Source organism: Elaeis guineensis, chromosome 6 (genome assembly GCF_000442705.2).
Source record: "Elaeis guineensis isolate ETL-2024a chromosome 6, EG11, whole genome shotgun sequence".
NCBI classification, from domain to species: Eukaryota; Viridiplantae; Streptophyta; class Magnoliopsida; order Arecales; family Arecaceae; genus Elaeis; species Elaeis guineensis.
In genome coordinates this window covers 10948319-11020407 of record NC_025998.2, presented here as the reverse complement: position 1 = coordinate 11020407, position 72089 = coordinate 10948319, and the positions used below count along the sequence as shown (strand labels likewise).

At 39.3% G+C, this 72089-nt stretch overlaps 4 protein-coding genes and 1 pseudogene across 5 annotated transcripts in view; 4 read left to right on the top strand and 1 right to left on the bottom strand.

The window, feature by feature from the left end:
- Positions 1–1003: 1003 nt before the first annotated feature.
- LOC105047271 (basic leucine zipper 61) lies at positions 1004–4142 on the top strand. The gene is made up of 4 exons (XM_010926129.3): positions 1004–1882; positions 1989–2079; positions 2248–2374; positions 3668–4142. The coding sequence occupies exons 1-4, from the start codon at positions 1374–1376 to the stop codon at positions 3793–3795; spliced, it is 855 nt and encodes a 284-aa protein (XP_010924431.1). The 5' UTR covers positions 1004–1373; the 3' UTR covers positions 3796–4142.
- Positions 4143–36204: 32062 nt separating this feature from the next.
- On the bottom strand, positions 36205–37229 carry LOC140858669 (uncharacterized). Its single transcript, XM_073259978.1, has 4 exons — positions 36987–37229; positions 36844–36900; positions 36641–36761; positions 36205–36439 (listed from the first exon to the last, which is right to left on the bottom strand). The coding sequence occupies exons 1-4, from the start codon at positions 37059–37061 to the stop codon at positions 36285–36287; spliced, it is 408 nt and encodes a 135-aa protein (XP_073116079.1). The 5' UTR covers positions 37062–37229; the 3' UTR covers positions 36205–36284.
- A 5277-nt stretch (positions 37230–42506) lies between these two features.
- Positions 42507–43775, top strand: LOC140858670 (uncharacterized). Its single transcript, XM_073259979.1, has 5 exons — positions 42507–42624; positions 42727–42819; positions 42980–43081; positions 43175–43534; positions 43635–43775. The coding sequence occupies exons 1-5, from the start codon at positions 42517–42519 to the stop codon at positions 43710–43712; spliced, it is 741 nt and encodes a 246-aa protein (XP_073116080.1). The 5' UTR covers positions 42507–42516; the 3' UTR covers positions 43713–43775.
- Positions 43776–53761: 9986 nt separating this feature from the next.
- Positions 53762–59695, top strand: LOC105037066 (BIIDXI-like protein At5g11420; annotated as a pseudogene).
- A 9285-nt stretch (positions 59696–68980) lies between these two features.
- Positions 68981–72089, top strand: part of LOC140858461 (gibberellin 2-beta-dioxygenase 3-like) — a 12647-nt gene continuing 9538 nt past the window's right edge. Inside the window, exon 1 of one of the 2 annotated variants that reach the window (XM_073259162.1) lies at positions 68981–69094. The gene's annotated coding sequence lies outside the window, so the exon portion shown is untranslated. The remainder of the gene's footprint in view (positions 69095–72089) is intronic. The other variant, XM_073259163.1, reaches the window with a different exon arrangement.

Here is a 72089-nt window from a genome sequence, read left to right as displayed (position 1 = left end):
AGAGCATAGGTTGGTGGCAAAGCAAGGAGAGGGCGTGCAAATAGTGCACATGGGAAGGCATGATTCGAATCCACCCCCCCTCTCTCTCTCTCTCTCCCTCCCTCGCCCACCACCCTTCACCTTTTAAACAGCTAGCTCATTTCCCATTCTTAAAATTCCCACCGCTCATCCATCCATCCATCCATTATTTCCATCAACCGTTAGAAGATTTACGGCAAGAGGAATCTCGGTTCCATGTGCATCCTTGCATCTAAATTGTATATTGCCATCACATGCATTTAGCTTTTATTGCCCAAGGATGTGTGGATATATGCAGTTGCAGTTTAGCTAAGCCAAGCTGTATCTTAGGGTTAGCTCTCGTTACGCCACAAAGATATTATAGAATGGACTTGTGCTTTGGATTTTTTTTTTAGTGATCTCTTGTTGTCTCAATCTACATTATACTTCTCCTTAGGTTCATAATAAATTAACCAACATTGTGGTAGCTAATGAGACAATGTCTAATTAAAACGACAACGCAAACTTGATAATGATGTATAAAGAAAAATTAGAAACGTTTTTTCCAGAAGCATTTGGGTCACATATATATGTTCACCTATTATGAGCAATCCTTTTGACCAGTGATGAATCATTTGTGTAAATAAGTTTCCATCCCTTCCATGCATTAAAATGTTATTTGAAATCTTCTGAACTTACGATATTGAGAAGGGTCAGTGGAAAATTAGTTGTCACATGTATTGTTCCATGAACTGACTTAATTTGCTTGCAACCTCAAGCTCATTCTACTAGCTAGTTGAACCATGTTTGGAGCTTGGATCCAAAACCCAGTTCATGTCAAGCCAACCTTGTTAGCCAGCCAGCCGATCTACCTCCAAACATAAACAACCCTACTACATGGAGAGTCATAGAGGATGCACATATCCTCCTTTCAGTGCCATGAAAGACAGTAGCAACCAGACCCATCTACATAAAGCCCACAGCCTCTCTCTCTCTCTCTCTCTCTCTCTCTCTCTCTCCAGCTGTTGCTAGCTGTCTCCTCTTCCCTTGTCATGTGACCCCCTCTTCTCCTCCTCCACATCTTCAACCCCACCTACAACATAAGAAAATTTAACTGCCACCCCCCACTACATCAACAACAGCAACAACAAACAAAGAAACACAGAGGGGGAGAGAGAGAGAGAGGAAACAACACCAGGAACACAAATCAATGAGTGTTATTTGAATTTGAATTGAAAGAGAAGATCTCTACAGTCCCATTTCTTATCCATTGGCCTCCAATCAAACAACAAGGCTCTTATATCAAGGCAGCATTGCTTGGCCGGTCTCGGACCAAGCTCTTTTTTAGAGAGAGAGAGAGAGAGAGAGAGAGAGCTATGGCTCAGCTCCCTCCCAAGATCCCCACCACCATGCCCCCAACCTGGCCCAACTTCGGCCACCAACGTCCACCCTCCTCCATCCCAACCCCCTCGCCGCCACCTCCTGGCTTCCAGCCCTCATGGGTCGACGAATTCCTCGACTTCTCCTCCACCAAGCGCAGCTCCCACCGCCGCTCCGCCAGCGACTCCATCACCTTCGTCGAGGCCGCGGCCGCCGCCGCCGCCGCCGCCGAATTCGATCGCCTCGACGACGACCAGCTCATGTCCATGTTTCCCGACGACGTCCCGCCCCCTTCATCCTCCTCCGCCGGTGCTGCGCTCGCCGTCTCGTCTTCCAACCCCTCCACGCCGTCCGACCACAACAGCATCCACGATGACAAGCCCACCGCAATGATCGAGTCGGCTGAAGAGGCGCAGAGTGCTTGCAAGGCCGAGCCGCTGGCGCCTGCACAGGCTCAACCGGCCGCAGGGCCCGAGCTCATAGTGGACCCCAAGAGAGTCAAGAGGTGAGAGGCCAATTGCCACCATTTTATCACAATCTGGCTCAATTTTTTACTTCAGAATTAATGGCCTCAGCCATTAATCATCCGATAAAGGTTTGGATTTGAGCAGAATATTAGCTAATCGGCAGTCGGCGCAGAGGTCGCGAGTGAGAAAGCTGCAGTACATCTCGGAGCTGGAGCGCAGTGTGACGACGTTGCAGGTAGCCATGCTGTTGAATTTTCCATATTTATGATGGATTTCTGACAGGAAATTAGGTTTTTATGGGATAATGCAACAGTGTTAACAGATAAAAAGAGTTTTCATAATTTGGCCAACATTCTCTACTGATTTGGTTGGTTATGTTTGTCCTTTGGATGTTGAAACGAAGACCGAGGTGTCGGCCTTGTCGCCTCGGGTCGCATTCCTCGATCACCAGCGCTCCATTCTTACAGTGGGAAACAGCCATCTCAAGCAGCGGATTGCAGCCTTGGCGCAGGACAAAATTTTTAAAGATGGTGAGTTCCCTCGATTGATGTCACTAGAATTTGATCCAAGTTTTCCGATACCTAAACTATTTTTGAATTTTTTTCCCGTAAATTTCGCTTAACATTATAGCATTTCCTACAGAGTCCATAATATTTCTTTCCCAAAGAAGTGGGCAAGCGAAGTAACCATAGCAATCTTGTAATTCGTGACAGATAAAGTATAAATTACAATCAATGTGGATATTTTCCCCCAATTCCCTTCCAGGTGTCCAGTTAACTCAATAAATTCGTCGCATATAGTAGTTGCCCAAAATTGTCCAAGTCACTAAACAAAGTACTCTGGATGTTCATCATCCTTTCATTTCCTGAATGATTTTTAAGATTATTAATGACTAAAAAATTATTTGAAATTATTTTATAGTCATAATTTGCGATGATTCACAATTATGCATGATTAATGTATGAGAAAATGATTTGAAAATTTTCCAAATAATTGATGTTATTTGTCAGTGGAGCTGCTATTTTGGTTGGTGCCATTCGACGCTTGTAATTCTTGCATGTAATCATGCATGGACCTTAACAATAATCATTAGTCTCATAAATTTATTTAGCAATGGAACAAATTTTTCTTCCCCCACAAATTCTCAAATCTTCTTTTATACTGAACTAGTTGGAATACCAACTCTCAACGACTATACGGTTAAGCCCACCCTTTTGCAGTTTAGAACATAATTTATCTAGTATTGTGCCTCTTCTTAATAAAATTTTGATGAGGCCCAAGCTTCCTCCATGCACCTCAAGGAAATAATATTATGCCTTTGACTAGCACAAGAAATTATTAAAAAAGAAAGAAAAAAAAAAAGAATGCGCCTTTATGTCTAAATGTATGATGTATCATCTAAACCTCAGATCGACACCATTCACAATAATCTATAATTTCTAACCTAGCTGTGAATTAAAACAAAGAAAGGGCTAAATCGCAAAAAAAAATTTGCGCTGATATAATTTATGGTTAAAATTATATAAAATGTTTAAACTATGGCCCAACATGTTTTGCTCCCGTGGAACATTTTATGGATTTTCAATCGGATGGTACGCTAGTCGTTCGCATTCGGAGCTAACAAAATCACTAATTATCTAATATTAAATCTATGAGCAATACATAATGCGATAACAAGAACTACACTTCTTGTAACAAAACTAAATCTATTAAACAATCACAATGAGCAGTTAAAAATATGCATTTCAGAACCTGATAGCTTGATAATTACTAGTAGAGCTCCAGTAATGGATTTGGGTTGTGGTTTTTTTGTAAAATGGCAGCCCACCAAGAGGCATTAAAGAAGGAGATCGAGAGGCTAAGGCAAGTATACCACCAGCAGAATCTTAGAAAAATGTCTGCTCCCACCTCCAATCCCACCATGCGCACAGAAAAAGAGCTGGCTAGCTGATACATGAATGGCTCGGGAGAAAATGCTCCAGAGGTGAACAAAATTTGCTTCTTAGGGGTTGAGGTGATGTTGTTAATTAAGTGGGAGAAATTGTGGTTACAGCGGTGATGAATGTGTTCTTTGTGTATTTCATTTTTGTTTGTTACCTTTCCTTATTAAAAAAAATATACTAATTTCCAGATGGTGGTTGTGGGAGTGCAGTAGTCCAAGGTTTGGTAAATTGGGGTGCATGAAAGGGTCTGTCATGGGGCACCCTGTTTACTATTTTGTTGAGTGTTTTTCCTTTTCTCAAATGAAAAATATTCCCCGCATTTTTTTTTTCATTTTTTTTTTGGAATAAAAAGTATCATAAGGGAGGTCCATCCGATTACTACTCTCGTACCAGCATGCTTAACTACAAAATTTTGATGAAATTTGATGCACAGGTATCATCGCATCCCTCTTAATTGCATTTTATTTTTTCTTGAAACTGGGGCTTGCAATTTCTCAAAAGAAAAGTGAGGTGCAAACGGCATGGACCATCTATTGTTTAAACATTCAACGTCTAATTAAATTCTTCCTTGCTCGGTAGATTGCCAACGAGTTGGAGAATGTACTAATTTATTGACATATCTTTGTCTCTACCTGTTCCGTATGTACACTAAGTAGATGTTTGGATGGTGGAAGATGTTATCAGTCTGAAAAGATCTTCATAGCTGGTTCTTTTTTTAACTCCCCAGAGATCATTTCTACTTTATAAAAATAAGATCAAGTATCTAAAAAATTAAATTAGTTATTCTGAAACATAGGGGTAAGCTGTGTTCATCAATCATCATCATCTCTTTAAACTAATTTGCATCCCAAGTAAGTTTAAAATAGAATCCTCACCATGAAGATCTTATCAGGCCTATGAGATCTCCTGGAATCCAAGCGAAAACCCAACTTGATTCAAGTGGAACATAAAGAAATGCAGAGGTATTGTAAACCAAAAACGAAATGCAGAGGGGCTGCCAATCTTGAGATAAATTACTATGACAAATATATGGTTGTTTTTTTTGTTGGGGCCTCTTCTGGAAAAAAAAATGGTGTCTGGTAGCACCCCATTCAGGTTGCTTCACTTACACATGCACACACATGCGAACAAAAACTCATTGACAAATATATGGTCAAAGATACTAGTGTCTCCTGCTTAACTACCCTGTATTGAGATTGTCCTAAAATCATGATACCTTTTTTTTCTGATTTTTTTAAGGATTCTTTTCCTCTTTATCTTGTATAACTTTTCGGGATAACCTGTGATTTATGAAAGTTCTAGCCTGAATTTGTTGGTGCAAAAATTCGTATGACGTCGGGATGCTGGAATGGATAGCGAGATGGGCCTCCCGGGGGTATGACTGCGCAAAAGTCCTGACTGGAGGTTGCTTCGATAAGAACTCTCCGATGCTCAAGTTAGAACTCTCGTTTAACAGATGGAGGAATGTGAGAGGCAGAATAATGATATACTATTTTTTGGATCTTTTGAGCCTTCTTTATGGGCGGAGGACTGGAGCTTTAGTTTGTAAGTTGATTGGCACGATCCCAATCGATCAGGATGCAACTTGCGTGAGATGGCGAGATTATCGTTGGAGATTTTCGGGGTATGGTGATTGTGGTTACCTTATCAGTTTCGCGATAGTTGTTGCTCGACAGACGTCGAATTTTGAATTGGATCGCTAACTGGGTGTCATCGAGATAGGGATTGGTCGGTGATGATCAAGAGTCAGTCGTCTTATGTTGTCATCGGATGGAGGAGTCCAGAGCTCGAATCTGTTCAGTAGCATAAAGTTGGTCGGTCGGATATAATCGGTTGATGACTGTCTTCAAATCAAATTGATCTGGCCATTCAGGCATACTGTCAATCAATCGGCTCGGCCTATAGAAGTCGATTGATGAGAAAATATCAATGATTACGCACATGGGTTGCCGAGTGATAGCCGGCAAGCTTTTGTTTGCTCGAGGTGTGGAGTGTTGAATGGGCGAATGTTAAGAATTAGTTGACGAAGGTTATAGCCGACCATGAGTCGGCAAAGACTTCAGTAGGTAGGCTTACCGTATTTGGATATTCTAGGTCTTGGACTTTTTTATATCATGATCCATGTCGATTTTCCCAACAAATTTTCACATAAAATTCTAGTTTGCATTTAATAATAATTTTATACATTTTAGAATATGACTCAGAGTTTCCAACAAATCCTCTTCATATCCACCCTATGTACATCTCCTTGCTTCATTTCAAGTAGATACATATAAATCTTTGGGCATAAAATTGTTGATTCTTTTGTAGTCTCAAAAAAAAAAAGTTGCTTTAGATAGCAAAAATATTGAGGATATATGAACTAGGGCTTGCACTAATGGTCACATTTCTTTCCTTAGAACCAAAGGTTTTGGATTCGGTTCTTGGATGGTACATCCCCATGCACATTGTATACTAGATCACTAGCATATTTTTTATAATATTATTGGTAATAAACAAGACATGTCCAAGCATGCTGACATAAGATGCATGGCAACCAAGCATTCTTCTGAAAACAGAGAAAGAAATTTTTTTTTAGTAAAAAAGATCATTATCAATGTTTATTACTTTCTAACAGTTAAATAATCAAGACTGAAAATTCTTGCTCAAAAAATACATTAAAAATACAAAAGAAAAGCCAAGGTTATCTCTCCCCGTTGGTGGAATAATAGTATCATTAATTAAATAAAGTTTTACAACATTACTTTAGTTCTATATTTCATTTAGCACCGACCAATATTTTCAGAACCAGACTGAACATCGGATTGGAATGAAAAAAGGGTCTGGGTTCAACTGGATCAACCGGTTGGGCCGATCAATTGACCTGTGAGGTTGAGGAGGAGGGTGCCGTTGAGGTGGTTATCATGGAGATCAAGGCGGCAGAGCTGGTCCAAGTGCGAGAGTGGGTTGAGGGGGCTCCAGAGGTCGAGGAAAGGGAGGGTGAGTGATGTTATGCGACCATCGGAGCAGCCGACTTCACACCACTATCTAGAGCAGCATCAAGGGTGCTCTAGTTAGCGGCCAGGTTGCTGTGGGTGTCGGCCCTCGACCAGAAGATGGTTAGGGTGTCTATGTTGGACCCTCGGGATCTCGATCAGAAGATGATCAGGGATTCGATCTTCAAGCCTCAAATCTTGACTGGAAGATGGGCAGGTTCCTTAGCCTTGGGCTAGGGTTCCCCCAGCTGCCGCCATCATGAGCGAAAAGATTTGTAATTTTGTATAGAGAGAGAGAAGATGTACATACTCTGGGGCTTTAGATCGCAGAGAGGCAGAGGCTCGCGACGTTTGTCCAGTAGGCGATGACGACGAGGCTGAGGCTCTGGTCTTTTGACGGCGACGACGAACGAAAGAAAGAAAACGAAGATGTCGAAGAGTCGGGATCGATCCGAAACTAGAATACTCTCGACGGTTTTTTATCTGCAGATGATTAATCCATCGCCTGGTCGGGTCATCACAGGCCAACCGGTTCACCGGTCCTTGTCGGTTTTTTGCGGGTTGAAAATCAGCTAGGTCCAGCCTAAGTTCCGTATCGGGATTAAAACTGGTCCCCGGTCGACCCGTCAACCTGGCCGGTCTGGTTCAATTCTAAAAATATTGGCACCAACCGGAAAACTTGGGCTAGTTCTATAAATTCTCCAAACCAATATGGCATATTTGCCATTATGTGTTAGGTTGCTTGCCTTATTCCAACTTGAATGAGGTGTACAGTAGGAATTGAAAATGCTCGCTTCAGGCACATGCAGATGCATTGCTGTTTTATGGATGGTTTAGACTGAATGATGGTGTCCCTTGCCAAGGGGGTTATGAGTACCATCTTTTTATTACACGCAACTACTTTGTGGTTCTCTCTTGACAGAGAGAAATAGATCGCATGGTACAAAATCAAGAGTTCATTGGTGGTCTCAAAAGAACAGTTGGATAGAAGAGCGACAGGTGCCCGCTTTTATTTTTATTTATTTATTTATTTTTTGAATGAATGAAAGGGAGGCAGTAATAGCCACCCAGCCTTTATCGAGGATTAGAGGAAAAAAATTACAAGAGAGAGGATAGGATATTTTAAAATAATACAATTGGTACATAGAACAAGATAAAATAAAATGGGAAAAAAAAAATGTGAGCCTTCATGAGGATCCCTAGGGATATTGATGCAATTCCTTATTTTCACCATTATGTTCATTGTAGAGATGGAACTGCCTTAACAAAAAAAAAAAAAAAAAAAAAAAGAAAACAAAAATAACATTAGGTTGTAAAACTTTATGACGGTCTCTTTAAAGCAGAAAACCAAGGTGCTGGCGATAATTAACCAAAGTGCAAGGTGATATAATTACCCCACACCCTCCCTATTAAACTGCATGTTTGATGCCTCTTGCAGATTCCATTTACTCCAAACCTGTCCTTCCCATCAGGATTCAGATGTCCCCACAAATAATATTGCAAATTGCAGCATTGTTGTGTAGTATTTGTCTCCACCACGTGCACAGCATGTGCTTTTGTATGAAGAACATGGATCCTCTTAGCTGGCGCTGCATCTGAGAGGCATTAGACATATATAGAATTTCTTCCATTATTGATCCATTCTTATTGGTTCTAAAACAATAGATAGAACAAACAAACAAGCAAACCAGCCAACCAGAGGATCCCCAAGTGTGAAATATGATTAAAATTTTGGAGCTTTGATACCTTAGCACCCACCCTTGCCTTTTGATGCTATCTGGTGCCTTCCACCATTCTTGAATAATGATAAACTAGAACTCAGTTGCTTTTTTTTCCTCCTCTTCCCACCATCTTCCCCTGTTATGCTTTTCTTGTATACTTTGAGGGGAGGAATACCATGCATTTCGTCCCTTACGGAAACTTCAGATATATTAAGGAAGTAATCGTCGCCTTAGTAGCGAAGGACTTTTAATAGAACATCCCAAAGTATAAGATGGGCCTTTAGGTGGGAAGTTGTGCTCTCCTTGTACGAGAGAGGAAATCGTGATTCGAGTGGACCAGCTATCGGAATCATGCAGCACCACTGGTTCAGGCATGCGTTAACTGCGAGAAGAGTGTTTTCTAGTAATACTTCTTGAATAGCATCTTGCTTTATGGTTTCCACATTTATGCCTCTCTGGTTCTTTATCATTAAATTTACTTTGCTCATCTTGTTGCAGCAAGTAGGAAGAATGATGAAACAGAAAAAAAAAAAAAAAGGTAAAATACTATGAACACACTATTTATGATTTTATATGGTTTGATCTACAATAAAAATATTACAGCAAGCACAAATATAGGACATACACAGATTCGTACAATCACACAATATAGAGAAGAGAAAAAAAATAAACACAGAATTTACCTGATTCGACTGAAAAGCCTACGTTCACGGACAAGACACGAGAGAAAAAATTTCACTATGATGAAAAGAGAGATACAATCACTCAGAACTCTCCAAATCCTAGCCGCAATTTGATTTTCCAAACTTCTCTCACAAAACTGCGAGATTGACAGAAAGTACAATATTTATACTGGTCCATATCCGCACCCCCAATGAGGTCAGTGGTGGGCTTCGGACATGACCTATCGGCCCATTCCTCCGCTATCACCACAGACCTCCCAAAAAATTTTATTCAGATCGCAACGCAGGCTTTTCGGATCGATCATAATTCGAGCTCATAAAAAAATATTCAAAATTCAAACCACATTAACAGAAAACTTTCACTACAGAAAATTAAAATTATAGAGTTGGAAATTTTCCCATAAATTCTAGCCTCCAATAAACCTAATCTTTAGAACACTCAATTATTCTCTTCTTTTAATATTACAAAGATGCATATAATAGAGTATATAAATTTGGACTTGAACAAATGCTCTAAAATAAGCAGGTTAATCCAATCCACAGGAACTTCGCCCTGTCACCTCCGGCTAACTAATCATTAGGTTCAAGCAAAACAAGTATGGCAGCCAAGGAGGGGGAGGGGACATTTTCCATTTTTCCTCCCTGCTTCGCTTCACTCATTGTGCTGTGCCCCATTCGCTTCGTCTACTCCAATCCACGAAAAAAAAAAAAAAAATCTTTTTTTGCCTTTCTAAAACTTGTAAACTCAAGATATATGCAACAAATCTTATGCTCAAATACCTTCCATTACATTGTGATCATATGCCCTATGTCTTCATGCGCGCGTGTGCCACTGTTTATTTGGCTTCCAACAATTTCTGTTAGATTGTGGACGCATACTCCATTTGCTATGGAAATGGAGCCAACGAGTAAATTGTATGGTAGATTGTATATATTTTATAATTTTGTTTGGCAGAACCAGATGGTATGTATTGGAACTTAGATTTTCTAGAGGCTTCATATATTGTTAAGCATAGGAAGGACTTATCGATTTCCTAGCCCTTGCTCAAAAACCGGGGGTGGAAAATGAAATTAAAGAGGCATAGCAGGCCTCTAAGAGGGTGTTTGGTTTACAACTGGAATCGGAATCGGAATGGTCAAATCCTCCAAAATATTTAATTCGTGACTGAAATTAAAATAAAAATTTAAATCTTTAGAAAAGAGTAAAGATTGAGTTTTAGATAGATTGGACCATTTTTATTTCATCCCGAAATCGAAATATAACTTCTTCTAACTAAATGGTTGGAATTGAAGTTATTTATTTCTATTTTAATTTCAGATGCCAACTCCTCCCATCCAAACATCCTCTTAGGTATGCCAAGTTAAACAACAAATTTTCTCCTCATGATTGTGGGGCCCATATATAATACATTTACCATTCGGGCCTTGCAAACTAAACAAAGGGGAAATGCTATCTTATCAGCTTCTTGGTAAGCTTAATGCTGCTCAATATCTATTTTGGTATTTAACTCCATCCATACTACATTTTTTTTTTCTTTTGAGCAAAAGGAGACTACTGTGGGATGTCCACACTGGTCACCTATCTTTATAAAAGATTAAAAGATATACACTGTACAATAGTGGATAAGTTTTATATACAAAGCAGAAAGTAAAGAAATTCAGCAGGGCCTCCTGTCAAAATAATGTCTCCTTCAAAACAAAATGCGGGAAGAACAGGACTTTAAGCATCCACTGAAGAAAGTTCCTTTGAAGAGAAACCTCCGTGAAATAAAAGTGGACCTGTGGGAGGACAAGGTGGAGTGCATAACCGTGAAACAAAAGTGAAACTGTGGGAGGACAAGGTAGAGTGCATAACTTTGTCCATACTACATAGCAGTAAATGAATAACTTGGTCGGCTCAATAACAAGCTTGATCGAGCTTGTTTGGCGATGCAAAAGAGCAAATAAATAAACCAAACCTGAAAATCTTGTGCTTGCAAAAATAACTAGAAGCTTGTGCTTGGTTCGGTAACACTCATTCAGTTAATAAATCAGAGTAGCTCCAGACACTGACAACCTCAGCTCATATAACCTTTCATATGAGATAAACCAGAGCAGCGTAGTACTTGGCTTGTTTGCACTCCTAACAATGAGGATGGACAAACGCAAGAGCTAGGGTTCAACAAGTTTTCTGAAACAATAACTGCAGAATTATCAGAAGAAGCTATGGTCTTTCAACAAGTTGCATTTCCTACCTCTTTTCTGAGCCCAGAATAATCAAATACATGGATACTCGATTTCTCAAATAGATAAACACAGTACCTTGCATGGTGCAGCACACAGAGGAGAGAAATGGCAAAAAAATAGCTACTTCAATCATAATACAAATTTGTGATGTCTCAATTAAAATTCTTTCCCAATGAAAGTACTATTAACAATGTATTTTTACAGAACACTGGTAAGAAAAGGGCTTTCCGGAAAAAAGTTAATATATGAATTGAGGTATTGAGAAAAAAGGGCCGTTCGATGAAAAATCTATGCGCACTTGTGTTACACGTAAATATAGAAATTAGAAAATTTTATTTCAATGCTATTTAATTGCCGGTCCTTTCATGGAGTAAGAGATAAATGATGTGTGATGCCTTGTTGTTTGTGAAATGCATCAAATGCCATAAAGCAGTCAATGCCCTACACTGATTGGTGTACAAATACATACATAAAAAAAAACCTCACAAATAAATGCTACTCTGTGATATGGGAACAAATGAGAATAAGAGAAAGTAATTCAGCATCTGTCTTATTTGTACCTGAGATATTTCCAATTTCTGTGCCTAATCTACACCACTTATTAATTGTAACTGGTACTCTGATTATACCTATAAAGAATTGTATGAAGGGAAATTTTTAAGTTGATAGAGATCTTTTGCAATGGTTACTTTTACTATCTTAAAGAGATTGAAAATTCTCCTAAAAGAAGTTAACCAACCGTTGCCACCCTAAGCATGAACATTGCATGTTGTTCTCTGTATAGATCAACCAATAACAGGTCACATCTTAATTGCCACCAAATCTAGAGGCAACAAGAGCAAGCATTTGTGTCTACACAAAGAAAACCAATAATAATCCAAAACTTCCACAATAGAAGGGCCAGAAAGGCAGATAAGTATAATTCTTTCATGTCTCTTGCCACAATAATTGCAACCTTTTGTTCTACGTTCCCTCTTATTAAATTCCTTTCTTCTTTCACATTGGTTTTGCTAGGTTAGGTGGAATAGTATTGTAAGACAGTAAGACGAAACTATCATAATGAATGCGGGAAAGGAGCATTCAGGATAAGAGCAGATTCGTTAGATGGAAACAGAAAAAACATGTATAGAATGGTATTTGCTCTTAGTAGAAGGATGGCTTTAACTGGGAGCACTTTTTTTTCCTTTTCTTGCATCTCCTTAAGGTTGTGTTTGGTGCATCACCAGGCAATCTTGGAAGGTAATATAGATTGCCTTCAAGATAGATTGCCATGATTAAATTACTGTAATGTTGATTACGGTATTTGATACATGCAGATAATATTGTAGTAAAATTATTGAAAATCTTGATTAACATGTTTGGTATGACAATTAGATTATCGGTAATGTGAAATTAAATTTCTAAAATACTCCTAAGTCAAATTACTGTGTTTGGTACAAATAAAGACCACAGTGGCCCTCGCCTGATTCAATGGTGACATGTACACGAAAGTAAATTTTACACCTTAAATGTGACCAAAGCCCTCGACTGGTGCTCCCCCTTGGAGGTCAGTCCTATTGCAGGCCACCACCCACTGACCAAATCCGACCACAGGCTAGCCTCGCACTCACCATAGACAATAAGGAGCACCCCTGTGGCCCAACCAATGGGACCTTCGGACAAGATTGTTGATGCAGGCAGAGGCGGGGGGAGAAGGACATCGTAGGGGTCCCAAGTCCAGACGGAAGGGCCAAGGAAGCACGAGGTGTCGGTGATAAAAACTTGAAGGAGAGCGAAAAGACAGTGGTGTAGCATGGGAGGATCTCGAGCTCTTGCTCGACGACCTTCTCCTTAATTAGAGGTATCGGAGTTCGTGAGGAGCCCGCACTCCTCTTCGTTGTCGTCGCTATCATCACCATCTCCACAACCGCAGGAAGAATGGAAGGAGCCCATTGGGATGGAAGAGGGTCCCAAATCTAGACAGAGGGGCTAAGGAGGCATGGAGTGCCGATGACGGAGAGCTAGGGGAGAGTGGAGAGGCAGAGGCACAGTATGGGAGGATCTTGGGCTCTTGCTCGAGGATCTTCTCCTTGAAGGGCTTAGAGTTCGTTCCTGGCTCACGCTCCTCCTTATCATCATCACTGTTGTCACCATCTCCATGATCGTGGGAGGAATGGAAAGAGTTCGACGGGATAGGAGGAGGATCTCAAACCTAGATGGAGGGGTCAAGAAGGCACGGGGTGCTGGCAATGGAGAGCTGGAAGGAGAGCAGAGAGGCAGCAACACGGCATGGGAGGACCTCGGGCTCTTGCTTATGGATCTTCTCATTGGAGGTCTTGGAGTTCATGAAGAGCTAGTGTTTTTCTTTGTTGTCATTGCTATCATCACCATCTCCATGGCTATTGGAGGAATAGGAGGAGCCCATTGGGATGGGGGAAAGGGAGGCGGCGGCAAGGCTAGCCTTCTCCTGTGGTGCCACCATGATCGGAGAGATAGATTTTATGTGATTTTTTTGAGAGATAATTTTATCCAATATTTTTTTTGCAATATGCTAAAGAAGTGGTAATCTAAAAAGCTATCCCTCCCTAAGACTATCTGGATTGTCTCCTGTGAGGCAATATAGATTGTCAAGATAATTTGAATTACCACTGAAAAGACATACCAAACACAGTAATCTAGTAGGCTCACTTTAAATTATTGGTAATCTAGATAGATTGTTAGCTACCAAATGCAAAAAACTATCCTACTTTGGGTTACTTGTAGAATTCTTCTATTGCCTCTCTCTTATCTAGAAGTCTATTTCCAAACAAAGTGGCTATAATATCTATTTTTTCTGACCTTTTCTAAAAAATACAACTATTGTCCAAAGAAAATACTACTATTTTCTAAAGTATAAATAAAACACATTGCAGGACACTTAGTTATGTCTAGATTTTTCTTAAAATACGTACAGATATTTGTTTATTTCTCTGCCTAGAAAAGTGCATCATCTTACCCTTTCCCCCTTAATTCAGTAATATATTTTATTGGTAATAACAAAGTAAACATCATACATGAAATCTCAAAACACTGATAACTTCTCATGACAACTACTAGAGAGTTATGATTATTTAGTTCATGTATTGTAAGCCAAACTTCTTGCCTATAAACCCTCCTTTTTTTCATGCATCAATATTTAGACATGCTCTGGATTGTGATAGACTGACCAAATATCTCATTTTGCTTATTGATGACTCGCAATCAACCTTTATTAAAGGAAGATCAATTGTTGAGAACTTCTTGTCTGCCCATGAAATACTTGCATTTTGTAGAAGATCCGGTAATAAAGATGCCTTTTGTAAACTAGACTTTGAGAAAGTTTTTGATAAGGTTAGTTGGAAGTGGTTGGATCCATACTCTCTGGTCTTCAGCATCTGTTGATATTCTAGTCAATGGCATCCTCAGTAACAAGATTAAATGTAAGCAGGGGCTTCATCAAGGTGACTCTCTTTCATCTGCTCTCTTCATCTTGGTTGTTGATGTTCCATCTAGATTGCTTAAGAAGGCCAGATCTCCCGGATTAATTAATGGGATTGGATCAAATGTAGCCTTCAAAGGAATCGAACATTCGCAAATTTTGCAGATGATATCCTGCTATTCTATGCTAAGGAAATAAAGAGCTGGTTGGCTGCAAAAGCTATTCTCCTAGCATTTGAAGGGGCTTCTGGTCTAAGGGTTAACCTCCACAAGAGCTCTATTATTTGTATGAATGTGTTGGATGAACAAGTTACACTTTTTGCATCTATGATGAACTACACTAAAGGATCACTCCCTTTCACATACCTTGGGCTCCCTCTTTGTGATAAGAAGGTTCTGATTCCATGTTGGATGCCACTTCTTGAGAAATTTAGCCACAGGCTTGCATCATGGAAGGGTAGATATCTTGCTTGGGATGGTAGGATCACACTTATTAATTTTGTCTTAAGTGCCCTGCCCACTTATTACATGTCTGTATTCAAACTTCCAAAATGGGTGCTTAAGAAGATGGATCAGATGAGACAGGCTTTCTTGTGGAAAGGTTAAGACAAGGTGACCGGATTTCATTGTCTGGTTAACTAGGATAATGTTTGCAAATTGAAGGACCAAAGAGGCTTGAGAATAAAAAATGTTGAACAAATGAATTTGGCGCTCTTGGCAAAATGAGCTTGGAAATTTACAAAAGGTCCTGACACTCCTTGGTGGAAGCAAATTAGATACGCCTACCATGTGAACAAGAGGTTTGGCATGAGAGTGATGAAAACATCTAGGAAAATGTCCTTGATTTGAAAGGGTGTTTGTAGCCAGTTAGTTGTGTTTTGGATCTCACTATCTCAAACTTGGAGATGGTAAGACCATTCGAATTTGGGAGGATGCTTGGTATGGTTCAACCTCTCTCTCCTATCTATTGATAGCCTTTATCATCAAGTCGTTGATAAAAATTGCTCGGTCGCATTGTCACGCCCCAAACCCAGTATCTGGATCAGATATATGATGACTACACATTCCTTAGGGCAAGATCTTAAAGAATATGCAAGACCTTATAATTTATTACAACATCTCAATATCCATAAATAATAATGATCTAATTTTTATAACAATTGATAACACTTGCATGATTACAAATTCAATTTTTTCGATTATCTGATCATGTATCAATAATGCTCTATCTATTCATCCGCTCATCCATGAATACAAACTATAATCAATCATGAGCATCCTGCAACTTTGAGAAGAAAAGAGAAATAGAGGGAGGAGAGCTTAACAGCCCAGTAAGAATCCTCATACACTCACACCAGCATAATAATAATACAATTTGAAAAAAAATATATAAACATTATTAAAAGAAAATATAAGCTATGAAATCTCATATCAAGTATCTTGCATAACGTAATATCGATATATATAAAAATATACATCATATACCATTAATTATCTATTTTTTTCAAAAGTCATATACTGTACGCATATAATCAAGTAAAACATCTATTTATTTAATTGTGATATTTCATATTTGATCATCCACATCTTATTAATATAATCCAAATCAATCAACAATTATCTTTAGGGTCATGGACTAATCACGGTCATGATCGCGCTCGTGACTTGCAAACCATAATATCTATGATCCCATCTGCGATGGCAAACCATACTAGCCGCACTTCCATCCGCGGTGGCAAACCATACTAGCTGCAATTCTGCCTGTAGTGGCAAACCATATATATATACTATCCGTGCTCTCGTCCGTGATGGCAATCTCAGAATATCCATGATCCAGTCCATGATGGCGAACCATACTAGCCACGCTCTAGCCCGTAGTGGCGAACCATACTAGCCGCGCTCTAGCCCGTAGTGGCAATCTCCAGCTGTGCTTCAGCCCGCGGTGGCATTCTCCAGTACCACATGATGGCGAACCAACTAGCTGTGCTTCAGCCCGCGGTGGCAATCTCCAGTACCACATTTCTACCCGTGGTGGGGCCATTTTCAGTTTAATGTGGCTAGTCCAAATATCTCTTCTTGATTATCAATTTATTTAAGTCTCAATTTATGCCAAAAAAAAGTATTGTTTCATATTATATTCCTTTCAAAAATCTTATTACCGGTATCATAACCCAAACTATCTGAAAAATCATCGTTATTTGATACAAACATATGATATAGAATATACAGATAATCATACCGATAAGTATAAAATAAATATTAGCCACCAGAAATCAAATCATGCAATGCAAAAGAATAAATATATATTTATCGATGTTTCTGTCCAAAAATCCTTACCTCAATTGATGATAAATTAATCACCTAATTAATCTCAATCCACACTCAAGCTTATGAATTAGGTACTAAGGGGACCCGCTTGAAGATCTCCTATCTGAAAGATTATTTCCCTATATAACCAATCTTAATATTAAAATAATAAAATATGAATTGTGTAATTCAACTCTCTTTGGCTCACCAAAGGTCCACTCCAAGTCCCCATAATTTTATTTTATTTCATTTTATTTTATTTTTCTCAATAAAATTAAAAAAATAATTAATTAATTAAATTAAATAAATAGACAGAAGAGAGGCTCTCTCTCTCTCTTCTTCTTCTTCAAACAGGGCAACTGAGCCCCTGCTTCCCCTTCCCTTCTGCACACTGGCCATGGCCGTGGAACTTGATTGGTGGCGAACGACGGTGCACAGTGCCAACCACAAGATGACCTCGGTGGCAGCCACAGCCACCGGTAGTCGGCAAGAAGAAAAAAAAATGGAAGAGCAAGGAAGGGCCCTATCCTCCACAATCGGTGGCTTACCAGATCAAATCCGATGATGGCAAGACTAGAAAAGGAGGAGAAGGGAGAAAACCTTACCTAGGTTTAGTGACACCCTCGATGAGAGATCCAATAATCTCTTTGATGAAATCCAAGGAAAAAGGCTCGACGGACCGACTCAAATTGGTAGCAATTCTCGAGTAAATAATCATGGTGGAGATAAAGAGGAAGAGGAGCTCTTTATTTATAGGCCAAAATCCCACTAATTTTCTACAAAACCCAAGCCCTTCCTTCGACGGAGTCTTCCATTCCCTCGCCTCACATGCACCGCATGCATGAGTTTTTTTCTTTACGAGATTTTATATTCTCTTCCTCTTAAAAATAATTTCATCCTCGAAATTATCATATAGCAAGTTAAAATCTTAGAGGTACAAACTTATCATCTTATCTTGAAGCTCCTAAATAATCTTCTTGATTGAGAAAAGAAATTCAAAATCCTTTATTACGACACTTTCACTTAAACCATCATACTTTCGTTGCACACTTTGATTTAATCTACAGAATTTCTCAAATTTGCTTAATAAGTTCTGAACCAATAGATCATAGTTTATCAATTTCTTGAATTTCAACCCGAGATAGAAGTTTAAAGTTATCCATCCAATCCCTATGAACCATCTCAATCGTAATCCTTAATAATCATAACCTTATATTCAAATATCTCTTATGATCTCTAGAGATCATAATCTTAAGTTTTGATACTATTCTATCATACTCTATTGATTATAATATAAAATTTTGATATCGTTTATGTCACAGTCTCCAGTGACCTTAAACTTAAGCTCTAATATCACTCTGTCATGCCCCAAATCTACTTAGATTGGACACATGATAGCCGCACACTCCTTAAGATAAGATCCTAAAGAATATGCATGATCTTATAATTTATTACAATACCTCAATATCCATAAATAATAATGATCTAATTTTTATAACAATTGATCATACTTGTATGAGTACAAATTCAATTCCTTCGATCATCCGATCAGATATCAATAATGCTCTATCTATTCATCCGCTCATCCGTGAATCCAAATCATAATCAATTATGAGCATCCTACAACTTTGAGAAGAAAAAAAAATAGAGGGGGTGAGCTTAACAGCCCAGTAAGAATCCCTACACAGTCACACCAGCATAGTAATAATATAATTTAAAAATAACATATGAATAGTATTAAAAAAAAATATAAGCCACGAAATCTCATATCAAGTATCTAATATAATGAAATATCGATATATACAAAAAACATACATCATATACCATGAATTATCTATTTTTTTCAAAGTCATATACTGCATACATATAATCAAGTAAAACTCCTTTTTACTTAATTGTGATCTCATGTTTGATCATTCACATCTTATTAATATGATCTAAATCAATCAACAGTTATCTTTAAGGTCATAGACTAATCACGATCACGATCCCGCCTATGACTGACAAACCATAATATCCACGATCTCATCTATGGTGGCAAACCATACTAGCCGTACTGTCATCTATGGTAGCAAATCATACTAGCCGTGATTCTATCTGTAGTGACAAACCATACTAGCCATGCTCCTGCCGGCAGTGGCAATCTCAGAATAACCGCGATCCAACCCATGGTGGCGAACCATACTAGCCGCACTCCAGTCTGTAGTGGCAAACCAACTAATCGCACTCCAACCCGCAGTGGCAATCTCAAGTACCACGTTCCTTCTCGTGGTGCGGCCATTCTCAGTTGAACGTGGCTAGTCCAAATATCTCTTCTTGATCATCAATTTATTTGTCTTAATTTATGCCCAAAAAAAGTATTGCATCATATTATGTTCTTTTCAAAAATCTTATTATCGATATCACAACCCAAACTATCCGAAAAACCATTGTTATTTGATACAAATATATGATACAAAATATATAGATAATCATATCAGCAAATATAAAATAAATATCAGCTACAAGAAATCAAATAATATAGTATAAAAAAATAAATATATATTTATCAATATTTGTGTTCAAGAATCCTTACCTCAATTGATGATAAATTAACCTCCTAATTAATCTCAATCTACATGCAAGCTTATGAATCAAGTATTAAGGGGACCTACTTGAAGATCTCCTATTTGGAAGATTGTTTCTCCATATAACCAATCTCAATATTAAAATAATAAAATATAAATTATCTAATTCAACTCTCTTCAGCTCACCAAGGGTCCACTCCAAGTCTCCATAATTTTATTTTATTTTATTTTATTTTATTTTTCTCAATCAAATTAGAAAAAAATAATTAAATAATTAAATAAAATAAATAAAGAGAAGAGAGGCTCTCTCTTCTTCTTCTTCAAACAGGGCAACTGTGCCCCTACTTCCTCTTCACATTGGCCATGGCCGTGGAACCTGATCGGCAGCGAACGAAGGCGCACAGCACCAACCATAAGATGACCCCGACGGCAGCCATAGCCACTGGCAATCAACAGGAAGAAAAAAAAATGGAGAGCAAGAAAGGGCCCTATCCTCCACGATCGGTGGCTTACCAAACCCAATCCGACAACGACAAGACTAGAAAAAGGAGGAGAAGGAAGGAACCTTACCTAGGTTCAGTGATGCCCTCGATGAGAGATCCAACGATCTCTCTGATGAAATCCATGGAAAAACACTCCATAGGGTGGCTCAAATTAGTAGCGATTCTCGAGCAAATCATGGTAGAGACAAAGAAGAAGAGGAGCTCTCTATTTATAGGCTAAAATCCCACTAATTTTTGGCAAAACCCAAGCCCTTTCTCTGATGGAGTCGGAGAAGAGGAAGACTCCCATCGGGAGTCTTTCATTCCCTCGCCTCACATGCACCGCATGCATGAGTTTTTTTTTTTTTTATGGGTTATTATATTCTCTCTTTAAAAATAATTTCATCCTCGAAATTAGCATACAGCAAGTTAAAATCTTAAGGATATAAACTTGTCATCTTATCCTCAAGCTCCTAAACAATCTTCTTGATTGAGAAAAAAATTCAAATCCCTTATCACTTAAACTATCATGTTTTAGCTGTGCACTCTGATTTAATCCACAGAATTTCTCAAATTTTCTATATAATTTCTGAACCAATAGATCGTAGTTTGTCAATTTTTTGAATTTCAACCCGAGATATAAGTTTAAAGTTATCCATCCAATCCCTATGAATCATCTCGATCATAATCCTTAATAATCATAACCTTATACTCAAATATTTCTTACGATCTCAAGAGATCATAATCTTAAGTTTTAATACTATTCTATCATACTCTATTTATTATAACCCAAAGTTTTGATATCGCTTATGTCACAGTCTCTAGTGACCTTAAATCTAAGCTCTGATACCACTCTATCACATCCCGAACTCAGTACCTGGATTGGATACGTGATGGCCACACACTATTTGAGATAAGATCCTAAAGAATATGCAAGATCTTATAATTTATTACAACATCTCAATATCCATAAATAATAATGATCTAATTTTTATAACAATTGATAATACTTGTATGATTATAAATTCAATTTCTTTGATCATCCGATCAGCTATCAATAATGTTTTATCTATTTATCTGCTCATCTGTGAATCCAAATCATAATCAATCATGAGCATCCTGCAACTTTGAGAAAAAAAGAGAAATAAAGAGGGTGAGCTTAACAGTCCAGTAAGAATCCTCACACACTCACACCAGCATAATAATAATATAATTTAAAAATAATATATAAACAACATCAAAAGAAAATATAAGCTATGAAATCTCATATCAAGTATCTAGCATAACGTAATATCGATATATACAAAAATATACATCATATACTATCAATTATCTATCTTTTTCAAAAGTCATATACTGTACATATATAATCAAATAAAACTTTATTTTATTTAATTATGATTTCACGTCTAATCATCCACATCTTATTAATATGATCCAAATCAATCAACAATTATCTTTAGGATCATGGACTAATCACAATTACGATCCCACCCATGATTGGCAAATCATAATATCCACGATCCCATCCACAGTGGCAAACCATACTAACAGTGCTTTCATCTGCGATGGTAAACCATACTAGCCGCGATTTCGCCCGCGGTGATAATTTCAGAATATCTGTGATCCAGCCTGTGATGGTGAACCATACTAGCCGCGCTCTAGCTCGCGATGGTAAATCAACTAACCGTGCTCTAGCCCACAATGGCAATCTCAAGTACCACGTTCCTGCCCGTAGCGGGACCATTCTTAGTTTAATGTGACTAGTCCAAATATCCCTTCTTGATCATCAATTTATTTAAATCTCAATTTATGCCAAAAAAAAGTATTGTTTCATATTATGTTCTTTTCAAAAATCTTATTGCCGGTATCACAATCCAAACTATCTAACAAGCCATCATTATTTGATATAAACATATGATATAGAATATATAGATAATCATATCGATAAATATAAAATAAATATTAGCCACGAGAAACCAAATAATGCAGTGTAAAAAATAAATATATATTTATTGATGTTTGTGTTCAAAAATTCTTACGTCAATTGATGATAACTTAACCTCTTAATTAATCTCAATCCACACTCAAGCTTATGAATCAGGTACTAAAGGAACCTGCTCGAAGATCTCCTATCCAGAAGATTGTTTCCCTATATAACCAATCTCAATATTAAAATAATAAAATATGAATTGTCTAATTTAACTCTCTTCGGCTCACCAAGGGTCCACTCCAAGTCTCCATAATTTTATTTTATTTTATTTTTTTCAACCAAATTAGAAAAAAATAAATAATTAATTAAATAAAATAAATAGAGAGAAGAGAGGCTCTCTCTCTCTCTCCCTCTTCTCTTCTTCTTCTTCAAACAGGGCAACCGAGCCCTTGCTTCCCCTTCCCTTCTTCACACCGGCCATGGCCGTGGAACCCGACCGACAGCGAATGATAGCGCACGGTGCCAACCACAAGATGACCTGACGGCAGCTACAGCCACTGGTGGTCGGCAGGAAGAAAAAAAAAAATCAGAGAGCAAGGGCCCTATCCTCCACGATCGGTGGCTTATCGAACCCAATCTGATGATGGCGAGACTAGAAAAAGGAGGAAAAGGGAGAGAACCTTACCTAGGTTCAGTGACACCCTCGATGAGAGATCCGACGATCTCTTTGATGAAATCCAAGAAAAAAGGCTCAATGGGGTGGCTCAAATCGATGGTGATTCTTGAGCAAATCATAGTGGAGACAAAGAGGAAGAGGAGCTCTCTATTTATAAGCCAAAATCCCACTAATTTTTGACAAAACCCAAGCCCTTTCTCTGATGGAGTCGGAGAAGAGAAAGACTCTCATCAGGAGTCTTCCATTCCCTCACCTCATGTGCACCGCATGCGTGAGTTTTTTTTTTTTTAATGGATTGTTACATTCTCCCCTCTTAAAAATAATTTTATCCTCGAAAGTAGCATACAGCAAGTTAAATTTTTAAGGGTACAAACTTATCATCTTATCCTCAAGCTCCTAAATAATCTTTTTGATTGAGAAAAGAAATTCAAATACTTTATTATGACACCTTCACTTAAACCGTCATGCTTTCACTGTGCACTTTGATTTAATCCATAGAATTTCTCAATTTTACTAAATAATTTCTAAACCAATAGATTGTAGTTTGTCAATTTCTCAAATTTCAACTCGAGATATAAGTTTAAAGTTATCCATCCAATTCGTATGAATCACCTTGGTCGCAATCCTTAATAATCATAATCTTACACTCAAATATCTCTTACGATCTTTAGAGATCATAATCTTGAGTTTTAATACTATTCTGTCATACTCTATTGATTATAATCTAGAGTTTTGATATCACTTATGTCACAGTCTCCAGTGACCTTAAACATATGCTCTAATACCAGTCTATCACGCTCCGAACCCAGTATGTGGATTGGATATATGATGGCCGCACACTCCTTAGGGTAAGATCTTAAAAAAATGCAAAGTTTATAATTTATTACAACACCTCAATATCTATAAATAATAATGGTCTAATTTTATCATAATTGATAGCACTTGCATGATTACAAATTCAATTTCTTCGATCATCCAATCAGGTATCAATAATGCTCTATCTATTCATTTGCTCATCCGTGAATTCAAATCATAATCAATCATAAGCATCCTGCAACTTTGAGAAAAAAAGAGAAATACTTAACAGCCCAGTAAGAATCCTCACATACTCACATTAGCATAATAACAATATAATTTGAAAATAGCATATGGATAGCATCAAAAGAAAATATAAGCCATGAAATCTCATATCAAGTATCTAGCATAAAGCAATATTGATATATACAAAAATATACATCATATACCATCAATTATCTATCCTTTCCAAAAGTCATATACTATACACATATAATCAAGTGAAACTCTATTTTACTAAATTGTAAATTCATATCTGATCATCTATATCTTATTAATATGATCTAAATCAATCAACAGTTATCTTTAAGATCATGGCTAATCACGGTCATGATTCCACCCGTGACCGGCAAATCATAATATCCGCAATCCTGTTCACGATGGCAAACTATATTAGCTATGCTCTCACCCGTAGTGGCAAACCATACTAGCCGTGATTCCGTCCATGTGGCAAACTATACTAGCTGCACTCCCACCCACGATGGCAATCTCAAAATATCTGTGATCCAGCCCATGGTGGCGAACTATACTAGCCGTGCTCCATCCCACGGTGACAATCTCAAGTACCACATTCCTACCCATGACGGTTCCATTCTCAGTTTAACATGACTAGTCCAAATATCCTTCTTAATTATTAATTTATTTAAGTCTCAATTTATAAAAAAAATATGTATTGTATCATATTATATTCTTTTCAAAAATCTTATTGCTGGTATTACAACCCAAACTATCCAAAAAACCATTGTTATTTGATACAAACATATGATACAGAATATACAGATAATTATGTCAATAAATATAAAATAAATATCAACCATGAGAAACCAAATAATGAAGTGCAAAAAAATAAATATATATTTATCGGTGTTTGTATCCAAGAATCCTTACCTCAATTGATGATAAATTAACCTCTTAGTTAATCTTAATCCACACTCAAGCTTATGAATCAGGTACTAAGGGGACCTGCTTGAAGATCCCCTATCCGAAAGATTGTTTCCTTATATAACCTATCTCAATATGAATTGTCTAATTCAACTCTTTTCGGCTCACCAAGGGTCCACTCCAAGTTTTCATAATTTTATTGCATTTTATTTTATTTTTTTCAGCTAAATTAAGAAAAAAATAAATAAATAATTAATTAAAATAAATTGAGAGAAGAGAGGCTCTCTCTCCCCCTTCTCTTCTTCTTCTTCTTCAAATAGGGCAATTGAGCCCCTGCTTTCCCTTCCCTTCTTCACACCGGCCATGGCTGTGGAACCTGACCGATGGTGAACGACGGTGCACGATGCCAACCACAAGATGACCCCGACGGTCGGCATGAAGAAAAAGAAAAAAAAATTCGGAGAGCAAGGAAGGGCCCTATCCTCCACAATCAGCGGCTTACCAGATCAAATCCGATGACGGTGAGACTAGGAAAAGGAGGAGGAGCTGGGAGAGAATCTTACCTAGGTCCAGTGACACCCTCGATAAGAGATCTGATGATCTTTCTGATGAAATCTAAGGACAAAGGCTCGACGGGGCAGCTCAAATCAATAGCGATTCTCGAGCAAATCATGGTGGAGGCAAAGAGAAAGAGGAGCTCTGTATTTATAGGCCGAAATCCCAGTAGTTTTCAGCAAAACCCAAGCCCTTTCTCCATTGGAGTCGGAGAAGAGGAAGACTCCCATTGAGAGTCTTCCATTCCCTCTCCTCACATGCACCGCACGTGTGAGTTTTTTTTTTTTTTTTTAATGTGTTATTACACGCATCACAATAGTCAAAAAGATCTCTTTCTTGAAAGATCGAGATCAAAGGCCTTTTGACTTTGGTCCAATCAAGGCAACTAGCTTTGCTCTAGCTTAACTTATGCCAAATTAGACCGACAAGATTAGCTGATGTACCCAAGCGGAAGCTTACCTGCAATGGCATGCTTATTGCTAGGAATAAGACCCATACTAGGGAGGTTCTTTTCAAGAAAGGATGGAATGTCAGTATGGGTTGTTGCCTTTGCAGTGGGAGATCGGAAATTGTTAGCTACTTATTTATCAAATGCCCATTTGTTCGCAACATTTAGAAGGTGTTCGAAACTTGTTTGAATATCAGCAGGTGGTCGAGGAGCTTTGCATAGCCTTTGGACTAACTGAAAAAAAAAAAAGGTGAAATTTGATTCTTCATTCCGATGAGCAGGAGACAAACTGTTGAGAATCATGGCATGTCCAATTTTAAATAGGATTCTAGTTATTATCTTTTTATGCCCTATTTGAAGTAGGACTCTATGTCTAATGTCATGCTATCTATTAAAGAGTTTGTGTTTTAGTTGATTTTGTTTTCTAAGTTCATGTGGGAGGTAAATTCTCACTCATATAATGTCTATTTAAAAGGATCGTTGGCGTCTCCTTTAGAGTGTAAGAAGGAAAAGAGAGGACTATTCATGCATGTGAAGACTCATGTACGAGTTATCTTTATGAGATTTTGTTCTTTATTTTCTTTGAATAAAATTATTTTTCTCTTTTTTTTTATAATTATTTTTTTGTGATTTTTTGTAAATATTTTTTGGTTGGCATTTGTTTTAAATCTTAGGTCGGTATGGTCCATCTACTATATGCAGCATACGGTTCTACACCAACTAGTAGCAGCCATCCGTTGGGAAGTCCGGTGAGAACGAAATGCGGGAATTTTTTTCAATGAGAGCGCTTTTTTCAGCACTGTTGTGCAGAGAATTCTACTTTCATTCCATAATTGGGGTTTACTTTCCTGTTCCTCTTTGTTTCAGCAGCACCAGGGTACCCTGTGCCAGCACCTGGGCCCTCCTGTAGATATGAGTAGCTTGGAAGGGCCAAATGGACCTCCTCTTAAGCTGCCATAAGTCTCTCTAAGATGGGGAATGTAACTAGGAGTCTTAAGGGTCCATTAGTCCAAGTGATGACCGTCCTGAAGTCAGCCCCCGCCTGATACGAGTAACCCAATTTGAAGACAGCGGCTTCCTAGGTTGTATATAGCTTAGTATATGCAAAACAGGGCAAACAGAGAAAGCTAAAATTGAAAAAAAATTATCTTCTCATTTTCTGTTGTTGGGTGGATGTCTGGCCAGGACACCACCTTCCAAGACCCTTTCAGTACCACGCGATGCAGCAGGAAGAAAGAAGAAACAAAACAAAAGGAAAAACAATCAAAATACGTGGATCAGCCACAAAAGGGCTCGCCTCCACGGGGCATGCAAACTTCACTATGAAAAGAAAATTTTACAAGAGGAGACCTCACCCTCAACCCTTGTACACCCAATTCTCTCTCACATGAAGTTCCCCTCACAAAAGCTCTCTCTCTCTTGAAGACCCCCCTGAACCCCTGAAGAGCTTGGCGACCGCTGTCCAGGAGCCTCCTGCTCCTCTCTCACAGCGCCCTCGCCCCTCTCTCTCTCTCCTCTGGTTCGTACGGCGGCGAGAAACCGAACCGCAGCCCCTCTCTGTGCCTCACAGGCCTTTTAAAGGCTTAAACAAGGTTAAAACACGATTAGAGAAGGATTAGGAATCCTAAACAAAGCCAAAAACCCCTCCGGACCGTCGGATCAAGATCGGGAGCGTCCTCGACCCTTAGATCGCGCTCCGGTCCACGAAATAGGGCCGTGGACCGCGAGAATCGCGTGGGAAACGCCCACGCGGTCCACAGACCGCGCCGTGGACCACCCGGTCCACGGTGGACCGGGGCAAGGGCCAGCAGGCCGCTGGGTCGCGCGTCCCGCGCGGGCCTGGGCCTGGGTCGCGCGTCCCGCGCGGGCCTGGGTCGCGCGTCCCGCGCGGGCCTGGGTCCCGCGTCCCAAGCGGGCCTGGGTCCCGCGTCCCGCGCGCCGCCGCCTGCGGCCGCGCCGCTGCCGCCCGCCGCCGGTCGCCGGCGGTCCTCCGCCGCCTCGATTCTCGTGCCGACTTCAAAAGCTCGTATCTCCTCCATCCGAGCTCCGTTTCAGGTGATCTTGATCTCGTTAGACTCCGTTTTTCGCCGCGAACCTCACTGTGGGCTCAATGTGGGCTGAATCTCGAGGCGTCAAATCCTAACAATCTCCACCTCGACTCGATATTCAGCCTCCTCCAAACTCCGAGAGCTTCTGGATCTCCTCGCCCCCATGCCCTGGGGCAATCGCCTGCTGATCATGGATGGGCAAACATGGGAGTCGAGCCAGGCTGCTCGATCCCATCTCCGTCGTATGCTGTGCTCCTCCTGACCTGAGACATGTTCGGGGCATCATCCTGCGGCAATAGGAATCTTACCTTGCGACGTCGCCTCTCGTCCTCCCGAGTCTCCTGTCTCGTGCCCGATCCGCCTCCTGGAGCTCCACCTCGCTCTGGGCTCCACCTGGCTCCCGATGCTCCACCTCGCACTGGGCTCCCTGCCAGGTAATAATGTCCTCTGCTCCCCTTCTTCCCCTCCAGCACAATCCTATCGCCGCGTAGCACCCTCAGGATTCCTCCACCAGCTACCGTCCTGTAGCCTCTCGAATCCAGTCTGCTAAGTGAGATATGATTCCGTCTGAAATCGGGTATGTATCGGACCTCCCCCAATCTCCTCACTGCACCGTCATGTGTCCTCCAGCTGACCGTCCCAATGCCTCTGATCGCACAGCTCGATCCATTCGGCAGATATACAGTGCTCTCACTGTTCTCCAGGGAGTCAAACTGCTCCTCTCTGCAACACACATGATAGGGGCATGCAGAATCTAATATCCACTACTGGGAAGAAGTAGATACCTCGTCAGATATCTCCAGGACATCTCCATCTGAATCGCTGCCGGCCGTCGCTACAGCAGCTACCGTCCGATTTTTCAGTTGAGGGCAATCTCTGGCTAGATGCCCCAACTCCTCACACCGGTAACACCTGGTTTTGCTCAAGTCCCTCCTGGACTTAGACCGCCCTCGATGCGATCTCCTGTCGCTCCGTCTACCGCCTCCTGCACCTCCAGAAGCCACCAAAGCTGAGCTATCGACACCTGAGTTCGAAGCTGGGTTCTCCCTCCTGAGAACATCGTTCTGGAGTATCGCCGCGGTGACCTCGTCCATCTTGATAGTACTCTTCCCCACTAGAAGAGCAGTCACCAAGGACTCGTACGAAGGGGGAAGCGACGCCAGCAAAACCAGCGCCCTGGTCTTCTCCTCAACGTTCTCGCCAACGCTGAGAAGGTCGGTGAGGATCTTCTGGAAGTGGCTCAGATGCTCCTGCACGCTCTGTCCCTCAGTCATCCGCAGTTGGTAAAACTGCCTCCAGAGGAAAAGAGTGTTGGTGAGAGACTTTGCCATGTACAACTCCTCGAGCTTCGACCACAGCACTGTCGGGGAAGTCTCGCTCAGCACATGGATCACCACCTCATCCGCCAGGTACATGCGGATGGTACTCACCGCCTGCATCTGTAGCCGTTTCCAATCCCGCACCTCCATGGTGGTCGGTTTCTCATCGCACAAGAGAGCTTCGATCAACCCCTGTTGGATGAGCACGTCCTTCACCCTTGCCTGCCACAAGGAGAAATTGCTCTTACCATCAAACTTGTTGATCTCCATCCTGATTGTTCCTATTTTCTCCATCTTCAGTCTTGCTCACCACCACTGCAATCTGCGTCCTTGTACCGCCTTGCTCTGATACCACTTGTTGGGTGGATGTCTGGCCAGGACACCACCTCCCAAGATCCTTTCAGTACCACGCGATGCAGCAGGAAGAAAGAAGAAACAAAACAGAAGGAAAAACAATCAAAATACGTGAATCAGCCACAAAAGGGCTCGCCTCCACGGGGCATGCAAACTTCACTATGAAAAGAAAATTTTACAAGAGGAGACCTCACCCTCAACCCTTGTACACCCAATTCTCTCTCACATGAAGTTCCCCTCACAAAAGCTCTCTCTCTCTTGAAGACCCCCCTGAACCCCTGAAGAGCTTGGCGACCGCTGTCCAGGAGCCTCCTGCTCCTCTCTCACAGCGCCCTCGCCCCTCTCTCTCTCTCCTCTGGTTCGTACGGCGGCGAGAAACCGAACCGCAGCCCCTCTCTGTGCCTCACAGGCCTTTTAAAGGCTTAAACAAGGTTAAAACACGATTAGAGAAGGATTAGGAATCCTAAACAAAGCCAAAAACCCCTCCGGACCGTCGGATCAAGATCGGGAGCGTCCTCGACCCTTAGATCGCGCTCCGGTCCACGAAATAGGGCCGTGGACCGCGAGAAACGCGTGGGAAACGCCCACGCGGTCCACAGACCGCGCCGTGGACCACCCGGTCCACGGTGGACCGGGGCAAGGGCCAGCAGGCCGCTGGGTCGCGCGTCCCGCGCGGGCCTGGGTCGCGCGTCCCGCGCGCCGCCACCTGTCGCCGGCGGTCCTCCGCCGCCTCGATTCTTGTGCCGACTTCAAAAGCTCGTATCTCCTCCATCCGAGCTCCGTTTCAGGTGATCTTGATCTCGTTGGACTCCGTTTTTCGCCGCGAACCTCACTGTGGGCTCAATGTGGGCTGAATCTCGAGGCGTCAAATCCTAACATCTGTCAATTGAAAACCAATAAAAAAAATTTTATATACAGATGAAAATAAATGATCTTGAATTCAAAAGAAAGAAAGGACTCCTAACAGATTGCCAGCTAGATAACAAACCAGCTGGATAACAAACTTTGGTATCTTTTTTTGCTAACTAAATTTAGTTGTATAACACATCTTCATCCCCCCCTCAAGTTGGAGGCTGGTGAAGATCAACCAGACCCAGCTTGGACAAAATGTATATAAAGGTAGCAGCAAACAAAGACTTAGTGAATATATCTGCCAATTGCAGACGAGATGGAGTGTGAATAGTTTGAAGAAACCCATTGTTTATATGATCCCTAACAATATGACAATCTATGTCAATATGTTTCGTACGTTCATGGAACGTTGGGTTGTTACTGATGTGAATGGCGGTTTGATTGTCGCAATGCAATGGAATGGGAGTTTAGAGGGGAATCTGAAAAATCTTGAAGAAGAAATGAAATCCACTTGAGCTCACAAGCTGTGCTGGCCATGCTTCTGTATTCGGCCTCAACTGAAAAATGACTCACGGTAGTTTGTTTCTTTGATTTCCATGAGATGAGAGCAGAGCCCAAAAAAATGCAAAATTCTGTGATTGATCTGCGGCTTGTTGGACATGCTACCCAATCAATATCGCAATAAGTTTGAAGCTTGAAGGATGATGTTGCTGGAAAAAAATACCCCCTTGGAAGGACATTCTCGTAAGTATTTGAGAACTTGAACAATAGCTTGCCAGTGAGGAATCCTTGGTGATTAAAGGAATTGACTGAGTTGTTGAACAGAGTACGTAATGTCTAGTCTAGTCAGACTTAAGTATAACAATTTTCCAACAATTTTTCGGTACTTTTCTGGGTCTGACATTAAATCTCCTATATCTGGTGATAAACGAAGAGCTTTTGCCATGGGAAAAGGGGCAGGTTTCGCATTAGAAAGCCCAACGTCTTGCAGTATGTCAAGTATGTACTTGCGTTGGCTAATAAATAAATCTTCTGATGATCGAGTAAGCTCAATACTCAGGAAGTATTTAACATATCCCATATTTTTAATGGTGAACTCAGCATCAAGAAACTTCTTAGTGGAGAAAATGAAATGCTCATTTGTACCAGTGATAAGGACGTCATCAATATAAACAAGAAGAGCTTGAAAATCATCTCTAGAGGAATTGATGAATAAACAATGATCAGAAGATGACTGGGTGAAATCGAACTCTTTGAGTTTGCTTGTAAACTGTTTGTTCCATTGAAGCCCTGTTTGTTTCAACCCATAAAGAGATTTAATAAGCTTACACACTTGACCGTTGCATGCCTTTATATAACCCTCCGACAGTATCATATAAAGATCTTTGTCAATGAAACCATGAAGGTATGCATTGTTGATATCAATCTGGTGAATGGGCCATTGTTTGGCTGAAGCAATGGCGAGAAAGGTATGCACAGTAACTATTTTTGCAACCGGTGAAAAACTGTCCACATAATCAATTCCTTCAATCTGGTTATAGCTCTTGGTTACCAGCCGAGCTTTAAATCTATCCACTGTGCCCGGTTTGTACTTTATATGATATACCCACTTCGAAGCTATGGGTCTTTTTCCTGCTAGAAATTCAGTCAACTGCCATGTATTACTATATTCAAGAGCATCCAATTCTTGATTCATGGCTTGAACCCACTGGATATCATCCTTAGCTTGATGGTAAGAAGATGGTTCCTTGACACTTGATACATTAGTAATAAAAGCAAGATAATCATGATTAAAGGTAGGGGCAAAAATGAAATGGTTATAGGAAAAAGATATACCTGCAGAACCATCTTGATTAGGAGGTAAAGCTATTGGTAAAGAATTGTCATGTGTAAGTTGTGCTACAAAATCTTATAGCCAAGTTGGTTTTGAGACAGTCCTAGTACTTCTATGAAGAGGTGCAATAGGAGGTACAATAGGTGGTGTAGGACATAACTCTTGATGAGGTGATGGGGGTGGACACTCAACTGGGATATTGAAAATAGGGGTGAAAAAATTATTTTGTGTAGTGATAGGTACGATGGGTATAGAAATTGTGGATGAAGGAGAATGACTAGATGATGAAATGAAAGTTTCACGTTTATAAGAAAAAAATGGACTCATGGAAGGCTACATTTCTTGACACAAACACTATGTGTGAATTGATATTATAGACTATATATACTTTGTGCCCAGATGCATATCCAAGGAACAGACATTTTGTAGCTCGTGGTTCAAATTTTGTTTTGTGTGGCTTGGTGTTGGTGGCAAAACATAAATAACCAAAGACTCTAAGGTGTCTATAATCTGATAATTTGAGATATAAAACTTCGAAGGGTGTTTTCTAATTTAAAATTGAGGAAGGTAATTTATTTATTAAGTAGACAGCTATAAGTATGGCCTCACCCCAAAATTATTTAGGGAGATGGGAGTGAAATAAGAGTGCTCGAGCTACCTGTAATATATGCTTGTGCTTCCTCTCAACCATGTCGTTTTATTGAGGTGTGTGAGGACAAGATTTTTGGTGAAGGATCCCTCGGTCTTGGAATATAGATTGACAAGAGGCATTGATGAATTCCGTGCCATTATCCGTGCAAATGAATTGCACTCATTTTTGAAATTGTGTTTCTGTTAAATTCAAAAATATAGTAAGGTGAGATAGAGTTTGGGTTTTATCTCTCATTAAGTAAGCCCAAGTTGTTCTACTAAAGTCATCTATAATGGTTAGAACAAATCTTGCTCTAGTGATTGTATGAATATGATATGGGCCCCATAAGTCTATATGTATCAATTCAAACACAGTTTTACTAGAAATTGTATTGATTAGAAAATGTAAACGCTGCTGTTTTGATAAAGAACAAACTTCACAAGGTAAAGAATCTATAATAAAAATATTTATATTTAGAATTTTGAATAATGTAGACTTAGATACATGACTTAAACGTTCATACCACAGAGTACAAGAGGTAGTGACAGACTGAACATTATTACAACTTTTATGAAAAACATACTGTAAAGGAGTGTGTGTGAATGATGATGAATCAAGCTTGTATAAACCAGCATATTCTTTTCCAATAGCAATTATCTCCTTAGTCCAATGGTCTTGCAAAGTACAATAAGAAGGAAAAAAATAAATCATAGTGTTAGTAGATTGTAAAAGTTTACTGACTGAAAGAAAATTGTACTTGAAAGAGGGCACATACAACACATCTGTGAGAGTTACTTTCGGTGTAAAGAAATAATGCCCACAGATGTGACATTCTATTTAGTCCCGTCAGGTAAGTATACGAGTTCAGGGTTAGGTGATCTATGTGTTTTAGAAAATATTTGTATATTTGAGCATATGTGACTGGTTGCACCTGTATCAACTATCCAGGTACCAATATTCTCATCACCTTTGCTAAGAAGACACCAATGAGGTTCATTACCTGCAAAATTCAAATAATTGGCTGTGTTTGGTTCCATGGTCACCTTCCCTTTTATACATTTTGCTATTTCTTGCTGAATTACAGTAGACAGATTAGCACTCCAATCACTTGGCTGAGATGGAGGACTGAGTGGATCATCATCCATAGGGATTTCATGAACTCGAGCTGTATATGCCTGATTCTATTGATTAGCATATTTTTGCTTCAGCTCTTTGTACCAATTTGGGTAGCCATATAGTTTAAAACATGTGTCACGCATGTGACCTTGTGTCTTACTATGAGTACAAAATCGATCTTCCTTTCTAGCAAAGTCATGCTTCATGTTGCTGCTAGAATTCTGACTTTTTTGAATATTAGCCTCTTTCGTACCCTCAGCTTTATAATTCAATTCTTTAACCATCATTGCCCCAGCGTGATCCATTGAATCTGAAACTGAGAGAACCTCATGCTGCTTTTCAACATGAAGCACCATAGAATACGCCTTGTTCACAGCGGGTAATGGTTCGAGTAGTAAGATCTGGTTGCGGACATGATCATAGCTATCATTCAAACCCATAAGAAATTGTATCAACCTATTTTCATTCTCAATATTTGCAACAGTTTTTGCAACCCCACATGTATAGATCGAAGAATCTCTCAAGCAAGATAACTCATCCCAAAGCTTTTTCCACTTTGTAAAATATACCATCACTGGCATATTTCCTTGAGAGAGCGAGCTAATTTCTCGTCTAATTTGGTAAAGCAATGGGCCATTGCTTTCATCAAATCTCTGTTCAAGTTCATTCCAGAGTTCACATGCAGTAGTTACATAGAGAAATACCTCTACCAAATCTTTGGAGATAGAGTTCAAAATCCATGACAGCACCATGCTATCGACTCGTTGCCATTTCTCAAACAATGGAGATTCAGCATCAGGCATAACATATTTTTCATTAATAAAGCCAAGTTTATCCTTAGCCTTGAATGCAATTTTCATCGATCGACTCCATGACAAGTAATTCAATCCAGTTAAGGGAGCGCTTACCAGAAGCATGCCTGGATGATCAGAATTCTGAAGGTTATAAGAATCGTCGGTAGAAACTCCATCAATCTGAATGCCGGACTGAGTTTTCTCTTCCATGAGTTCTTAATCATCACAAAGGCCACAATGATCGTGGCTTGATACCATGCAAAACAGCACAAACAGGAAAAGCTAAAATTCACTACAAGAAAATATGAATTTTCCGATATTTTTTTGCCGACGCTTTCAGAAAGCGTCGGCAGGTTGCGCTGACCTGCCGACGCTTTTAAAAAGCGTCGTTTCTTAACGACGCTTTTAAGCGTCGTAATTTTGAAACTGTCAACGCCGACGCTTTTAGAAAAAGCGTCGTTAAATAAGGATCTTTAACGACGCTTTTTAGCGTCGTTAGGTTCGTTTAACACCCCGACCTTTCATGCCCTAATCCATCTACTGCCGCCCCTTTCCACCCGACCCCATCTCCGCCGACCCCATCTCCGCCGCCAGCAGCGCAGCCGTCGTCCCCCTTTTCCTGTCGCCGACGATCGCCGGCGCCGACTTCTCCTCTCGTTTTTTCCTCACCGCTGCTCGATCCCGTCTACGATCGTTCGATCCCGTCTCCGATCCCTCTAAGGCTGTCCTTTCCGCTTCTCGAGCTCTTCCTCTTGCCGGCACCGGTGCTTTCTCGTCTCTCCGAGGTTTGATCTCTTCTTCCCTTCGATTTTTTTCTCTCTCATGTCTAGTCTCACCCCTTGACCGGAACCCTAACCCTAATTTACTTGTTTCTTGGTCGGCTGTCATCACTACCCGAAGGTCTCCAACAACGACTCCCCGGCCTTCAGCGTCTGAGAATTGAGGTACTTTTCTGCATTACCTCTCCCATGCCTACTTTTCCATGAACTGGTAGTGATTGACGAGTTTGGATTAATTTTACCGGTGATGAAGCTTGTGTGGTTGAATGTATCCTTTGGCTGAAGATTTGTACGATTGCTTTGATGGATTTTGGTTTGGCTTTGTATCCTTTGGGCCCCCTGTATCGTGTTGCTTTTATGTATTAGGCTTTATGCATCCATTACCGTAAGTTTGGCCGACTGTATTATGATGGATTTCTTCTTTGATGTGGTTTGAAGAATCTGATGTTGAGTGCGCCTGTAGAGGAAGTTTTCTGATAAATGCTGTGTTTGAGGAAACAAGGAAGAGAGTTTTCTGATAAATGCTTTGTTTGAGGAAACAACGAAGACAGTGCACACACACAAAAAAAAAAAAAAAAATTGTTATGTCTACCATGAGACTGTAGAAATGTTTGATTAACACCATTTTATTTCTCTTGTCCAAATGGATTATGATTATGAACAACATAAGCAAATGAAGGACAGGATGCCAATTTTCATCAAGGGAAAACAAAAAGGTCACAAAAATAATTAACTATTCTAGGTGTATTTTCATGCTTAGAATTTATATACAAAAAACTTGATGCATGAGTAGGTCCAAGTCACATTCAGTTCCCATCATCTCGTTGGCTGCTATCGTCAGAAAGAACCCTAGGCTCTGCCTCCGTTAGATTTTCTGCTTCTCTATTAATGTCATCATTTCCATTGTCATACACTTGGGAACTTACCACATGACCACTTAAATCCTTGTGTTTTAAATTGCCTGTTATAAAGAAGATGGTTAGACACAAGGTAAGATTCAGTGTACATGACCACCTATTCTGATGCTGAGTCGATAATATGGAAGGACTGTGATGAGCATGAACACACACCAACAAAAATGCTTAAATGTGTCATATGAGGAGACAGGATGATAGTGGAAATGAAACAGAAAGTGCCTATGTCCATATGATTATGAACCTACCCATCCAAAAACTGCACCCACTTGAGGTATTGTGTAACAAAGCCTTGACATGGAACACAAAGCGCTCCAAAGACCTCTTAGTAGCAGGAACATTGCGTGTGACCATTGTCCGTTTTGACCCCTTAGCGAAATAATGATATTCCAGTGAAGACGGAGAGATACTGATCTGTCAAAGACAGCTAGTTGCATAAATAAAATCATACCTTGGCCTCAGAACACAAGGTCTGTATAATTCTTGTTGCCTTTTGAAGCTCTCTGACCTGCAACACATTATTAAGGCGAGAAAAGAGTATGATATGAAGATGATTTGACATTGTCAACTAGTGGGAAGCAAGATGCATCTTACCGTTTGAATTATAATGTCATTGTGTTCTTGGAAATGGTCATGTAAGAAGTCAAATGCTGGAGAAATATTCATCATTCAGTGTCCTACCATCAATCATTTGAAAACTGTTAGGATTTGGATTGTAGCTTTAAGAAATATATCAACAAACTTGCCTCCATACTTGACTGCCATAGCATGCACAGCTACCTGCATTCCACAGCATAGTAGATAGACAGTATTTTTTGCACAACATTTCTTTTATTATTTGTAAAGAAGTTATCTGAAAACTATACATTCTTTCACAGGTGACAAAAATATAGATTAGAACCTTCTGATGCGTGCTCTCAAATTTTATTAATTAATTAATTGCTTCCGTAGCGTAGAAAATTGATCTATCATGTTATGATAATAATTTCTATGCAAATGCACAGACAATGAACCTGGTATATTGTCCCTAGTATTTTCAGGTACTAGAAAAATTGCATTCCATAGAAACGTAGACCCGTCTTTTGATTAATGTACATATTCTATTGTATCCGTACATTTATTTATTTTTGTACGGATAAAAGAATTATGTACATTGATCAATTGATTGTCCAATATGGACAGTTTGGAAAATGTGAGTAATTCTATAGGTCATTACCATAATCAAATGGTATGCTGAGAGGTTTGGAAAAAATTTCGGATGGTATTTTCCTTTTGTTCTTCCTATACGGAAGAACTAAGGGGAAATGCTGCCGAAATTTTTTTCGGCTCTTGTTGCATATCATTTGATTTTTGTAATTGACCTATAGAATTAATACATTTTCTGAATGGGATAGGACCTTCTTTACCTATTAGTTGATGATAGCAAGCATTTACTATGTAAACTTTATCTAGCTGTTATTTTTTTGGATTTTATGAAATGACTGATATTTTTTACTCATTGCATTAATATAGATTGTATAATTTTTTTTTATTTTTAGATAAATTGCAAGTTCGGTCAGTTTTATCCTACAATGGACAAAAGTTGGATAAATAAACCAAAGAATAGTAAAGAATATTTAGATGGAGTTCATGACTTCATTAAATTTGGTATGGAGAAAAGTAGTTTGAATGGAAAGATTTTATGTCCATGTCGGAAATGTGTAAATAGTTCTTCTTTAGATCCACAAAATGTTGAAGAACATTTGGTATGGAATGGTTTTTTAAGAGGTTATACCGACTGAATTTTCATGGAGAATCTATGTTGCCATCATCATGTAACCAACCCCTGACTCATTGCGGATCCACTAGCCTAGAAGACAATTCTGCAAGAGATGATGATATAAGGGGTTTGATCACAGATGCTTTTGGATTTGATGTTCAAAATTTAGGAGAATCCAGTAGTATACAAGAAACAATTGGGATGTTTGATGGATGTACGCATACGGAACGTATGCATGTTGAGGAGCCCATACATACATCTAATGATGAGACAGCTCGTTATCACACCTTAATGAAAGATGCAGACGAAGAATTATATCCGGGTTGTACAAAATTTTCTAAGATTTCTTTTCTTGTACATTTATTTCATATAAAATATTTGAATGGATGGTCTGGAAAGAGTTTTACCATGCTGCTCAAGTTATTAAAGGATGCATTTCCAGAAAGCACTCGTTTACCACCATCGTATTATGAAGCCAAGAAAGTAGTAAAGGAATTGGATCTTGGATACGAAAAGATTCATAGTTATCCGAAAGATTGTATGTTATATCGGGGTGAAAATGCTAATCAAGAGTCATGCAATGTATGTGGATCTTCAAGATGGATAACACAAAAAGAAGATCGAGATGATGTACTGAATGAATTGGGAACAACGCGGAGTAAAAAGAAACCGGCCAAGATATTGCGTTACTTTCCTCTTATACCTAGATTGAAAAGGATTTATGCATCATCAAAAACAGCTTCATCAATGAGATGGCATCATGAAGGACGTACAAAGGATGGAATGTTGAGACATCCAGCAGATAGTCTTCAATGGAAAGCATTTGATGATAGGCATCCTGATTTTGCCTCTGATGTTCGCAGTGTTAGGTTTGGCTTAGCTTCTGATGGTTTCAATCCATTTCGGACCCTGAGTTCTACCTACAGCACTTGGCCAGTCGTTTTGATACCTTACAATTTGCCACCGTGGATGTGCATGAAACAATCATCACTTATCTTGTCAATGGTTATTCCAGGAGATAAGGGTCCAGGCAATGATATTGATATTTTTCTACAGCCTTTGATAGAGGAATTGAAACAGTTGTGGGAGGGTGTTGATGCATTTGATGCTTCCAACGGCCAAACATTTAAACTACGGGCAGCTTTGTTATAGACTATTAATGATTTTCCAGCATATGCCAATTTATCTGGCTGGAGTACAAAGGGACGGGTCGCATGTCCTTGTTGTGGAGATTCAACACATTCAATTTGGTTAAAACATGGAGGTAAATTTTGTTACATGGGACATCGTCGATGGTTGGAAGCAAATCATCCGTTTCGATTTCAGAAAGATTTGTTTGATGGTACTATAGAATTGGGATGTGCCCCTATTCCACCTTCTGGAACTGATGTTCATAGACAAATGGATGGCATGAATTACAGCTATGGTAAGCACTCAAAGTCCTCTAAAAAAAGAGGAAGGGATGATGTTGAAAGCTCAGTGCACGAAGGGTTACCAGAGGAAGTCAGTATCAGTACTATAGATGCAGAGTTGTTTCAAGATCCAGACAATTATTTCGAGGATGAAAATGAGGAAGACACACAGATAGCATCTACACAACAGCCAAGTAAACATTTATGGAAAAAATGAAGTATCTTTTTTGACTTACCTTATTGGAAACATAATCTTATTCGGCACAATCTTGATGTCATGCATATAGAGAAGAATGTTTGCGATAATTTACTTGGAACATTTTTAAACCTTGATGGAAAGAGCAAAGATAACATGAAGGCACGTCTTGATTTAAAAGAAATGGATATCCGACAGGAACTTCATCCTAAAATGCTTGCTAATGATAGAATTTATGTGCCTCCTGCATGTTACACAATGTCTGCTCGAGAAAAGGATAATTTTTTGGGAGTTTTGAAAAGTATCAAAGTACTCGATGGATATGCATCGAATATTTCACGATGTGTGCATCTAAAGGATCGAAAACTTTCAAATCTTAAAAGTCATGATGGTCACATATTGATGCAAGATATTTTTCCAATAGCTTTAAGATCGTCATTGCCGAAACAAGTTGTTACAATTGTACTTCGATTATCGTCATTCTTCAAGGCATTATGTTCCAAAGTTATTGATCCTCGGGAACTTGATCAGTTAGAATCGGATATTGCAATTACACTTTGCCAGATGGAAAAGATTTTTCCTCCTGGATTTTTCACTATTATGGTACATCTGCTCGTTCACCTAGCTTCAGAAGTTAAAGTTGGTGGACCGGTACATTATAGATGGATGTATCCTATTGAGAGGTATTATTACAAACCTTAAATATTTTGATAATTTTATTAGAAACAACAGCATACTGATATTTTAATAAATATTTAATTCTTGAAGGTATCTTGTGCGTCTTAAAGATTATGTGCGAAATAGAGCCTATCCTGAAGGCTCGATTGCTGAAGCATATATTGCGGATGAATGTTTGATATTTTGTTCAAGATATCTTCAAGGTGTAGAGACTATTTTTAGTCGACCTCAACGGCATAATGACTTTGTGGAGAATGCAGAACTATATAAGTTCTTAACTGCTGGAAAATTCTTGGGAAGAGGTGAAGGTATTGTACTTGATCAAAAATCCTTAGCACAAGCACATCGTTATGTGTTACTTCATAGTGACATAATATCTGACCATCGCAGGTTAGTATATTTAAGGAATGACATCAAAATTTAAATTTTATATTAGATATAATGTTCTAAATGATATATTTATATTTTATGCAGTGAATTTTTAATTTATCAGAGACGAGCCAATCATAACATTCGTCCTAATGCAAGGATTGAACAGCGATGGTTGGTCGAGTTATTCCCTATGTGGCTTTCGAATCAGGTGTGATTTATATTTAATTATGGGATATATTAATTTTTGATACATGTTTAATATCAGATAACTCAACTGCACTTCGTCATATCATTTTTTGTTAGGTATCAAAGATGATGGAGACAAATAATTCAGATGAACTAATAGCTCTTGCTCGAGGACCTAACAAGATTGTGAATAGATATAATGGTTTCATAATTAATGGCTTTAAATTTCATACTAGAGAACGGGAGAAATTTAGAAAAACACAGAATAGCGGTGTTATGGTGGAAGCGGATGGAAAATCCTATTATGGTGCACTTAAAGATATCTATGAGTTGGATTATTATGGAAAATTTAAAGTAGTACTGTTTAGATGTGATTGGATAGACATAAACTCACCAAGGGGTTTGAAACAAGATGCAAATGGATTTACACTTGTAAATTTTTCAAGGTTGATACACACTGGTGTGTTATTGAAGGATGATCCATTCATTTTTTCATCTCAAGCTCGTCAAGTATTTTATGTACAAGACGCAAAAGATAAAGATTGGTTTACTGTCATCAAAACAAAACCTAGAGACTTATATGATATGGGAAACCAAGTGGAGGATGATGATGATGACACTTATACACAATGTATGCCCTACAATTTTGTGCCAGCTGATGATTTAAATGCTACGACGACGTTGGTTAGAACAGAATTCGAAGAAAACACTACTGCTTGATTGTTACTGGTAATAATTATTTATGATGTATATATTTTGCATTAATTATTGTATTATTTTACTCCATATATTAACTGATTCTACCTTTTATTTATATAAATGCTAGGTGACATCATGCGTCGCAGGGGACGATATGCTGGTGTGCAGTTCCAGTTTTCACAGACAGAGGCCGGTACGTCTTCTTCAGCACAGCAGCCTGAGGCCAGTTCAGCTGCACAGCATTCTGAGCCCTGTCCTTCATCATCAGCACAGCACGATCCTCCTGTTCATCAGCCAGATGATGAGATACACGTGCAGGGTATATATTGTCTTTCATGTAATTTTTTTTTATTTCATTTTATGTATATTTATGATATAGTTACTTTTATGTATTTTTTGCAGACGGATCCGGGAGAGTACGCCCCAGACGCGGACCCACAGTAGTACGAGATGTGTGGCAGATGCGTGAGGGCGAGAGGATTGTTGTGGAGTGCAATCAGCTAGGTCAGCCAATTAAAAAAGCTGCCTGCTTATTGACTTCATTTTTGGGGACTGTTGCTCGGAGGCCTCAGCTATGTCCGTTGGGCTATGCAAAATGGAATGACATGCTTCCAACGTACAAAGTTGAGCTCCTCCGAGTTATAGAGGTAATGAATTGATGTTCATACTGTATATTAATTGTTAATCATTTATATAATTTATTTCATTTAACTTTTTTTTTTATAGAGCAAGTTTGTTCTCCCTCCATCCACTCATGATTTTGTAATGAAGTCTCTCAACCGCAAATGGAAAGAATATAAAGTACAATTGAAGAAGGACTATATGAGACAGGGTATGACAGAGGAGGAGGTTGCTAGGAATTGTCCTCCTGATGTACCCCCTCATCAGTGGATGGAGTTGGTTCATTACTGGTTCTCCGAGAGGGCACAGGTATATTATCTGTTTATTATCTTTTTTTCTTAAATATTTTATAAAAATATTGATTTTTATTATATATTGTATATATAACAAGTTCTTTACTTTATTTTACAGACTTATTCTGCTATTGGTAGAGCTGCACGAGCAGCTCAGTCTGTTCCTCATACATCGGGGTCGAAGAGTTATGCACGACTCCGACAGGAGTTTGTATGTTCCTTAAACTTTCATAATTAACTTTTAATTTTTATGTTCAAATATTTATATAACTAATATCATTATGTATCGTGGATCATGTCTGTATCATGATACTCATATATTTTTTTAAATTATCATAACTGTTTGCTTAAAATTGAAATTATTTGTGTAGGAGGATGAGCATGGGAGGGAACCCGGACAAGTGGAGTTTTACCGGATGACTCATACTCATCAGGATGGTACTTTTGTTCGAGATGAGTCGAGAGATTTATATGTACGGCATTGTTAATATTATATTTTTTGCAATGATTTAAATTTAATTTTGTTAGCTATTAATGTATAACTCTTGTTTTCAAAAAAAATACAGGAGAGGGCTACATCTCTCATTGCGGAGCGTGACGACGAGTCCGCAGCATCTACGCAGCAGAGCCGTATCGAGGCCGAGGTATTCACAGAGTTGATGGGACCAGAGCGCTACGGCCGAGTGAGGGGTTATGGAGTAGGAGTCACCCCCACTCAGTTATCTGAGGTTAGTAGATATACGCAGCATGCTGCAACAGATGCTCAGGATTCACGCGTTCGCAGACTCGAGGCGGAGATACAGGAGATTAGACAGAGTCGTGCCGCTGAGATGGAGGAGATGCGACAGAGCCGTGCCGAGATGCAGGCCATGAGGGGACAGATTGATCGCCTTACATCTTTATTAGAGATGTATGGTTCATCTCAGGTAAACACATAATATTAAATATATATTTTTGTATTAATTTAATGATTTATATATTTTATTTATAGATATGCAAATCATGCTTTTGATATATTTTTTGTAGGCTCCTGGCATATCAGGCACCCATCGAGATAGCGGCACGTCACGTGGAGACAACGACGACCATCCGCCTGCAGATTGATGTTATTTTATTTTTGTTGTATTTTTATATTTATTTATATTACTCTTGATTGTAATGGACGATTAGTACTTTATTTTTATTTATATAAAATATTGTCTTTTGATTTGATTAAATTTTCTATTTCAGCTTGCTTTTGATGTGAATGATGGTGATTGTACAGGTGTGAATGTGAATGTGGTGATTGTACATGTTTATTGTATTGTACAGGTGATGTGAATGATGGTGATTGTACAGGTGTGAATGTGAATGTGGTGATTGTACATGTTTATTGTATTGTACAGGTGTGATATGATTTCGTACAGGAATGTATTGTATTATTTTTTTTTTAAATAATATTTGTATTTTTTTTTCCTCTTAAAACCTTTAACGACGCTTATAAGCGTCGTTAAATTTGTCTTTTGCGACGCTTTAAAGCGTCGTAAATTTTTACATTAACGACGCTTATAAGCGTCGTTAAATTTGTCTTTTGCGACGCTTTAAAGCGTCGTTAAAAAATAACGACGCTTTTACAAAGCGTCGGCGATATTCGTCCCCACTCTTGCATAGTCGACGCTTTGCCGACGCTTTTCGAAGCGTCGTAAAGCCGAATAGCGACGCTTTAAAGCGTCGTTAATGACCATTAATAGCGTCGTTAATGGCCATTTTTCCTGTAGTGATTGAAGAAAAATTATCTTCTCATTTTCTGTCAATTGAAAACCAATAAAAAAGTTCTTATATATAGATGAAAAAAAATGATCTTGAATTCAAAAGAAAGAAAGGACTCCTAACAGAATGCCAGCTGGATAACAAACTTTGGTATCTTTTTTTGCTAACTAAATTTAGTTGTATAAGGGTTAGAGTAGAGGAGACGTCTCTTCCCGGCAACGTGGAGGAGGCTTCCACTGTAATATCAGATAACAAAACCAGCTATAGCTGCAAGTTGCTCATTGATCTATCAAAATACACCTTCAAGATAAACCTGGGGAGAGGGGAGGCTAGGGGTAACCAAGTAACAATGATACCTGGGCTTAAACACGGGCACAAATGGGATTTACCCCAGTGGCTTGGCACAGTCTCAGAGATGTTGTTTTCATGAATCTGGAGACACCGAGTCACTAGGTGCAAGGATCTCCTGACCACGTACGTCACCAAGTGAAGAAGATTTTTCCTTCTGCACTTGGCCATTTTTTGCCGACCATTTACACCAATCAGCCACTGCCAATGAGGCTTTTGATTCCTTTTTTTTTTTTTTTTGGGACCTAGGCATTAGCCATAAAATGAATCGAAAATCTCTTTAGAAAAATGATAGGTAAGACAATGAAATGCTTAATGTAATACATGCATGCGAAGAAACTAATGTAGCGGAAGAGAGTAAAGAGAGAGAAATGAGCCCGGAGCAGCCCGGTACTGAAGCCTGGGAATGCCTTTGAAAGAATATACTATAATCCTTTTTGTTTCTTTTTTTATTTTTTGGTATATACTATAATCCTTTAACTATTAGAAATCAAGTATAAGAAGTGTCAATACTAATCTTGCAAAGAACCTATTCATATATCAGGTAAAGAATTACCATGGTTATTTGAAACTTTCCATGCAATCCGTGTTACCCTGCTCAGCAAGGGCAAAGGTGATCATGCACCTTAATAAATTCAATGGGAATTGAAGAACACTAAAGGTCTGCTTGAATATTCCTACATAGTTGGACTAAAATCCTATATGATTCATGGAATAAGTCATCCATTTAAACATGATCCTATATCAACCAAATATCTTCCAACCCAAATTCTATGGGAAGAAAAAAAAAATCTATGAATGTCTTTTTTCTTTCTTTTTCTTCCTGCAACCCAAAAAAAACTACAATTTGGTCTGGATTTGGATAGATTCTTCGAAATTACAAGATAGATGGGTCTATTGTTATAAAATTTTCAGTCCAATCCTGCAGGAATATTCAAACAGACTCTAAAAGGTGGAAAAAGTATCAAAAGTAGTGTACATATTCTCCATAAAAAGAAAAAAAAGAGTATACACGGTTCTTAGTTGTATATAATATATTAGACATGGTACTAACCAAAGTGGCCGGGGTTCACACCATCTGCATGGATAATGCAGGAAAAAGCCAAAGGGAGCTTTGTCAGCTCGCGTTGTTGGAGAAAGGGGTTTAGCGGGCTTACTGCAGAAAAAGAAAGAAAAAGAAAAAGAGAACAAAAAGAGAACAAGATTGATGTTCTTCAAGATAAGAACAAACATATTTAAATCCAGAGTGGGTTTTTTGGTTTACATTGTATGCTCTATTTTGCATATGTTTGATATTTTTTTGTGATTGATAATATGATCCATGCCAGTTTCAATTTCAGCAACCATATTGTTATTCAGTTATTACCCCTGGCATCATTTCTAATGCATTCTGATTCTGAGTTAAATTTCACACTGATAATATTTGGAAAACAACACTACCAAAATTCCAAAAAGAAAAAAGAAAGAAAAAGGAAAGCACTACCCAGATTCCAATTCCTAAGCTCCTCTCTTGTGATAGAGAAGTGCAATCACTAAACATAAACAGTATACTTTTCTTTGAAAATATGCATGTCTTTATTCTACCATTGCATTGACATGATCAGCCATCAATTATTTGTTTGCGTTTTTCATTATTTCATCGGGAATAAGTTGAGGGATAGAGAAGAGAGAAATGTATTTGTGCGCTCTTGATCCAGTCACACGCAAGGGCCCTGTCCTCAGTGCTCCAGTTAGATGAACGATGAGATCTTATTATTATTATTATTTTGCCAACAGATGAGATGTCTTTATTATCCTAGGTGCACACATTTTGCTCCATTTGTTCACGCCATATCCGAGCCTAGTTTGCCTCGGATCCGAAACATAGAGTGGATCTGTTAAGATTGGAGTGTGAGGTGTCCAGCATCTGAAAGTTCCTATCTATCTATATATACATATGTAAACGTTCTCTATATAGATGGGCGACGCTTGTGGGTCCTTGGCCACTTACTTTGTTGGTTCTTTAGAGCACAAACATCATTACTTGTAGCCGAAAGAGGAGGGTGACTAAGATCCATCAATAGAGATATTTCATTGTATAAGATATTATATTATCTTAATTATAGAATATCTTGCTATCAAGTAAATCTGCCCATTACTCTCTTAATTTATACTCCAAACCAAGGTCTCAACGGTGCTCTTAACTCGTGGAAACAAATGTTCATGAAAAGCTAAGCATTAAAAGTACAACTGTATTTCTCATCTCCTGGTCAGATTGTCCTTTGTATTTGGATGGCATTAAAAGTTCAGCTAAATATCGGAGGATAGCCCCAAACTTTGCACACTATATGGACTGATTAGAGAAGAAAAAAGTTAGACAAATCCATAAAAAAGTTTGCAGATCCAATGGAACTCAAGGATCTTCTCGAAGAAAAACTGTTCTAAATATGTCCTTCCGTAAAAAATCTTGGATTCATATCATTGTTGGGTTCAGTTATGTGCTCCTGAGAGAGAGCCAGGAAGTCATGAAAAACTATGGAGGAATTTACAATCTCTGCTTCAACAACAACCTATTTAAGAATTTATGGAGTACCATGCCTTGATAGGCCCATGTTATATCTATTGTGATGCAGTGCCACTGAGAGACTGCAATTCTGTAATTTGGGACTTAATGTTTCAGTGGTTTCAGTCTATAATTGCTTAAGAAGCCCTAATATGCTATTCAGATTAGCGAGCTTTGTCTTGTTTTTTAGGTTTTTGGTGGCAAGGTTTCTTTCCTTATGACCTCCTAGGGTTTCAGTTATGTACAATTAAACTACAAACAGAGTATTATATGTATCTTGAGGATTGTGGTTGACTGTCCCAATTTTGTTTGGTTTTTAAAAAAAAATAAATGTTTACTTCCCTGACTGTACTTTCTTCTTCTCCTTGCCTTTAATAAAATCTAGATGGCTATCTTACCTCTTATTACATCCACAAAAAAAAAAAGTTCATGAATACCTTTGGCAGTTGTTATAAGGCTTATCTTTAGTAGAAATAATTTGTGTTCGAAATAACAATGGATGCCATGATCATTATTTATTATCATAATAAATGATAATTAATAATGAAAAAATAATGCAAATATTTGTTCAAATTACTACAGCATATATGAAAATAATGTTGGTTTAGCAATTGATGGACTAATTCTTTCATTATCTTAAAATTTAAATTTACAATGTCATTTTATTTACTAAATAGTAAAAATGAAAAATAATAACTATTATTTTAGTCACGTAATAGTTGTTATAATAAACTAATAGTTTAAATAACGATCATATTTTAAAAAATATATTTTTGATGTGATTAAATATTTTTTGGGAATAACTGAGAATATTATTTCAAAAATTTATCATAACTAACGTCTATTGAAATTATTATAACTGTTAGTACAGGCATCACATTAGTTGTTATTTTAAACCATGCACTGAATTCATCTCTTTTCCTTGAGATAAAATTAACTAAATTTATCAATAAAATAAGATATTATATCTTTTAATAATAAAAGATATAGAAAATGTAACAGCTCATAAATTCAAACGGAACTCGAGAAGCAAGACAGAATAGGAGATGACTTGCCATTTAATATGGTGAATATTGGTACATTTAGCCTTCGAGCAAACCAAAGTAGCGTAACTTCGATGGTGTCTAAAGTTCTCCATTTGGAATCGCGACGAACTGAAAGCTATCATCCAATCAAAATTACGATCTCAGCGGCAGATGTGTCCACTTAATCATGAGAACACAGTCAAAATCGTTATGACCACGATGTAACATGGGAATCCATTATCATATTGTTATGATACGACAAAAATTGTTAGGTTGCATTTGATAGTTGACAATCTATCCGGATCATTATATTTTTTAGATAGATTACATTAAAAATATCCTATCAGATCATCATATATAATATTTTTTTTAAAATTATCATGACTATCTAAATTATCACATATTTAATAATCTCGTAATAATTTTTTTGATCAAAAATACTCTCAAAAATTCAGATAATCTTCTTCATCACAATGAGCAGTAGAAAGAGGGAGGGTCAAAACCGGCACCCTCCTCCACAAAATTCATCCAGCAGCAACCCCAAAATCAGTGAATTGGTGGACCGCCGTCGTCTTCCAACCACCGACCGTCGATAGCCATCGGAAAGCAAGGGAAAAATGCCAGTCAAGACGGGATCCAATGACCCCACCTCCCTCCTTTTTTCTATTTGTTTAATTAACTGAGCCACCGGTGAGCCGCATCCGGTGCTGTTGGCTATTTAAATATTGCCATCGGAGTCGCCTCTGCCTCCCTGAACAGCGGTTTGCAGTCACTGCACGGAAAAAGAGGACATGGCGTGCAGGAGCTGGCGGTCTTTTTTTTTGTCTGATGTGAGGAAGAGGAAGATCGGGCTCGATGGGGATCAAGCGACGCCAGTCGCCACCGGCGGCGCCGTACCGGACGACCGCGAGGGTTGGGGTGTGGGGGATCGGTGGCGCGGGTGAAGGCAGCAGCACGGGTGGGTGAAGGCGGCAATGGAGGCGGCTGCGGAGGGCATCAAGTGCAGGTTCGTCGGGGGGCTATGTAGAGCTGTCAAAATGGGTCAGCACGCTTTGACCCGCCCCGACCCGCCTCTAAACGGATCCGGGCGGGCTGGTCCGTTTAACTAACGGGTTGAAAAAATCCCAACCCGACCCGACCCACTATGGGCCGCGAGTTAAACACGTCAACCCATCAAAATTCAAAACAAAAAAAAAATCTATAAACAATAATATAAACTAAATTTCATATTCAATTTGAGCTCAAATCAACCTATCAAAGCCTCACATCTCAATTTTTGGAGTTATAAAATAAATTATCAAACTTAAACTAAATACTTAATATAACCCAAACTTAAAAAACTTTAAGTTCCAATTGTCAAACTAATTTAGAGACAAATCAAAGTCCCAAAAAATTATCCTCCATATCATTATTGTGGTCCTCATCATTCAATTCTTCATCTTCTTTCTCTTCTTCATCAATTATCTCTTCAATAACATTAGAATTCTCTTTTAAAATATATATATATATATATATATATATATATATATATATATATGTATGTATGTATAAATAAAAAAAGATGGGTCAGCCCGTCCAGACCCACCAACCCAAATGAGGCGGATCATTTGACCCGCTTTTAAACGAGTTGCTAAAAATATAAGCCCAACCCGCCCCATTTACATGGCGGGGTGGGCCAACCCGATGGGCCCAACCCAAATTGACAACTCTAGGGCTATAGGATGGTGCAAAGGGTGGTGCGGACAATCGAGGGGTCGAGGGTGGTGCCGGAGATGGGACTGTCGGGGGGCCGAGGGTGGAGCAGCCGGGTGTTGGGGGTTGTGGCGTGCGAGGGAAGGAGAAGGAAGAAAAAATTAAAGATAATAATAATAAAAATAATAATATATTATATCATATTATATATAATATAATATATATAATATATCATAATACATAATATATTTTTATTCTTTTATACTGAAAAATTAAAAATTTTGTGCATGGGATGTGATTTTTAATAAATTTGATTTAAGGATATTTTGAAAATTTGATGTTACATTACCAGTAATTTGATTGTCATGTCAATCAAAATTCTTGATAATTTTACTGCAACATTACCTACAGTTGGGTATAAAATACCCCCCAGTCGAAGTTCGTGATAGGAGTGACCCTCTAGGGATCCTATCGACTTCCGACCTCCGACGACATCTTTCCGAACCTCTCTGACGGCCGAGTCTCCGCAACACTCTCAAGTTTTGCCGAGGATAAGCACCCACCGGCGTCGACCGAATTCTTCGTGATGGACGGACTCCACCCAAGTTTTCACGATGATCGACTACCTTCTAGACTGCATCCGGACTCCTACGGGAGCCGGACTTCATCCCCGACTCCGGCTGCAGGAAGACTTCGTCCGGACTCCTACGGGAGCCGGACCTCGTCTCCGACTTCAATTGCAGGTAGACTTCATCCGAACTCCTACGGGAGTCGGACTTCATCCCCGACTTCAATTGCAGGTAGACTTCGTCCGGGCTCCTACGGGAGCCGGACTTCGTCTCCGACTTCAATTGCAGGTAGACTTCATCCGACTCCTACGGGAGTCGGACTTCGTCTCCGACTTCAATTGCAGGTAGACTTCGTCCGGACTCCTACGGAAGCCGGACTTCATCCCCGACTTCAATTGCAGGTAGACTTCGTCCGGACTCCTACGGGAGCCGGACTTCGTCCCCGACTTCAATTGCAGGTAGACTTCATCCGGACTCCTACGGGAGCCGGACTTCGTCCCCGACTTCAATTGCAGGTAGACTTCGTTCGGGCTCCTACGGGAGTCGGACTTCGTCCCCGACTTCAATTGCAGGTAGACTTCGTCCGGACTCCTACGGGAGCCGGACTTCATCCCGACTTCATTGCAGGTAGACTTCGTTCGGACTCCTACGGGAGCCGGACTTCGTCCCCGACTTCAATTGCAGGTAGACTTCGTCCGGACTCCTATGGGAGCCGGACTTCGTCCCCGATTTCAATTGCAGGTAGACTTCGTCCGGACTCCTACGGGAGCCGGACTTCGTCCCCGACTTCAATTGCAGGTAGATTTCGTCCGGACTTCATCCCCGACTTCAATTGCAGGTAGATTTCTTCCGGACTCCTACGGGAGCCGACTTCGTCCCGACTTCAATTGCAGGTAGATTTCGTCCGGACTCCTACGGGAGCTGGACTTCATCTCCGACTTCAATTGCACGTAGACTTCGTCCGGACTCCTACGGGAGCCAGACTTCGTCCCCGATTCCAACTGCAGGTAGACTTTGTCCGGGCTCCCACGGAAGCCGGACTTCCGTCCTAAATTCCTGTCGCAGGTAGATCTCACCCTGAACTCCTACAAGGATCGGACTCCGAGCTTCTACTGCAAGCCACCCACTCTGAGTTTCCGCTGCAAACGATCTACTTCAAATTTCTACCACGAGCGGTCCGTGCCGGATTCCCACCGTAAGCCTTCACCTGAGCTTCCATTATGGACGAATCCCTTTCGGATCTCTGTTGCAGACAGGCCTTGGCCGAGACTCCTCGACAAATGATCTCCATCCGGGCTTCTACGGAGATCGGACTCCGACTGAACTTCTATAAGCGGGCAAATGTCGTGCTCACGGAATCCAGTAGCTGGACCCCTCCGACGGATGAACCTCTCCAACGCCATCCGGCATCTGCCGAAGTCTGTGCGAAACCGGATTGCGTCTGCGAAAAGCCTCTGACCGAGCTCCCACGGCAAGTGGTCCTCGCCTGCAGCCTTAACGCTTAAGGCACCCAACAGGATTTGCAACATCCGAGCTCCTCTCAGATGGATGGCTACCTCTCTCCGTCAGGCACCTCAACCGAGTTTCGGCCGACAGGCCCTGACCCCCTGGCACCCGCAGTAATGGCCACGACTTTGCTCCGCCTCCTGCAACGGATCCCACGGGGCTCCATCACTCCCTGGCAGACCACAGTAATGGCCACTACTCTGCTCCACTTCCTGCGACGGATACCGCATGGCTCTTCCACCCTCTGGCAAGTCGCGACAACGGACGCCGCTCCACTCCCCGCAACAGACTCCACGTGGCATGTCCCGATGATGGCCACGATTCCACTCCACTACTCTTCACAACAAACTCCTCTTGATCCCGAGCAACCCACTGCCAGACGGTTACAAACATCGCTATCAGTCTGTTGCCCCCTCCGTCTATAAAAGGGGGACCCCAAATACGTTATTCTCTAAGCTCTAATTTCTATCCCAAAAACTCTGTTAAAATTTTTGTTCGAGCACTCCATTCTTGTTGAGGCAGAGAACTGACTTGAGCATCGGAGGATCTTGCCGGAGCAACCCCAACTCCGGTTTAGATTTCTTTTGCAGGTCCCGGCGGCGACCGTGACTCCTTCGACTCCAGCTTCTCCGACGCAGGAGGATTTTTGCACCAACACCTACGTATACCAAATATAGTAATCAACATTACTAGCAATCTCTCCAGATTGCAGGTAATCTAGATTATCAGATAATCTAGATTACCACAATCTAGCAATGCACCAAACACAACCTTATAGATAATTAGCCCATATTCCATCTATCTCGATACCGACTGCCCATCTTTTATAAATAGAGAGACCCGAGGAATCCTCATATAGATTCCTAAGAGAAATTCTTTGTGCACCGGCCACGATGTAGAAAATCTGACGTCAAACGCACCGTATCATTCTATTGGACCATGTGGTCACCATTTTTTCAACATGCATTTAATGTCCACAGTTTTACTTTTTCGTTTGAAATTTTGAATGACGAAAATATCTTTTTTTTTCGAAAAAATTGATGATAATTTTTCAATGATGAAATATTCTTCCCTCTTTATGATATCTTATGAAAAAAATTATGACATCCTGTATAGAAAATCATAATTTTAATAGAGGAAGCCATAATTTCGGTATAGGATGTCATAATTTTTTCAAAAAAAAATAATATTTTTATCATTTAAAATTTAAAAAAAATAAAATTATAAATATTAAATATATATTAAAAAATGATAATATATAATTTAATAACTTCATATTAATTTTTTATATTGTAGACGGTGCACAAAAAATTTTGTAAAGTTCCTGAATAGAGCATTCTCCACACTCTTTATTCCCTTTCAATAGGGAAGAAAATCCCCAGCAAAACGTCTACAAGTAGGATCAACGGTCCGTCTACATTCACGGTGCAGGGCACACACGACGGAGAGGAATTCCAGAATCAGGCTCTTTCACCTTGGAAAAGAAAAAGGAAAAAAAAAATGAGGGAAGAAAATTAAAGTAAAAAAGAAAAATGGGGACTCAGAGTCTAGCCATACTTGTCAATACAGTCTGGTCCCCGTCAGAGGGTACAGTACGTAAAACGCGGAAGAATATCGGTGCCGCAAAGCTTTTCTCTTCAATTATTTTTACTTTCACGCTTTCCCATGCCTAAAACGAAGTAAACAAAGAAATGTACGCATAAAGCCAAAAGAAAAGGAATCACCGATAAAAAGAGGCCGAGCAGCAGAAAGACAGCCAAAAGGCCGTGCGCCGGTGGGCGTCCAGTAGAGGGAGTGGAAGGAAATCGGCCGAGCCCCCGCCCTTAATTTGCCGGGAGAGATGGAAGGGTCCCGGGTTTCTCTTTGGGTGCTGCTGCTCCTCCTCTCCCAGTACGCTTCAGCCGTAGTGAAGACGGTGAGTCTCTCTCTCTCCTTCCCCCTTTCTTGAAATCTTGATTGACTTTGTCTCTCTTTTTTGGTACCCTTCGTTCATTGATACAATGTTGGGTTTAGCGCTGATTTGGTTGACGGGTATTGCATATATTTTAACATTTTAACTTATAAATAGAAGTAGAGTGTGGAATTCTTTTTCACAGATCAGGATTCAGTGGAAGTGTTTTTAGGCTTAATTCGAGATTTCATTTGATTTGTTGTTCTCAGAAAAAAACTTATGGTTGTTTGAAATAATTCCTTCTGCCTTCACTTACATTTTGGAGGAAGAGGGAGACATGCATATGGGCCCTCCTTACCATATTTTCTTTGAAGAGGGCTGTTTTGAGTTCTTGCTCTCTTGAGAGATTAGTTTCCATTTTGTGTCGAATATTTGAAGTTGTTCTTATAGCGTTACATATACGCGGATGAGCTTCATTGATATTTGCTTGTATGCATTCAAGATGGTTGCCTTTTGGTGCTGGACAAAACAACATGACTCTGAAACCCTTTTAGGGTGGTTCATCTTTACAGAAACTTAATCTTAGTGATAGGCTAAATGACAATTTAGAATGTGTCGCTCAAATGGATAACTTGAGTCTGCCAATGCAGGGGAGGGATTTTTTTTTTTTTTGAAAAGCTCCCTTTGCATGTGTGAATGATGCATGATCAGATTTGCACTATTTTGCAGCATGGATTCCACTGAGATGTGATTTCCAAGTGCTAGCTTTCTAAAGACTTAAATAGTTCAAAATCATTCTTCCTCTAACTTCTGTTTTAAGATCTGTTTGCCAGAATCTTTCCTTTTGACATGATATGTTTGTCTGTTTTATAAACTTCCCCTATAAAATTACATTTTTGGTAGATCTGTCTGTTCTATTATGTATTTCTTTGATTTTTTTTCAAGATAAGGAGTGTCTTGATAATCTCTGATGCTATATATAATATAATATATTCAATTAGCCTCATGTTTGATTCAAGATTGAGCATTTGTTTGATGGATGCTTACAAAATTGTCAATAAATTAAATACTTTAAATAAGTCTTAGTTGTGACAAATAAGTATACTCTGCTATTTGGTATATACTTTTCATGTTTCTTTCTCTATGAGTTATACTTGAGAGGAACTGAGCTGTGTATCTAGTGAAATGAGTGTCTCTATAGAGATTTTCTAGTGAGAAGAGATTCTGCAACCTGGACCATCTTGATGAATGCTTTTCAGTAGATAAGGTCCATATGCAACTCTAGGCTACACTACAGGAACACATCCTAAAGATTTATACTTTGTGATGGCAATTCTCTCCCCCTCTTTCTGTGTCCATGATTAATGCCAGGTGTGTGTGTGAGATGAATTGAGCTTCTTGTTGGTTCAAATTTCTCTCATGCTGAACAAAAGTTAATGAAAGTGGAAGCTTTCTACAACCTACCACTACCTCTTACTAAACGGATCATACCAGTGGTTTGTGAGTGGCATCAGAGTGCAGCAAGACCCAAACCACACTATTTTGCTTGAGTTTTAATGGCTTCCGGAATATGATTTCATGAAACAATATGCTTTAGTAACTCAAAAATGTTGTATTCTTATTGCTGCCTTTGAATGGGCATGGTGAATTGTGCCATTTAATGAAGTGATTGAGTAACTTTTTTGAGTGATTTTTCTGATGGCTCTTTCATCAATTAAAATCCTTCTCCTTCTATGCCGTAACAGAGGCCAGCTGTAAGCTGCTGCCTATCTCTTTTGGCCTCAATGCTTTGCGCATGAGTGATGGCACTTACTACGTTTCATATGCCTGACTTTATTGGCATGGTGTGGAACATTATTAAAGCTGGCTAACATCCTTTGCTGCCGGGTATGTATTCCATCCAATGTACCTGCCTCTAGGGGACCCATTTTTATCTTCTCAAATCGTGACTCGGTAGAGAGACCTGGAAGTGATGATGGAGTCATAGATCATAGAATGGGTCAAGGAAGTGGACACTAGACTGCAACAAATCTTACCAATATATCAGCAGTATCCTTTTCCTTGGCAACCTTTCTTTTTTCTTTTGGTGCGACTCCTGGACGACTATTTAGTACTCCACTTTTTTGACATGTGGACCCACCACCACTAGGGCACTAGGTAACGAATTATTTTGTTACCTGTTGCGTATGCCCTCCACCTTAAGGGAATGCAAACATGTTAGTGGACCTGAGTTTGAGCCTCATCATGTCAAGCACCCAAGCTTCTGGTGAAGGCTCGAGCAATTAAACTTAGTCATAAAAATATCAAAATTTGATGAAACTACTCATTTAATAATCTTGCTTCCAGCCCAACTCAAGCCTAGGGTGAAACGTATAATGTTGTATTAACTTATGATCTACATGCAACTCTTAAGTGCAACCTACCTAATCTGAGCCAATTCAATTGTCTTTTGGATCAAAGAATTTGTGACGAGTTGAATTGGGTAGTTCGAGTTGGATGTCATGTTGGTCTGGTGGATCGAAGTTCCTTGATTTGTAAGGATCAAGTATTGTTTACTTGGGAGATCATGCTTCCTTTTTTTTTTTTTTTTCAATTTTTTTTAATCCCTAATGAGCATACATTGATTCTTGTAGATACATGATAATTCATCAAAAGTGGTTAAACATCCATCTATTAACCCCAACCAATCGAATGTTAAACAGAATTAGCCCACTGCAGGCTTGCTTATCAATGGAGATTTCGAGACGCCGCCCAGCGGGGGATTCCCGAGCCCCAGCCTTTCTGCCGGCGAGGGTACCACCTCCCTCCCCGGCTGGACCATCGGTGGCACGGTCGAGCTCATCGAGTCCAACCAGCGGCTAGGTGCCTTGATCCTGATCGTCCCTCAAGGTAATTAACTTAAAATCATCATCCTACTTTTACCATCATGGCATCATCAATAACAACGTCCGATTAATTCAACAGCTAACTAGTGAGCACTATATCAAGTTGAAAGCTAAGAAAGTGGTTGCACTGCAGGGAAACATGCATTGAAGCTGGGTAACGAGGCGGAGGTGTCTCAGCTCGTGGAGCTCGAAAAGGGGTCGACGTACTCGGTGACGTTCAGCGCGGCGAGGACGTGCGCGCAGCTGGAGGCGCTGAACGTGTCGGCGGCGGGGGCGGTGGCGACGGTGGACCTCCAGACGCTGTACAGTGTGGAGGGGTGGGACGCCTACGCGTGGGCGTTCCAGGCGCAGCAGGAGGAAGGGGCGGAGACAAACTGGCGTTCAAGAACCCGGGGATGGAGGACGACCCCAGCTGTGGGCCCATCATCGACAACATCGCCGTCAAGAAGCTCTTCACACCTGATAGACCTGAAGGTAGGTGAACTCCCTGGCATTCTCGCTCTCTCTCTCTAACTTTTCTTTTTTCTTCTCGGTGTCTCTCTTTGTGAGCGCGAGAAGGATCACCGCTGGATGGCTGGACCACCGGTTCAGCATTTGGTCTGAAATAATTGAAAAAGATTGACCAAGTCTAGCTTTCCCCTCTATAAATGTGTCCGGATCAGTAAAAGTCAGTATGAATCAGCTGGGTCGAGCTCAGGTTTGGTCCGAGTCAAGCATTCCTGACTGCTAGCAACTCATATCGGACGTGGGTTAGTCTCTTGAAGATGTGAGATATGACCTCAACTTGATGCGTGATCAACCCTAATCATATTTCCCAATCCTAACGGTCGATCGCACTTGAAATCCATGACCAAAATTAAATGCTGCCTCCCCAATTCTGGTTCATGATGCACACACCGACAACCTGTTACACTAGCTTCTGCATTAATATTGTGAAACATGGGTGGGGTGATATCTTGATCAAACTTTCTGATTCCCAATCATCTTTCTGATCTGAGTCTAGGTGATGGTGGTTCTTCCCCTGTTCCGGATACAGTAATTTTGGATCCAAATAGGTTTGGTCCACATGAATCTGAATCTGGTTAGCTTTAGTCGACCACTATGTATTGCACATCAGTTATGTCTAGGTGCGACATGTACATGTGATGCTATGATACCAAGTGTCATCATACAGGTTACATTATCTGACACAGTCCCTAAAATACAAGAAGAAGACTGCTAATTCTCTTCTTAATTTGGTGGTCCACGTTGGTTGTCTGGACTTTGTTTGATAGCCGACCGCAATTCATGAAAGGGAATATTGCTTGCTGTCATATATCACTGCTCACGGTAGGATCTCTTAGCTCTTTATCATCATGGAGAAAAAATCGGACTATTTGGAGGAGCTGGGGGGATAAAAAGTACTCATCGTAAATTGATCAATAACATTGCCAAAGCTCATGGAGGCATATCTGTATTTGATGGAGTAGGCGAACGTGAAGGAAATGATCTTTACATGAAAATGAAAGAATATTAATGAAAAAAATATTACGGAATCAAAAATAGTTTTAATCTATGGTCAAATAAAAAAATCATCGGGAGCTCATATGAGAGTTGTTTAACTGTCCTAATCATGATAAAATATTTTTGGGATGTTAATGAACGAGATGTGCTTCTATTCATCAACAATATTTTTCGTTTCGTCCAAGTAGGACCAAAAATATTTGTCTTATTAGGAGAATGCCTTCTGCAGTGGGTTAAGCTACCTTCAGTACAGAAATGGGTTCTTTGCAAGAAAAAATTATCTCTATCAAAAGTGATCTATAACTTTGATTTAAGCGATTTATGTACCTGCGGATAATTTGATCGGTCCCGCTCCTGCCACGATATTTGCATGGAACAGTGGTCAGTGGATGCTGTTAAGTATGTGGATGACAACAAAATTGAGTTACTAAAGCATTTTTTGTACGGGGAATGGTTTGGTATGATCTACCTACCAACATTCTGCAGAACTCTATTTGATCTTCCATTGTAAGTGCTGCATTACCGAACCTCTGAATCTAATATCTACGACCTGCTCTTACCCTTCTCCTCAGACAATGCTGTGATCAATGGTGACTTCGAGGAAGGCCCATGGATGTTCCCCAACGCCACCCTTGGTGTCCTCCTCCCCACCAACCTCGATGAGGACACCACCTCGCTCCCTGGCTGGACTGTCGAGGCAAACCGGGCCGTCCGCTACATCGACTCCTACCACTTCAATGTCCCCCAGGGTAAGCGTGCTATCGAGCTCCTCTCAGGCAAGGAAGGCATCATATCCCAAATGGTGGAGACCACCCCTCAAAAACAATACAGCCTCACCTTCACACTGGGGGATGCTGGGGACTCCTGCCAGTCCCCACTAGCTGTGATGGCCTTTGCCGGGGACCAGGCCCAGAACTTCCACTACTCCCCTACAGGTAATGCCACTCGCCAGCATGCCAACCTCACCTTCATGGCCCGTGCTGAGAGGACTCGTATTGCATTCTATAGGTGTATTACAACACAAGAAGAGATGACCGGAGCTCGCTGTGTGGGCCGGTGGTGGATGAAGTGAGGGTGTGGGGGGTATCTGCTTCAGCTCGGTTGAGTGGTCATGGTTTGGTTGGGTTGTTTCTCGGAATGGTGGTGCTTTTTCGACTTGGTTCTGAATTAGAATGTTGGCGAAATGGATCTGCTTTAGCTTTTTAGGTGGTGATAAAAGATCTCCAATGGTAAGTTTGAGGTAGCATGTTATGAGCCGGATCAGTACAAAAACAAGTTGATCATTTGATGTAGGTAGCAGAGGAAGTCTGCCATTTAAGAATATATATATATTGGCTGTCTTTTTTAAGTAATATACATATACGATAGCTTGCTTAAGCCCTGGGTTAATTTTTGGATTTTCTTGAACCTACTTTGGCTTTTGGTTTCTGCTTATGCCGATATTAAACTAACAAGATTTAACCATGTTAGTGTGAAAGAGGATGGAATAGTTTATGGCAAACAGTGGTCAATTTGAAACCATCATTTTCATGTATGATCTTGGTGATCAGTATATTGACCCAAGTTGGACAGTCAAGAATAACTACTTTCACCAATCTTCACTCTTCAGGATGCTTTGATAATTTAACGCACTTCATTCAGAGATATGTTAAGGCGCTGATGAATTGATACAGGATCTACTTACGTACAATGATTAGAGGAAAGAGAAGAAGCTCGGATTGGGAGTTGGGGTGGAGCTTTTGTCACGTCCGAACCCAACATCCGGGTCGGATACGTGATGGCTGCACATTCCTTAGAGCAAGCCCTAAAGAATATACAAGGTCAAATTAAATCATTACAACCTTATCAACCATAATATTTAATTTCAATAATAATTCATAAAACTTTGCATAATTACAATTTAAATTTTTTCAATTCCCTTATCAAGTACTATGACACTCTATCTATCCATCTGCTCACCCATAAATCTAAGCCATAGCCAATCATGAACGTCCTGTATCTCTGAGAAGAAAACAAAGATAAAGGGGTGTGAGCTTTACAGCCCAATAAGAATTTCCATATCACATCAATATAATAATATCATCTAAAAATAAAAATAAGCAATAACACATAAAAATCGATGTTCACTGTCCAAAATATTACAAATATTTATAGATTATCTATTTTATCAAAAGAGATGCATCATCATATGTTAATAAGAGAAACAATTTTATTCAACGATTGTTTCATGTCTTATTTTTCTATTTTCTTCTATTATCACATCGTCTTTAATCCTTTTTTTTTTGGCTTTAGCTTTGGCCTTGGCTTTGGCTTTGGCTTTGAACTATCAGGATCATGCGACGATCTTTTATTCGGATCGATTTCTGTGATCTTCTTTGGATCGAAATATTCATGATCTTTCTCGGATCAAAGTGGCCATGATCTTTCTCGGATCAAAGTGGCCATGATCTTTCTCGGATCAAATCATTCATGATCTTTCTCGGATCAGATTCTTCATGATCTTTCTCGGATCATATTCTTCCACATATAAGTCTGTGGAGGCTGTCCAGGTATAAGCTCCTGGCAGGCTATTCACATGACAGACCAGTCCAAACCATAGTTCTCTTTCTTTTCATTTTCATAAATTATGATATTTAACTTCATTAATCAATTCATCTTTTGCAGTAAAATAAATGTCATACACATAATCATGCCATCAATCGCTGATACATACGGTGGAAAAAGGAGGTAAGATTCTATCATGCTTATTTATAGGAGGAAAAAAGTTCTTACAGACCAATAAGAGGCTATGGGCTTGTATTGCAGAACAATAGAGCCCTATCATGCTTATTTTTTTGCGGTGTTTATATTATTTAGGCCCATTCATGATCATAACATTGCATCCAACGGAAACCTCCATACTGCATTTACTAATCCACGTCCCTGCAACAGGTACATCAAGATGTCATGCATATTATGTCCATTGTCCAGACAAAATGCATTTCCTACGAACAAATTATTTGTAAGATTATTTGTATAATCCTACAGTACAGTTGAGGCCTGCTCCAAAGTCAAATTGCATTTCCTCAGGAACTCAGCAACAAATATGGACCGCTGCCGTAGTCTTCGGTTCTGTTGGACCGAGCTGTGAAAATTGGTTTATTTTATTTTTTTTAAAATAAAATTTTTAAAAAATATATTATAAGAAAGAAACAGTTTGTACTTAACAAAATCATTTGATTAGTATTTTTATCAGTATTTAAGAATTAATTTGTGTTGGACAAATGTTTCAAAAAAATTATTTTTGACTGTCAAATTATGAAAAAGGATATTATTTATGATAAATAATGAGAAGATTAGATGAAAATAAATAAAATAATTATGATAAATAATAATTTTAATAAAATATTTTTATCTTATAAAAATTAATTTTCTGCTCTGCTTTCAAAGAGAAGTTTCAATTTTCTGTTTTCTCCAAAAAATTACTTCGCTATGATTCAGAAACAGATTATTTTTCAAAATAAATTTAACAAATACTTATTTTTTTTAAATAAATATTTTTTAAAAAAATAATAAGTTCTTCTCATCATATTTTATATGCGGTCTAAGAATCTCTCTGGTTGCATAGGCCAATCGGCATATAAACACATAAATTTAGCGACCACAATGGAACCTGATGCATCTTTCGCACCACAAAAAAATGCTGCATGTTTAGATTGGCATGTTTTCTACCTCGAAAATGAAGATTTCTTGCACAATCTCGCTATTTCACATGTTTGGCAATTATTCTGCATGTTTGGTATCCCACCGCAATGCTCTCCTCTTCTCACACGGGCAAAAGTTCTCTATTTTCAAGATGGACTATATGGTTGCACTTGCAATCATAGCATGCATTGCCCTTTGGTTCCAGACTCCAATAAAACCAGAGTTTCGATTGAGGAGAAATTATATAGTACATCATATGCATGATGTAATGATGCGCCACATCAATCACAATCACTTCTTTCAATGAGTCTTATTAATCAGGTACTTATCTCAATGCATATCATATGATCAACTGTAATTGGTATGATGAACCATCATATAGTCAGTATGGTGTAGGACCTTACCTACACCATCTCATACCCTACGGTCGGCCCACAGCCTTCCCACGCGTTTGCCTTCCCCAATCGCCAAGCAATCATACCCTTCTTCAACGGTTAGTTGGACCGTCTTTGAACGGCCCATTCATTGCACGCCACGCGTACACATTCAACGGCTACTTCACTCAGTGGCCCCCTCAACGCTCGACACTCACGCGTAATTGCCGGAATTTGAACGTTTTGGAGCTCGAAAAGTTTTCCCTTACAAGCCGGCTTTTCTTTTTCCTCGATCTCTTCGCCTTCTCTTCACACATCCCAAATCTTCACCTATAAATAGCTCCAAGCCCCTTAAACACCAGCCAACCCAGATCTCACAACTCGGGCCCCCAAGTTTCCTTTTTGAGTTCCAAGTTCTGTCTTTGTTGGGAAACTTGAAGAGATGGAGGCTTTGATGAAGCTTTCCCTTAAGGTTTCTCTGCTCCTTTTGTTCCTTTTCTTGGCTGGGGTTAGTGCACAGGATGTTGACATGGCTCCGTCTCCGGCTCCTGCAATGGAGAATGGATCGATTGCGGCAATCCCGGGTCTATTTGCTTTTGTGCTAGCTTCTCTGGCTTCTTTGGCTGCTCTCTTTGCTCATTGAGGGCGATTTCTGATATAGTTTGCGAGAAAAATATATACTGTGAGTGGGCTATGTGAGGAGTGTTACTTATTGGAGGGGATTTATCCTTTTGGGGCTATATATATATAAATTATGTGTGTATTGTGCTGCATCTTTACTTCTGTTTATAAATTGATTATTTGGTAGATGTTGATCAGATGCTATTTATTTGATATTTTGGTTTACGTATGTAGTATTTGGTATCTTGCTTAATATTAATGTCAAAATGCGAAAAATAAACTGTCTTTTGTAGCATTTGTTGAGTAAAGTCTATGGAATATTGTTTTTGGTCCTCACTTCTCCTTTTCTTCAGCAAAGTCATATCAATCGAGTGAGTGAGAGAGAGAGAGATGTAAATGGGAAAGCTTGAAGATTCACTGGCCACGCCAGCCTCGTTTCCACACCTTTTCCATGAGTTGCACCAATTCCCTTGGGTACCCCATGGAAGGTGAAGCTTTCGTGTAACCAAGCGCCCCTACATTCGCTCTACACCGGCTGTTTTTTGATCACGAGCAATAGGGAACGATCTTTAACTGTTGAGATGCGGGGAAAAGGAAGCAAGGGAGGGGAGCCTGTTTGCAAGCATTTGAACTAGTCCCGGCACGTCCAGTGCCGAGACTAAATCAAGTGTAACATGTTTCATGATTATGCGTTATAGATAGTTCTTCTTCAGCAATAATCCTCTCTTTTATGCTAGTAGAATATGTAGCTAATGCTTTGCAATGTGGTCATAATTTTTAGTAAGCTATGCATCATACTGAAACACATAACTAATTAAAATGTTGGTCGAATCCCAGTTGTCTTTCACTGATTTGGGTAAACAAACGATCAGCTAGAACTCTGAATATTTGTAAACTTACTAAGTGTCAGAGTATAGTGTTTGTCTAGATCAGGATTAAAGATTGTAATGATTCAGCTGTTAGCCCTAAGTGGGGATGTCAGTCTAGCTGCAAATTATGTGATCATATAACTAACTACTTAGGCCAAATATCTTTAAAAAACAAAAACATGCTCCAAATCCAACAACTATTAAAAGTATGATAGTTCTATATCTAATCATAATTTATGAAACAAATTCATACAAAAGTGTAACCACTTCCATTTCTATTTCACAATGTGAAAAATCATGTAATGTAAGTTGGAGCTTGAATTTTGTTGTGCCTAAGCTAAAAGGTCGAAGATTCAAATCCTTTCTCTAGCGCTAATCTGTTGCCGCTGAAATTCAAATATCGATTGAGTTGCTGAAGTGGTGGCACGTTCTTTCTAAAAAATAACCTATAAAATAAATCTTGGTTGGAGTTGGTTCTAGTGGAAATCTTCAAGTCAAATTTCAAGAAAACAGAAGAGGAGCTTTTGAGAGAGATCATGTGTGCGTACCTTAAGAGTCCCCTATGAATCTTTTTGCAGGCAATGGCTGAAAAGTCGTTTCGAAAAGTTTATTTAGCCGATTTGAGTGTGATATAGCAAGATTTTCATTCGAGATCTTTGGTACTCGATAGTTAGCCGATCTTATCTGTTTCGGAGTCAGCCGTAGGCACTTTTGAATTTGAAATGAGGATGCAGATAGGATTGGGCTGGCTTCAGTTGAGGAGATTTCAAAGTGGTTTGATACATATAGACACCAAAGGAGGAGGTATCAAGATCAGTTGTGTTTACTGGGATAGGATCGATAATCCAAAGTGCACTTGCCACCGAAGTCTAAGATCGATCTGTTCAGATGTTTAGCCTGTTGCAGGAATGGGATCGGTTGGTAGATTTTGGCTACAAGCTAAAGTCAGGACCAGCCGGAATCTAATGTTCCACTTAAGAAGATCATCGGGAAGCAAGGATCAGTAGGGCTCGAAGCTAGGATCGAAGATATGCATTAGAATGACTTCCTTCAAATAGCCCTCTCATGGTTTGGAGAGACATATTGATCTTCGGGATTGGGTACATTCATCTCCAATAGCATTGCAAATTAGATTTACTTATCAAATAAATAACATGTCCTTCATCAGCTCATGAGTTCAAAATTGGATATTATGAGAGCAAGGTTACCTTAGCTTGTTCATGAATATGATCTCAGCCAAAGAAATTTTAAAGAAATTTGTGCTATCTTTTTGTGTTTATATCTAGAAGATCTTAATATGAAATTATAATAACTATAAGATAGTGAATAAAAAGAAAAATTATAAAATCGAAAAAAAAATGATCAGATAATGGGAGAAGGGATCTAAAGTAGTATAAAAGAAGAAATACTGGACGTCTAGAAGACAGGACATTGAAATTGGTAGTTATTAAATATAGGAGACGGCAGATAGTCTTCAATAGGCAATACATTTTACTAGATCCAGCACAAGAAGCGAGAGGACTAGTTTAAATGTAACGCGAAGAACATTAAATTACATTAGACGGTTATTAAGTACATTATGATCTAGTTAATATCTCTCATCCAACATTTGAACTATAGCTCCAGCGATTTTTACTCGCTCCAGTCCTCCAAGTGCGAGGACTAGTTTGAATGCAACATGAAGGAAATTAAGTTACATTACACTGTTATCACATATTATGATCTAGTTAATATCTCTCAGGCAATATTTGAACTATAACTCGAGCAATTAGTTTGTCGGAACTAGTTCAAATGTATATTGAGGAAATTTTTGTTAAACATAGGGAACTATATTTAGTTTCTCTGGTGCAAAAGTTTTATATGCTGATGACAATAGTTGTATTTATTCTACGGCTATGTAATCTTACTATCCTATCAAAAAAAAAAAAAAAATATAAAAACACAAACAAACAAGAGAGAGATTTATCATTTTTTATAGTTTCTGGATGGGCCAAAGCCCAAGACGCGAAGTGGCCTCAATGCATATTTAAATTGTTGGACGTCCGACAGAGGAGAACGTCAAATACGCAAATCGAGCCGACCCCACGCATTTGATGTCCTTAACAATTCTATATATGGACCGTCGGCAGCCCAAATCTTATTACATAGGATGGACTTATCTTGGACATCACGTCACTATTTTTTATTACAAAAGACAGCATAACATGTCCTTTAGCATCTGAGATTCTCCGGAATGAACTGCCGCTACACCATTCATTTCACCAAATCGAACCACCCCACATTCTAAGCTATGGTGCTATCCCATCCAATGTTAAATCTTGATTCGCCATCCAATATTCCAATGTTAATACTATTTCCTTTATTTTTTTTTCTTTGATAAAGAATGTTACCGATTTGTTTGGTAAATATTCTTTTTTTTTTTTTTTTTTTAGTAAGAAGTTCGGTAAATATTCTTCACCCTTGAGGGGGATGAATGCAGTTGGTCGTAGTACAATGATGTGCTGGCTGCTCTTGCAACAAGACACATCCTCCGTCATGAATTGATCATCTTTATATATACTATTCCATTGCCTTTAATCTATCTTCATCCCATTTCCATCCTCCAGGTTGCACGAAAAGGCTCTAGATTTTGGCCCAACGATGATGGTCGCCACATACACATATATCTACATACACACAGATAGACATACATACAGATACGTATATTTGTTTGCATGCGTACACGAGTGAATAGGGGCTCGTTTGAATTATGGTTAGCATTTACACCCCTATACGTAGTAACTAAGACCGGTGATTCAGTCCCGAATATTAAAGTATAGAGCAGGTGAGACTCTCTCTCCCTCAAAAATATAATTAGAAAGATGAGTATTAGCTTGTAGACCGGTGGCTCTACATATGGTCTCACATGTAGCACGAGTGGCAACCTCCATCATGCAGGCCAATTTCACGTATGTTACACCAAGGTCTAAGGGAATTCGGGCATAGTGAAACTACGTTGTCCCTTCCAACCTTTTTGGCATACTCATCCAGTCGTAGGCTTCCTTTAAGTTTAACATCCACGAAAAATGGGGAGGAAAAAATATAAAAGGGAAGAAGAAAGAAAAAGTTCACCTCTAGAGGAGGCTACTTTCATTGAAGATATGCACTATAAAAGATTCTCTCCACATTCACCATCAAATTGATCATCACATATTCTCTTGCCGTCGGCAAATATTATCCAAATTTTCACAACTCAAAACGCAGGCCAAATGCAGGAGGAGGCTAACTTGATTTCAGATATGCACCAAGGGATCATCAACAGTCATCACATATTTTGCTGCCGTCAACAAATATTTCCAAATTTTTATGACTCCAAATGCAGACCATATGCCGCAAGCACGCGTGAACATAATATAATGATTGCAACCACCAATACTAATCTCAGGATTTCGTTCCAACCTTTATCCATGGACCAGTTGAATTTTTTTTCTCTTCGGATCGCCAACATCATTTCATTACCTATAATTTCTGTGATGATAAGGTAGGCCTCTTTGAGTAGGAGTCACTATTTCTCATAGCTGTCTATTCCAAATTAGTTCAGGCATTCATCTTTAATCCTAATGTCGACAGGTGTCTATCCAAGAGACTATGAGAGAAGGATGTAAAAGAATTTGGAGGTTTACAAGCATGTATCATTTTAAGAGCCTATGACAAGACATTGCTGCATCTAGTGGTGGAATGGCATAGCTTTCAGTCGTTGCCAGCATCAGAAACCACCACCTCAACTGTCGATTCTGCGGCTCCGTCCCCCAAAAGGGAGATTCTTTTTTATCTTTTGCAGATATGCAAGTGCAAAAGAGATGTTAATTCTCATCCTAGTTGCTTCCATTTTGCAGCCTCAAGAATTTGTTGAATAAAATATGTGATAATAAGTATGTTACATGGTGGAGTTAGGATCCAAATTTGTCATCTCGGTATTGGATCCTGTATTAATAAAATCTTAGTACAATATCAATACATGCAGCATAGGGCCAGTTCGATATACTAGCACTTAGCACACCTTTTATATCATATGCCAGTTTGATGTCCATATGACATGGAACATTTGGTACATATCCATGCTGACGCATGCTTTAGTCGGAATTAATTATGTAGGCATGAATGTAAATCTTATTTTTTTCATGCTATCCACATTTATGGACTTAATTTGGATACAAAGCTCCATATAAAAGCTAGACCATAACCTCAGTTGTATCAATTAACATCAAGTTCTTCAAATTTAGTTTTATGGTGCCCTATTGCTCACGATGTCATAAGAGGAACACTGATCAGATATATGCCGGCAATATAAGTGGAAATGATCATTCAATAAGCACAACACAACCACTTCTTCCATGGTCAGCATGACCATTATTGGGCACCAATTATTTCCATGCTTGGTAGATTTTCCATACTTAGATAGACTTGGATTATTTTTATACTCAATCACTAGGAATTCTAGAGGTGTGCTTTCAATATCCACTACACCACTAATCAATTTAGAGCCGCCTTTTGTATACAAATGTTCACCTAATATTGATGTTTGACTCATTTAGCCTTGACTTCAAGTTGCTTGCCCTCATCAAGGCCTCAACAAATGGGCCCGGAAATATACTGTCAAGTGGGGGCACAGAGGCCCATCAACTTGTGGTTGTTGATAAGGCAGCCAGATCATGGAGCCCGGATGGTGATCAACCCTGTGCAAATTATGAGAGTATTATTGGCAATTATTTTATGGGATGACCAACAGATTCCTTGGGCCCAGATTCCTCTCCTATAGCTCTAATTGACTGCAAATTAACCATTTTGAGCTTATCTCTCTGGCCAAAGACATCCATATGAGGGTAGCTCTAATGTGATCAGGGTGGCAGGAAAATTATCCAGGAGACAAATGATCCTGGTTTGGATAGGAAGTAGGTGACTACTTACGTGTCGTCACTGAGAAATGAGTGCTTGGAGAAGCTGGATTGGAGGATAAAATCTTGTGGCCCGGCCAACCTCCAAGGCTGACATGGAAGCTGGATAACAATGTGAATAAAAGATCAGAAGGATGACGAGGCTGGGACCTGCATTGCCGGAATCCTTGGTCCAGTATTTATTGGTGAGGATATATCACGAACCTTTAGTAATGCACCCATTTTTCACAGTGCTACTAGGAAGACCAAAGTGGAATTTCTGGTTACTTTGTTGGTGGAGCTTCCATCTTGCAGGTTAGCATGCCTTGACCCTCTAGTTGCTTCAAATATTGCAGATCATTTATCACAATAGTGTTGTTTTCAGCAAGTAAATATGCTACTTTAATGGCTACAAAATTTTTGTTTATTTTTTCCTCAAAAATAAACCAAAAGACTAGTAATTAATACTCTCTCTTTCTTTGTTTTTTTGCCAAACTCGCTTTTATTTTTTTAATGAAAAAAGATTTGTTTTCAAAGAAAGCTACGAGCGGTCGATTTGAATATTTAATAATTTTCATATCAAGATAGATAGTGATGATTGCCTTATGACAAACCCACATTTGTTCTAATTAGTAATCCACATAACAATTTACAATCTGTAATTATAGGAGATCAAAATAATCTAAACTTCCTAATCTCATTACTACATTTCTTAAGCCAAAATACTAGGGATGTGAAGACAGGGGCAACATTTAGTGAAGAGGGGGCAAAGTATGGCTATATCCTAAGCAATTAGGTTATGCTCTGAATTTCGGCGGGGCAACTGTCCCTCGACCTTGCCCCGAAGCTTCGTCATTGCTCTCAAACAGCATAGTTTGATTCGCATGCTGCCGCCAACTTTCCATGTCTATTAACTATGTCTAGTCATGCATTTGCAATTTTTGCTTTTCATGGTATAGGAATGATAATGCCACTAGCATGTTGTTTCAGGTTACAGACAAACTCTTGTTTGCTAAGATAGATGGTTAAACACTTCCTTCTTATCCATGATATTAGAATGTCCCAATGAACTGCCATGTTAAAAATGAAAGAGCCAAAACATAGCAAACCATGTAATTTCATGCCATGAATATTTGTCATGTGATGAAGAATCTCATAAAAAAACTTGTCTATAGAGAGCAAAGTTTAAGTATGAATTGGTTAGACATCTTTGTGATAGTATGCTTTCAAGTGCAATAAAGTTCAAGTACTTGAAATTGTCTTTACAAAGCAAAAAATTATTTCCTAATCTTAAATTTGGTAACATACGAGTCTAGTAGGGGTTACTATGGTTTCTAGCACTGTACATATTACAAATTCTAAATGATCTTGCATGGTAAAATTGTGCTAGACATGACTAGGGTATTTCATGCAAATAATGGTTTGGCTAATTGTTCTTGAACCATAGTATGGTTACGAATTATGGGAAGACGTAAAGGGCATATATATATACATGGTGCACATAATAATTATGCTTAATGCTCATTAAGAAAGACTAAACCTTCTTTCTTCCTAGAGAAAGTTCATCTAATAAGGAAAAAAACTAAAAGCAAATGAAATTTTATTGCTTTTTTTTTTCCCATTCTCAAGTCTCATATGTTTCTTTGTCTAGTGTCTTCTTTTCACTTGTCAAAATAGGTTCCTATTCTTAATTATTTTTGTCACTACTATTGCTATAGAAATTCAAAATCTCAAACTCTATTTGGAATAAATATTACCTTTATCAATGCATCATTTATGAGTACATCCTTCTTCTTCCAAGTCTAGCATTCTTTTTAACATAAAGGCGCAAAAGATGTATGGGGAAAAGTAGAAGTTCATCTATCAATCGACTTATAGATTTTAAAAAAAATTAAATTACATTTGGAGCACAAGGACCATCACATCCAATTCAGCACTAACCTGCCAAGAGGATTAAGATAATAACCATCACCATTAAAAACTTTAGGTAGATGTCTTTTTCAATTTACATACCTAAATAAAAAAATTTAAAATGATGGGATTGCATTCATCCATCTATTCCACCATTTTGCTAACAAAAATATGATATCATAGTCATCCAACTTTTGCTCACATGTGCCTGACACTTATTTACAGATAAAATTAACACCTCTCAAATTATCCTACACAGGCCTCTTTCTCACCGATTAGTTAACATATTTAAAAATATATTTTTTTTTTTTCTTCTTCTTCTTCTTCATTTTCTTTGGAGTAGAAGAGGAGGGCTAAGGGGCCCAATTTATCCTGTTGTCAGGTTGTCCACATGATAATATCTTCTTTCAAAGAGGAGGAAAAATAAAGACCTACTTTCTAACAACAAGAAAATGAAAGCAAGCTCATATCTATAATTTTATATGCCACCTGCATAACACTAGTACAGTATACCAAAAAAGTACTTTCTTAATCAAAGAAGAGGAGAGAAGAGGGGGGAAACGAAGGGAAAGGCTTTTCTCCCACGCACGGAAAGCGGCTCGTAAATTCCGTCGCTCCGTCCCCATCCCACCAACAATTATATACTATACGAAAGCCGGCAATTTTATTCTTCCGTGTGCCGACAGAGAAAGCTAGGAACGGGAGCCGGACACGTCGCCTCACGCTTCAAAACTGCGATCCACGTGGCCCACTGCGAGCTTTTTCTCTTTCCTCGAATCAGGGACATTTGAGAGTATTAATGGACGGGGTGGTGGGCTCGAGGAGTTGGGAGACTTGGAGAGCTCAGGTTTTGCCTACCGTTGACAACTCACTGGATCTCTACGAGGTCCACAGTTATTCCAACGTATTTGTTCGCACGTGTGGGGCCTCTACTCTGAAGAAATATTGATAACATAAACTACGACCAGCTTTGCCTCAAAGGCTTTTAAAAAAAAAAAAAAGAAAAATACAAGCTGACGTTTTTAAAGCATCTCTTTTGACTCATTGTCCGGTCCCTCCATGCATTATTTTAGAAGGATAACGTCACATGCATGCCTTATCAAATAAAATCCCGATGCGTGCCATCTCATGTATATAATGCCCGCAAAGTATGCTATTACGCAGCTTTATACTTTAGGAGACTTGTAGGTGCTCCTTTTGAAGGAACAAGATAAACACTATTTTAGATTTGCTGGATGAGTACCCTAGCAGGTTATTAGTGGTATCCCTCATACACGTTTTGGTATTTTATTGATCCTTTTCTGTTGGTTCCAAAAGCAAACTAGTGTGGAACCTACATAAAATTGAAAGTATATTTGTGGGGGTGGATGCTGTCGACACATTAGTATTATATATATAT

What these genes read in the sequence shown, in the direction of transcription:
- LOC140858670 (XM_073259979.1), top strand. Translation starts at nt 42,517, where the DNA reads ATGAGACAGGGTATGACAGAGGAGGAGGTTGCTAGGAATTGTCCTCCT. An exon ending in CACGACTCCGACAGGAGTTT is followed by an intron (nt 42,820 to 42,979) that starts GTATGTTCCTTA and finishes TTATTTGTGTAG; the next exon opens with GAGGATGAGCATGGGAGGGA. An exon ending in ATGAGTCGAGAGATTTATAT is followed by an intron (nt 43,082 to 43,174) that starts GTACGGCATTGT and finishes AAAAAAATACAG; the next exon opens with GAGAGGGCTACATCTCTCAT.
- LOC140858669 (XM_073259978.1), bottom strand. Translation starts at nt 37,061, where the DNA reads ATGATGAATATTTCTCCAGCATTTGACTTCTTACATGACCATTTCCAA. An exon ending in ATGACATTATAATTCAAACG is followed by an intron (nt 36,901 to 36,986) that starts GTAAGATGCATC and finishes AATGTGTTGCAG; the next exon opens with GTCAGAGAGCTTCAAAAGGC. An exon ending in TGGGTGCAGTTTTTGGATGG is followed by an intron (nt 36,440 to 36,640) that starts GTAGGTTCATAA and finishes TCTTTATAACAG; the next exon opens with GCAATTTAAAACACAAGGAT.
- LOC105047271 (XM_010926129.3), top strand. Translation starts at nt 1,374, where the DNA reads ATGGCTCAGCTCCCTCCCAAGATCCCCACCACCATGCCCCCAACCTGG. An exon ending in GACCCCAAGAGAGTCAAGAG is followed by an intron (nt 1,883 to 1,988) that starts GTGAGAGGCCAA and finishes GGATTTGAGCAG; the next exon opens with AATATTAGCTAATCGGCAGT. An exon ending in GGACAAAATTTTTAAAGATG is followed by an intron (nt 2,375 to 3,667) that starts GTGAGTTCCCTC and finishes GTAAAATGGCAG; the next exon opens with CCCACCAAGAGGCATTAAAG.